Here is a 64,969-nt window from a genome sequence, read left to right as displayed (position 1 = left end):
AATGACTTTGATCATTCTACAAATAAAAGAGTTTAGAAAATGTTTAATTTTCTCAATTTTATTTCGTGATCTAGTCGATTTCCAGGGTCAATCCCAGCTAGTTTGGTTAAGATACAGGGGACACCCTGAAAAGGTTGCAAGTAAGAAAGAGAGAAAAACAACCATTCACACACAAACTCATGCTTTAAGAGTACTCAATGAGTCTCTAAATGATTTTATACTGTGGGAGGAAACCAGAGTGCAAAAGTAAACATTATATGAAGTGAACTGAACCAACCAAAGTTAGAGGTCATGTGACAAGGTTGCAGGTTCCAGGCATGACTTGGCTGTCCTGAAAACTGTAGTCAGGGTTGCCAAGGTAACGATAATTCCTGTGTTTAACATATGATTAAAGATCTATGGGCTCAGTTTTTCTGACTGTTGAAGGGATTTTACTTCACAGTAGACTCATTAAATATTATTAAAAATCATTAAATATTATTAAATATTATTAAATATCATTATGTAAAGAAGAAGCCACTATAAGAAATCCAATCATTTTGACTTAAATCTCAGAATTGTCACTTTTAAGTCAAAACTTCTTTCTCAGAATTTAGCTATTTAAAGTGAGATTCACCTAATCCTCTTCCAAATATATGTTTGTGTCAATATAGTAAACAGTACTGGCTATTAAACACAATACATTTGTATTTATTTTTAATTATTTCCACAGCTACATCAGTCGGCTTCGTATTTTGCTTGTAAGCGGTAAAAAATAATGACCCTCAGAAGAGTTTATTTTTGATTCTCTGCTGCAATAATCCCACACTACTGACAAATGAACAGTTCACACACACATGAAGGTCACACTCGAGGTGCAACAAGCTCCGTGTTTTCTCAACTATTTCTCTTTTACAGGACAGAAAACTTTTGTAGATCTTTCTATTAAAAGATTTGAAAATGTGTTTATTTTAAGTTATTTTCTGATAATTTTGATGCATAGTTGTGTAGTGATGAGCTTGAATGCCTGTTTATCTAAAACTCTGGTTTCCTCCTACGGCCTAAAAAAAAATAGAGAAGATTTAATATTTGTCTTCTGCCTCTCACCCTGAGTAGCTGGGATAGACTCCAGCGACCATAATAATAGAATAAGTGAAAGAAAATGAGTTAACAAAGGAATGGTTGACAGTTGACATCTTCAAGTTTCCAGAAGTTCACACAACCACGTCATATCCATGTATTTGTATGTAAACATCCACTCATTAATATTTATCCACACATTCATTTTTTTTTAAAGGGATTCTGCACAGCCCTATAAATAACATGCTAATGAGTGCTGCAATAACCAAGGCTACATAAAGATACATCATCTTAAATTATTAAGTGTTTTAGGAACAAGTTTACAACCCTCCCATAAATATTGCTGCTCTACTTCCCAGCCGGGATAAATCCTGATTAAAATGAATCAACGCGCGACAACATTTTTCTGGGGAACTTTACAAATCACTTCACATCGTGTTGAAGTGAACATGTTCTGTGGGTCGTGGTCCAACAGGTCAAAGGTCAAAGAAGATGGTGACGCTCATCGCCACATTCGCTGATAAATTCCAATGATGTGCGGCAGAAACCAGCGGCGGCACGAGGACACGCAGCAGCTCCTCTGCACAACATGACACGTGTTTTTATTAAAACTAGCAGCTGCTCAATAACGCCGAGGAGAAATGGGGATTGACTCCGGCGTAATTATTCCAACCTCTGCATGAATTTAGGGCCTAATTGACGGCGAACACTTAACCCAGACTAAATGCAGGAGGGCAGATCGATGCTGAGGGACTTTTTTTTTTTTTCTCTTCCTCTGGCTGGAGCCAAAACAGGACATTTACATATGCAATACATCTCAGTTAAGGTCGTCAGAGTGAGGCGGCGCCTCGGGAGCGTCAGGTGGTCGGATCTTCCCGGGTTTTGAGAAGTGAAGCCGCATGTCAGGGAAAGGCTCTCGTGAGAAGACACACACAAACAACTTACATCAACACCTGCAGATGGTGCTTGAGAGCTTTTAAATCAACCAATCAGGAGCCAGGGTTTTCATGCTTGAAATGAATATCCACCAGTGTTAGTTTTAATCTCACTTTCTTTTGGTTTTGCTCTTTGCTTTGGTTTCTGTGTTAATTTTCACAACATGGACGAGCAAAACTAATCTGGAAAATTTTTAAATAAAAAACGGTTTTGTTTGTTAATAATATAATATATTCTTTTTTTCCCTATTTTTATATGAATATAAAAAACAAAAATAAAGAATATAAATAATATATACTGTTTATATTAAATCATATAAATTTTAAAGTTTCCACATTTTTGCTGACGACATCCAGCTCTACTGCTCATTTGATCCAACTGAGGCTGAACAGCTTAGTCAATTGTTTGCTAGAAATCAAACAATGGCTGAGTGAAAACACTTTGCAGCCAAATTAGGACAAAACTGATGATAATGTTCAAGGGTTGAGTCAGTACTTGGGTGACTTAGGTCAGTCTGTCAAACTGAGCCTGAGAAACCTGGGTGTTGTATTTGATAAAGACATGTCTCTTGTTCAGCACTGCAGAAAACTGACCAGTAACTGTTTTCTTTAACTGAGAAAAATATTTTCTTGTCTAAACAAAGGAACTGTCTCGCCTGCAGTTAATACAAAACTCTGCAGCGAGAATTCTGAGCTGCTCTAGTAGAAGATCCTTAAAACTCATGGCTGCGACTTTCTTACAGGATCGATTTTAAAATTTTGGTTCTTACTTTCAGATCTATTCATGGTCAGACTCCTCCTTACATCAGTGATCTGATCCAGCCTTACACCCCAGCTCGGGCTCTGAGGTCTGTGGATCAGAATCTACTGATGGTTCCTGAACACGCTTCCGGACCAGAGGAGAGAAATCCTTCCAGGCTGTTGCTCCTAAGCTTTGGAACGATCTTCCTCTCTCTCTGTGTTTGATGGATCTACTGACTCCTTCAAGAAACATCTTAAGACATTTTTATTTGTGCAGACTTTTCCTTGATTTTCCGTGTTATTCTCTGTGTTATCTTGACCTTTTAAGTATTCATTTTATTAAGTATTGTTTTGATTGTTTAAGCGCTTTGTGACCCTGGTCTAGAAAAGCACTCTATAAATGCAAATTACTTACTTACTTACTAACATTACAGTAAAAAACAGACTAAAATGTTGCTTATTCGTTTAACAAATGTTATTTTAAATTGAAAAAAAAAAAAGATTTTCTTTATGCCTCAATCCAAGGATGAATTTTTTTTTTAAACCATGTGCAGATGCAGATGAGTCCTTGATCAAGAAAATAGGAATATTCTTTTACTTTACATAACAATTCTGTTTTCGGGCTTTCCTTGGAAATATTTCCCAAATAACAATTTAAGATATTCATAGAAGCTTTTTGCGGCGTCTGTCTTAAGAACACGGGAGCAAACACTCTCTGCCTGTCTTTGTCTGGCCCATTGACATGTAAATGTCCTCCTGCTATAAGGCATCAGCAGAGAGCACCGGGAGGAGAAGAAAAAAAACTCCCTTGAATTGAAATGTCAATAGTAATTTTTGGCATGCCAGGGACATCTGAGAGTGGAGGCCTCGCTCCCAGGAGAAATGAGAGAGGGAAGTAGTGAAAATATGGAGGGAAGATGGAAGGACGGGGGGAAGAGAAGGGAGGAAAGGGAGGAGGAGAGCTGTCAGAGGGTCATGAGGATGAACAGAGTGGCGGTGGCGAGCGTGCTCTGCTCCTCCTCTGGGATTCTGCCCTCATCCTCCTGCACTGATGGACAGACCGAAATACCACTAGAGCCACCTCCTGTAATGACATGATGAATGAGGGTCTCCCAACGCCCCCCCACACCTCCTCACCCGTCACCCCCACACATACTCCGTCCTGTTGCCATCCCCCCATCACGCTGCCAGCAGAAGTAAAAATCAGTGTTTACTCTTGGATATATTTGCATGCATCAGTGTGGAGAGGGTGTCGCCGCTCCTCCGCCATCACTCGCTCATTTTCATTATGACGGATTTAACCTTTTTATAAATGTTATTTGAGTCCTGGTTTCATCCTTTGAACGTGATCAATCAGGGGTCACATGTTTGTGTGTGTTTGGTCTTTCTAGACTCATATGACCTGCACATTTTTTCTCAGGCGTGAATCCATATCTATATTATACATTGTATTGGTTCGATTTATTTTGTCGCGGGTACTCATTTGTACCTGCAGCTAGTACTGTTTTCAACAAGCTAAGCTATCAAGTTAACCATTTAAATTTAAACATACTTCTTTTAACGTTAAAATGTTAAGAATAAATACATTTTATTTAACACGTTTACTATTTGTCTTGTGTTACGGGGTGCAAAGCTTACATTTAAAGTACCTAAAAGAGTAACTATATCTTATCAGATTGTGTGTGCCTGCTTGAGATCCTGGCTCCAGCGACCTAATTCTTTGGGTGAACTTTCAACAGGGATATTTAAACATGTACGATGTAAATCACAACAATATTTGACCCATGTTGACAAATTCAAGAACCTAAAGACACAAAGAATGTTCAATTACAGTCATTATTTTTCTTAGGGGTGGCTTTATTTTTTATTTAAATCTTTATGTTGACCTGCCATACAAAAGCAATGCCTGGTTTTTATTTCTTCATTTTCTTAGAATTCTTGTTTATTATTTATTTTTTCACAAAGTTATTAGAGTGATCATTGTGCTTTGCTCCCCATTAGACCAGGGGTAACAACAATTTTATCCATATATTTCCGTAAATGTCTAATAAGAATTGAGTGTTTTTAAGTTAATGTTAATGATGTTGATACTCTATACACAGTTGTGTTGCTGTTCCTGCCATGACAGTGCAGTGATGACACAGTGTCACGCTCAAGTCATTGATACTGGATTATGTGATCAATTTCTCTTCTTTCACTGGTTTACCGGATCAATGAGTAAAACTCTGATGTTTTAATCTCACATCACAAACTCTCTCAAACACTACCATGTTCAGGAGACATAATCAAAGTGAGGAGGTTATGAAAAAAGCTGCACCGAGGTCAGCTCTGTCTGATGTCCAGTGATGTGATGAAGACTTCAATTCTAGCTGGAGGATCACAGGACCTCACTCGTACCACAAGAGCCTCTAGTTCACTTCAGGGACGTCACAGAGAGATTTTCTATCAAAGTTCTTGCATGGATTATATTTCAGGAAAATGTGTATAAAACAATTGTAAAAATAAAAAAAATGATGTTGCAATTACGTTTTCTGTCTCTAGATGGCAGCATTCATTACGTCTTCTTTAGCAAAAGGAACAATCAAATCCCGCCAGATCCTAGCGATGACTGAGAATAAGGGGATACAGTCTTGCACATACACAACTGCTGCTTCTAAAGCTGATGTTTGGACATAATTTGGTTTCAAAACAAATGAAAGGTGAATGGTCTGTAAATTCTGCATGGTCTATACTGTCAAGTACCCCGACATTACTACAAATATATCCTCGTTCCTACAGTATCGAACAGTAACGTATCGTTGCCCCTGTATTGTGATACGTATCGTTTCATCAAATTCTTACACACCCATAGTAAATAAGTTAGTAAATAAGTAAGTCCAGTGTCAAAACTTATATTTTAATAATAACATGCTAGTGAAACTTCTGTCCACATGTCTATATCAGCGATCATAGGTTTATTACATTTATTTACCTTAACTCAACATTAGATGACTTGGACTGATCCCAAACATTTTCTTTTAGGTAACAAGGAATTCATCTGTGGTTTTTCAAATTAAATGCAGACTGATGTGATCGTTTATCCATCTAAAGGAATTTTTCACAGGAAGTTCAAATTTCATTCTCTCTCACTCATTTTCTACCCACCCTAATGTTTGTATTTATCTTATTTTTGGACGAATTCAAGTGACCTGGTCGAGACCTTCATATGAACCTACATTCCTATAACTCTTAAATGGAACCCAGTACTCTGAAAATAAGTTTGGCTGAACTTTACATCGTTTATATCCATCAACACTCTCATCGTCCACAACAACTTGTCTGAACTTGTGGTGTGAAAATAATCGATGCATTTAACACGACGACACGCTCGAGCGTACGAGAGGCCGGTCGCATAATTCCGGGGATAAACTCTGCGGGACCAGAGCTAATCTCCAGTCTGGGCCACTTCAGGACAAACTCCTCAATCCCAGTCGAGGGGAGGTAACGTGTTCGGCAGCTGCTGTTTAATCATGTCGGGGGGGAAATAACCGTCGGAGTCAGAAGGAGGAAGAAAACGAGAGCAGATATGAATTAGAGAAGTGTATAAGAAGGAGGAAGCGAGGCCGCTCAATCAAAGGTGGAAGCATAAGTAGGAGTGAGAGTGGATGTAGGCACCGTATTATCTCGCCACGGAGCAGATGTTCTTTATCAGCCAGGAAGCAGAAGGCAGCTCTTACAAAAGCTTATTTTCACAGGTGAAGCTTCCGTCTTGACTTACACGATTCTCCCCGACAGGTCGGCCTTTTGAGAGCCGGCCTGAAATGTAGAGTCTGCTGCGGGACATTGAACACACCGCGTCTTCTGCAGACGCTCCGAGGCGGCAGGTCGACATATTTGTCATTTTATAGCGCGGGTCAAACGCTCTCTCCGGCTATTGATCGGCTTGTCCTCCTCTATTACTCAGTGTTATGTATTGCGCCCTTTATCAGAGCCGCGACAGCAGCAAACACATTCAACTTGAGCAGCTTCGATCCACCATAAACTCATGCCAGCCCGGGTGGAAATGAGCTCGGCCATCAAGGACAACGCTGCTGTGTTTGTTATGATCCATCGTGGGCTGAATATACAGCAGCCTCCAGCCCATGCAGGTTTGGTGCAGAGGGAAGCACTTGATGAATCCAATTATAAACGATAAAACAAACCGGCGTTTATAACGATCCAGGTCATTAAAGACGCTTCACGTAACATTTTCTCGTCTCCATTGAAAGATGGGTTGATTCATTTCATTTAAAATGGTTGAGACATGCGCGACATTGGATCTGAAACCTTTGAAAACATTTTTTATTATGTTCATATCACGGTTTTTAAAGGCATCAGCGTGATGTTCCCTTAACAGAGCAGCAATATGTATTGAAACATTATTACAAACATTAAATATGTGCCAACACAAAAACTCACATCACCTTGATGGATTGAAAGAAGGGGTTTCATCGAATACCCTCAGCATTTACCAGATCAAACCTTTAGACCTTATTTACTGGGATACCTTAAAGACAGTCTGTGCTATGAGAGCCGCAACAGTTGCTGGATAGAGAGCAGCCATTGAACATTAATACACACAAATAGCAAGAGATTTGTTTCTTGTCGTATTTAATTGGTTCATATATATAAATATACAGTAAAAGTTTTGTTTTTTGTTACAAGTGATACCATTCTTGTCATGTTCCCCTTTTATTTTGGTTTTATTTTGTTCTTTAAATTCCTGTTGACTCTTTTCTAGTCTAGTCTTTCTAGTTTATTTTCGTTTCAGTTATGACATGATTATTAATACATCATAATCCATCAGAATTTATCTTATTAACCTAATTCTTCTCTTTTTTTCAAGACTAAAAGGATTTTGTGATGCACATTTCGCATACATAATAAACATGACGAATACAACCAAACAGTGTTGGAAAACATATTGTGATTAAGCCTTGCCCACTGAAAACAGTTTTTCTGGAGCTACAATCTTGTTTACCATAACCACACCCACTCTGCTGTAATTGTTCTAAAATCGAGGTTTGTCACCACGAGTTCTCATTCCCGGAAGTCTCCACCTCCAAGAGACTTGTTGCATTAACAAAGCGGGTGGGATTACAGCTGGCAGGAGGAGGAGTGAAGCCATTGTTAGTCCATTCGTTCGCAGAGATTTCAGACGGGGGAGAACTTTATAAAGTAATAAGTTCAAAACATCATCATAATGAGAGACTTACTGCATCTTTTAGAGGAAGACTTCAACATTTGAAACATGTGAGTGGAGGTTGTACGAGGATACAGTTGCGTCCTTTATTCAAGATTTTATGCTACTACGACTTCAACGACTCATGTAACTGAATGAGCACGACCGGTTTGTGACCATGAAAAGAGTCAAGCTATATAAAAACAAAGGAACAATAATTTGTCCTGAGGCCTCTCATGTGTAGATGTGAACAGATGGTAGCGGAATGTGAGTTCACACAAGCAGATTAAACACAACTTTCATGTCTTTGGATGAAAACTGTTGCCAAGCTTTGACTCAGATCCCTCACAGACATTTTCCTTAGAGAAAGTGCTTGAAGTGAACCTCAACGTACCTTCTATAGCCAAATGTGCTATAAAGCAAATCACAGTTATTTGCACTTTGCTAAAAATAAAGCAGAACGACACAAACAAACAAGAAAGGGAATGAAAATGTGACAATAATTTGAAAGTGGTGATGTGGTTTAAAATAAGGTTACTGAGGAGGTTTGTCTCATGTGCCACATGTGCTAATGGGAATGATTTCCCTCTTGAGTGGAAGACAGCTTTTTACATCATGTCTTTATTATTAAGGTTTAAATGTGACACTTTTCTTCTATTTTCTCACCAGAATGACGCACACTGTGTGTACTCTCAATATATTCTTTACCGAAGTAAAACAAAAGCAGTGATGATGATTTGGCAAGACAAGAAAAAAACACAATTTTATCCTTCTATTCAGTAAATAAAACCACCTAGAAATATGTAAGTAAAAGTAGAAATATTTAGAATAAAATACATACATTTTACATGAGAAAAATAACTATTTTTTAACAAAGGTCACAATTTAAAAATACATCAAACAGTAAAGTAGTGACCCAGAGAATATAAGAATGTTAGTAAAAAAAATATATAAGAATGTTTAGTAATTTGTATGTTTGGTGGTGTTTTTTGTAGCCTTGAATATTTTTTCCTGAATAATTATATTTTATTATTTTTACATTGAAAGGTTGAGTTTGTTTACTTGATTCCAATAATTAAAAATACATTTTCTTATTTCAGTATTTTTTAATTGTTAGTCTTTTAAACTCCATATAAAAATGTCGTCATCTGTGTGTCACTTGATTGACTGAAAGTATAAGTAGCTTTGTACTGGTTTAGTATTGTCTCCTGTGAACTATAATATGAAACCTTTAGAAATTTTTATTTAAATTGTTAATTAATATAGATATTTTGACCACAGTACAGTGGCTTGCAAAAGTATTAATACCGCTTGAACTTTTTCACATTTTGTCACATTACACGCCACAAACATAAATATATCTTATTAAAAATGTAATGTTAAAGACCAACATTAAGTGTCACACTATTGTGAAGTACAAAGAAAATTATACATGATTATACATTTTTTTTCACAAATAAAAAATGAAAAGTGCTAAATGATCCGTCCCCCTTTTCTCTGTGTGCAACTAATTACCTTCAGGAGTTGCCTGATGACTGCTGTATGATTAAATGTTGATCTAATGACTAAATAGATCCACCTTTGTGTAATCTTATCTTTGTGCAAATACAGCTGTTCTGTGATGACCTCAGAGGTTTGTTAAGAGAATATTGGGGAGCATACAGGACCATGAAGTCCATGGAACACACCAGACAGGTCAGAGATAAAGTTTAAAGCAGGGTTAGGCTATAAAAAGCTTTAAAAAATCTCACGGAGCACTGTTCAATCCATTATCCAAGAATGGAAAGGGTATGGCACAACTGCAAACCTACCAAGACACGGGTGTCCACCTAAACTTACAGGCCCAACAAGGAGATCACTGACAAGAGATCCAGCCAAGTGGTCCACCGGTGACTCTGGACGAACTGCAGAGATCCAAAGCTCAGGTGAGGGAATCTGTCCACAGGACAACTATTGGGCGTGCACTCCACAAGTGTGGCCTTTATGGAAGAGTGGCAAGAAGAAAGCCATTGTTAAAAGAAAACCATAAGAAGTCTCGTTTGCAGTTTGCCAGAAACCTTGTGGGGCAAACAGCAAACATATGGAAGAAGGTGCTCTGGTCAGATGAGACAAAATTTGAACTTTTTGGCCTAAATACAAAACGTTATGTAAGGCGGAAACCTTACAATGCACATGACCCTGAACACACCATCCACACTGTCAAGCATGGTGGAGGTAACATGATGTTCTGGGGGGGGGGGCTTCTCTTAAGCAGGGACAGGGAAGTTTTTCAGAGTGGATGGGAAGATGGATGGAGCCAAATACAGGGCAATCTTGGAAGAAAACCTGGGACTGGAGGTTCACCTTCCAGCAGGACAACGACCCTAAACATAAAGCCAGTGCTACAATGGAATGGTTTGAAACCAAACATATTCATGTGTCACAATGGCCCTGTCAAAGTGCCAGACCTAAATCCCATCTGGAATCTGTGGCAAGATCTGAAAACTGCCGTTTACAAACTGAGCTTGAGCTCTTTTGCAAAGAAGAATGGACAAAAATCTCAGTCTCTAGATGTGCAAAGCTGGTAGAGACGTACCCCCAAAAGACTTGCAACTGTATTCGCAGCAAAACACTTTTCACACTAATAGACTCAGCGACTCATTCATTCCTCGTGCTAATAGGCTGTTTATTTCCGAGTTTGTTGGCAGTAGTGGAGTGAAAAGATGATGACATTGCATATTAATCTTTGTATCCTACCTATGCTATGATCTATGGTCTTTTTGTTTGCACTTTGTTCTTGTTCTTGTTTAATTGAAACTATCGTCTGCTGTGAACTGGAAATCTAATTTCCCGAAAGAGATTTCCAGATGAATAAAGTCTATCTTATCTTATCTATTCAAGCTTTCAATATATAAATTATTGAAAGTATTAAAAACACGTTTAGTTCCATTATGTTTATAAAGGTTAAAGTGACAACGCACAAGTTAGATAATGTTGTTTCTGGCGACCCCATGTGTCAGAAAAGCATAACAAGCAATTTAATAAAATCCCTCACTTTACTTTCTTACTCTAACATCTGATAACAGTCAAGTCAGCGAGCATCTTCTCAGGACCTGTCATATAAAACACAGCCACCGGTGACAGGACGAGTCAGCCTCTGCTGTGTCAGCGCCGGAGCCGGTGTCCACTGTGGCCTTCAGAGATGGGCAGCTCGTCCAGCCCCTCCTGCTCGCCCTGCCTGGCCCTGACAAGAGCACTTGATCACCCAAGTAACCTTCCGCATGAGTGCGCTCAATCTGCCACTCACCAGAGAGCTGCCGCAGACACGGTGCAGACAGGGGGCATTAGATGGGATTATCGCCCCCACTGCCCTTTGTTGTTCGGGAGTCCATCGCTCGCCAGCTCGCCCTGAAACACTCACCCCCGGTGCCCCCCCACCCCCTTCAGAAAACACTGGCACGTCCACAGAGAGGCCACTCGCTGGCAAATGGAAACTAGCAGCCCACTTTCACTGCCACACGCACACCCATCTCCCCGAAAATGGGGTTGCCGTGTTTGTATAACGGCATCAGAAACCAGGTCGAAAAGAATCAACCCTTCCTCACACCTGAACCAAACTGAAATCCCCACTTCTCTAAGAAGTTGATCTGTGACTCATGAGCTAATAATGCTATTGTGTTCCATCCCATAATGGGATCTATGGTGTAATATTCTCTCTCTGTGGCTGATCATTTCACTCCCTGATTCTGTCCGTGAACCCGGCCGGCATGGCTCCCGTCTACCCTGACCTGTGACCTCTCGCTCCAAATGTCTTTCACCCAGGTCATCCTTTTATCTGGCGTTATCTGACCTCTCTCATCAACTCTGGCCTCATAAATCTTGCATGTCACTCAGGAATACCTGCCTGATGTACCTCGGCGCACGTCTGAGTGTCTCCTAAAAAAGACTCATATCGTCAGGTTAGCCGGAGACCACGGCTGTGTCGGCATTACCATGCAGGGCGGCGCCGGAGAAGGTCGTGCAGGGTTCAAGTTGCTGACCTTCCATTCCCCGTCGACGGCAGCATTTGGGCTTGAACTTTGACCCCGAATGCCACCGTCTTCCAGTTCAAACTCTGACTGTGACCCTGTCATTGAACTCGTATTGGTTGGAGGTGCCTGAGTGGCAGGACGGGGGTCTGAGGAGAGACTGATGGAGATATTGAGTTCGAGGCGATGCATTTAAAAGCCACTGTTGCAGATTGAAAAGTGGAAATAAACAAGAATTATAACCAGCACAGTTATATAGTGTTTGTTTAAGGTCACACTATGTTCAGTTCAATTCAACTACAATTTAGTTCAATCTTATTTTATATATATATCATAACGTAGTTATCTCAAGACACGTTACAGTTTAAGTAGACTTTTATCACTGAAATAACTCAAACAGGAGGTTGTGATGACAAAAAGCTGGATAATACCAACACTTCAGATAGATTTATTTGGATCCTCTTCATTTGTTTTCTTGCATTTACACACGGAAGGATTTCTATGGTGCGTTCAAGAGTGTAGAATATATTTTAAAGTAATGCAAAACACAAAAATGAATGCTATACACTTCTACGAACAAACTCCCTATAGAAATTGTGTTTCTACTTTTATTTTGGATTTATTTTGTTCTCACTCTCTGTTCTCTCCTTTCCCATTTCCCAGAGTCTACTTATGCACACGGTTAAACCTCAACCTTCACTCAAGACACCTTCACCCACCTGAGTCCAGACCTGTGAGCCAGATGAAAGATGTTCCTGCTCTGGTTTGTAGTTGTTTCTCATCCTTCCTTGGATTATTCCTGTTGGACTTCTTCTGTTTTTGCCTCTTTGCCACTGACCCTGAGTGCATTCGTTTGTTCTTGTTTCTTAGAGAGTGTTTTTCACCTCCGTGTTGTATTTTCTGTTTTACAGCTTCCCTGTTGTTTCCTTTTAGTTTCCTGTATTATTCCCCAGTTGGTGGACGCTTAGGTTTTTGGACATTTAGAGATATTGGACTGTGGTTTTCTCTGTTAAGTATTTGTAGGATTGTATTGTTTGGATTGGTTAATAATTTTGGATAATTCAATTATATTTTGAAGAAACTGAAATGCCTTGATTTTAGTGAGGTGCACATTAATACATGGAGTTTTTCAGTTTTACGTTTCGGCCAAGAATTCTCACTGTGTATGGTTTTATGTCTGTATGTGTCCTGCAGTGAGCTGTCCAGGGTGTCCTGCACTTTTTGCTTTAAGTACCTGGGAAGTACTAAACGAGAAGACACAAAATGGATTATAAACTCCAGATCGTTTTGGGACATCATTTTTCAAAGTTTTCTGCAGTGTAACTGAAATGTACTTTTAAGGGTGAGGACCCCTGTTGTCCACCTGTGAGTATCACAAGATGAAATGGTTTCTCAGCTTTCACATGTTACAGAAATTTCTCTGCACCCTAAAAGAATGGTTGAATTTCCCCTCGCGGGACTAATAAGGGATTCTAAAAAAAAAAAAAAAAAGTTTTGTTTTCTTCCTCCAGCAATCTGACATAAGCAGAAGTTAATAAACTAATGAATATATTTGTCAGCCAATTTCTTAAATTCGTTCTTTTTTGTGTCATTTGTCATTATTTATTACAATTATATTTAATGTTAAATGTTTGATGGGTATAAACTGCATTAACTGACTGGTTAAGTTTAGAATTTGAAGTGTGACATTGTTTTTTTGTTTTATTTTAAGAAAAGTAAGTAAGTCAAGGTTAATTATAAGCCCTTTCTAGACCAGGGTCAGAAAGCGCTTTAACAATCAAAAACAATACACAGTTAAAATATATACTTTAAAAGATCCAGACATACAAAACAAACACAGGAGTCTCAGAAAATCAGCGAAAAGCACAAATAAAAATGTCTTAAGATGTTTCTTAAAGGAGTCAGTAGATCCATCAAACACAGAGGGAAAGGAATAATGTTCCAAAGCATAGAAGCAACAGACTGGAAGGATTTCTCTCCTCTTGTCCGGAGGCATGTTCATTAACCATCAGTAGATTCTGATCCACAGACCTCAGAGCCCGAGCTGGGGTGTAAGGCTGGATCAGATCATTGATGTAAGGTCTGACCATGAATAGCTCTGAAAGTAATAACCAGAATTTTAAAGTTGATCGTGAAAGAAACTGGCAGCCAATGAAGAGATTAAGTGATCGGTGAAATGTGAGTTCTTCTACTAGAGCGGGTCAGAATTCTCGCTGCAGAGTTTTGTATCAACTGCAGGCGAGACAGTTCCTTCTTGTTTAGACATGAAAACAAACTGTTGCAATACACTAAACGAGAAGAATATAAGCTCCAGATCGTGTTGTGACAACATTTTCCAAAGTTTTCTGCAGTGTTACTGAAATGTACACCACAAATTGTCCACCTGTGAGTATCACAAGATGAAATGGTTACTCAGCTTTCACATGTTACAGAAATTTCTCTGCACTCTAAAACAACACAAAAAAAATTGTTTTCATCCCTTTTTTGCATCTGCTTTCATATTTTCTTGACCTTCTGATTGCTCTATTATTATTTGTCATTTTCATATTTTATAATCCTCCAGTGAGGTCTAGAAGAAATAAGTCCTAGTTTTATTTGGATGGTTTCCCTTTTTCTCATAATGATTTTAATTCATAACTGAAGTCTATTTGTTTTCTATGTTTTTGTTTTACTAGTCTGAAGTTTGCTCATATTTTTTAATAGACAGCACTTGAACTGAACTGATCCCAGGACACTCAACAAAGGAAAACAAGTGCAACTATGTATTGTAAGCTGAAACAGTGAAGCTAAAACAAAGCTGCCAGAAAATTAATTGATACACAAGTGTACGAATGAACAGATGAAAGTGAGAGAGAATACTTGATCTCTGTTAAACACCAGTGTTGAATTCTCTCCTAGACAAAACATTGTTTTAATTTAAGTATTAATATTCTTTCAGCCAGTTCAAAGCAAACAGAAGTCGAATAAAATAATGTTATAAAACACACAATGTTCTGAAGAAGAAGATGTACAGAGGAATATAATTGAAAACCCAATTTTGAGAGGATAATGATTTATATATTGATAGTATTTCAGTCAACACTGAACAATTCAACCTGCATATATTGGAATAAAAGAGCAGCAGATCTAATCCACCAGCCGCTGCTGTGTTCCCTCCCACAGGCGGCTCACACTTTATTACCATAATTAACTTCCGTCAGCCGGGGTCCTCTCACTTTCAAATCTGTCTGTGGAACAATCTCTGGAGAGTCTGAGAGTCCTGCTGCTCATCCCTCGCATTTTCTCACATCAACGTTCCATTTCTTTGTCATAAAGTGTGAGGTTAGATTAGAGTTCCGTGGCTGCTTCTCTTTATTTGGTCACAGTGGAATGGAATTAGAAACAGTTGAAGTGGTCGTTGATAAGATTGAATCGAGCTTTTAGCTCCGTTTTATTGTTTTTATCTTTCAAAACAATACATTTAGTTAATCTCTGTTTTCATTTCATTTGAAGCAACAGCAGGCAGCACCTTTTTTGAAGAAATTACATGAGTTTTAATTTTTCACCCCCAGTTACAAGTTATTGATTTCTTTGTGTGTATGAACCATCTGTCATGACAATATAACATCACTTTTATACCTCTTTAAATCTTTATTGAAGATAAATATAGATAGATAGATAGATAGATAGATAGATAGATAGATAGATAGATTTTATCTTAATTCTAATGTATATACAGTATATATATAGATATATATATATGTGTGTGTGTATATATATACTACTACACACATGCCATACATTTAAAATGTAAATTCAAACACTTACCAGACTTTTTAAGCCGTATTGTGTTCTTACGTGTACAGTTCTAGGTTTATTTTAATACATTGTAATTACGAAAATTTATATAAATTTATTTAGAGAAAATTGGTTAAACAATAACATTTTAACGTACTTTTTACACCTTAATGTACTGTATACACAAGTTGATCAACCAAAGACATTAACAACGGTAAATAAATGCAATATGAAATAAAGAACAAGAACATGGATAAGGTGGTGGCGCTATCTATCGGTTGTAATTGGGAATGCAGCCTTCTGAAGCTCGTTTAAAATTGATTACTTCAACAGATTATGTAATAAAAAGACGTCGAGACTTTTTGTTTATCATGAAATTACACAAAGATTTTAAACATTTTTATCAAAAAAAAACACTGAATCAATCCAACGTTTCAATTATATTTATTTCAGTGAATCTGAAATGCATTGTATGAGGCACTGCACAAATGCCTTTATTAATTTTATTTCTATGTCAACCCTTTCGGGAAGAATAAACACAATTTAGATGTTTAAATAAAAATATTTCTTCTTTAACGTGTCTACTTTATTTTGAAAGACCTCTGCTAAGACGAAGGTAGCTTCCGGTCGGCCGGGGATCAGGAACTTTTTCTTTCGTTTCCTGACAACACGATGGACTGGAGCGGAGGACACGATGTAAGTGTTGCTACATTTATTGAATTCTTCTGTCAATTCACAGATAAAAGTGCAACATGTACTGGCAGCAAATGTATGCTGTTCAACTTTAATGCCAGTCATTTAGCTTGTTGTTAGCATTAGCTAGCGTGCTATGTGCCTGAATAACCGGTTCTGCATGACTGTCCATGACTGTCCATGACTGTCCACACTTGAGCATCAAAGCAACACAGACAACACCCTGATTCCTTTTTGTTCATCTATTTTACTGCACGTCTCTCCTAGTATTTCTTCCATGGATATATTGGTCTATTATTAAGCTTCAATCAAGCTAATATTTTACTTTAGTCGAGTAAACAACAATGTAAAAAAAGCATATAATGAATAATAAAGTTAAAGTTGAAATGCCTCTCTTCATCAAAAATGGTCTCAAAACAGCAACTGTTTGTGATCCATGTTTATATTGCTCTAAATATTATAGATATATTCATTTTCCTATAGTTATGGCTTGTTTGCAGAGACTAAACACGCCTAGTTAAAGAGTCTTATGTTGTTGTCAACACTGTCTGAACACGAGTTTGTTTAGTGTCAGATCATATCAGCTATGATGACTCAAATATCGAGTGTTTGTTCTCTTAATCTTTAGACCCGCTGACACCTTCAGGTGTGGCTCTGAATGGTTCATTTCTGGTTGCAGGGGCATGATGGGTGTCAGCATGGCCACGGAGGTCACGGGCACGGACACGGAGGTCACGGCCACAGTCACGGCGGGAGAGCGGCGCACCCCATGATGCCGTCCTTTCACGGGCAGTTCGGTCAAATCCCGGAGCAGGTGATGCAGCTGACTCAGCAGCCCAAGAAGCGCTCGCTCGGGGAGGATGGAAGCAGCTTGGACATTGTCAAGGCAACACAGTAAGTTTCACTATTTACTCCGTGCGTGGCCTGTCTTTCACATTGTGTCAAATTTGTTCAAGGTACTGAAATGTTGGTTCTCATTCTCGACAAAAGGAGCAGCTACTGATAAGGCTTGTAACCTATAAAGGATTAAAAGCTGCAAATATCAAGACGGCTTGATAAGTTAAACCTTGTGATAGTGGCTTTACATTGTCTAGATAAACAATAATCTGCTTATATTATACTACATATACTACTACGTACTACATTATACTTCATACTACACACTTCAAATAACAGTCTTATTGTTAAAGCCTACACTTTATAAACATACTTTGAAAAACCCTACACAGTCATTTCCTGTCTGTTTTTTAACCTGTTAAACCACATTTTTAAATGTTAGGTTTCATAGCTGCCATTCTAAAAAGGCGAGAGGACACAAGCTGGTTTTCTGTTGCTTGTAAATGGATTTAGGAAAGTATAGTAGACAATAGCTGTACTGTTTTATCCTCCATCAAATTGTATTTTGTAATTTGTAATTGAGTAACTTTTACAGATTATCTGAGGTTTTGGTCATTTAAGTTGACTGGTTAAATCTCTTAGTGGAATCTCTTAGTCACACACCAGGTGCAGTAGAGTAAAGGTTGTAGTGTAGCTAATAAAAAAAAGCCACTCCTGCGGCCTTCCTCTGACTGTTTGTCCTGCTACTGATTCATTTGAATTATTCAAAACTTTACTTACAATAGCCACTATTTGCATTGTCTGCTCGCAGGTTTGGCATCCTGGAGCGATGTAAGGAGCTGGTGGGGGCCGGATACGATGTCCGTCAGTTGGATAAGGAGAACGTCTCGCTCCTGCACTGGGCGGCCATCAACAATCGCTCGGAGCTGGTCATGTAAGAATCGAATGAACGTGACCATTAAAGGAATTTTGTTGTTGGTAACCAGACGCACAGGCCTGGCTGCAGGTGTGACACACACCGTGAGAGACTCAATGATTCAAAGGCTATTATGCTGTTAAACTATTGGACTTCCTCGTCTATCATCAATTACTGTCAAGCTACATTAACTTCTGCGTTACTTCCCTGCTCACGTCTGTCCTCTTCACGTTCTCTTTCAACACATCCATAAACCTCCATTTCTCTTTCCTTTACTTTTACCATTTCTAACACTGATGGTCCAACATGTCTCTTGTCTCTCCTCAATATGTGACCAAACCATCTGGCCTCCCTAACTTCTCCAACACTGATGTTTTATCACAGATATTACATGTCTGAGGGCGCCATAGTGGACCAGCTGGGAGGAGACCTGAAGTCTACTCCTCTTCATTGGGCCATCAGGTGACTGACGCTTTTGTTGTTATGTGTAACAGTGATAGTAAGTAAGTAATATTTATTTATATAGCGCTTTTCGAGACCAGGGTCACAAAGCGCTTAAACAATCAAAACAATACTCAAAAAAGTACATACTTTAAAGATCAAGATAATACTGAGAACAACACAGGCGTTCGAGAAATTCAAGGAAAAGCCTGAACAAATAGAAACGTCTTAAGATGTTTCTTAAAGGAGTCAGTAGATCCATCAAGCGCAGAGAGAGAGGAAGATCGTTCCAAAGCTTAGGATCAACAGCCTGAAAAGATTTTTCTCCTCTGGTCCTGAGCCGTGTGCGTGGAACCATAAGTAGATTCTGATCCACAGACCTCAGAGCCCGAGCTGGGGTGTAAGGCTGGATCAGATGATGATAAGTGATGTGATGTGACTTAAATGTCTGTCATCGTCTGATGAATACAGGCAGGGTCACCTCTCTATGGTGATTCAACTCATCCGATACGGAGCAGATTCCGCCATCGCGGATGGAGAAGGTTATCGAGCGCTTCATCTGGCTGTACTTTTCCAGCACATGCCCATAGCTGCGTATCTCATGGCCAAGGGACAGGTAAAGCCCCTCTTCACCACCACTAACCCTTCTTATACAGTATGTTTAATTTTCCTCCTCATGTTCCGGGTCGCTTGTAGGAAGTCGACGGACCGGACTGCAACGGACAAACACCACTGATGTTGGCAGCTCAGAAGATTATTGGGTAGGAATTCTATATATTTACTAAATGATTTAAATAAATGTGTTTTAGTGACAATTGATCTGTATGTGTGGTACTTCTTGGCTGAGCTAAAATATGTTTTCTTTTTTTCTTTTGTGTTCCAGGCCTGAGCCGACAAACTTCTTGATCAAGAACAACGCCTCGGTTAGCGCCGTTGACAAGGTGAACAGGAACACGCCACTGCACTGTGCAGTGCTGGCAGGAAACGTCGACGCTGCCCACATCCTCCTGGAGGCCGGGGCCAGCGTGGAGGCCGAGAACATTGACGTGAGAGACATATCCAACTCAAATTTATGTCTTTTCTCTTCACCATATTGTCCAACCACTGTCTTGGTGAAGGTTTAACTGTCAAACGATTGCTGCATATTTTAAATGAATTTTAATTATTGTTATTGTGAATGTTCTGTGTGGCTAACATTCTCAATTTACACTGAACTTCCTTTAAACTTTTCTGCTTTGCTACAGAATATTAAATCCTTCGTATAATCCCATAATTTCATAACAAAAGAAAATTTATTTTGACAGAGACTTCCTGTAACCATAAAACTACACAGAGAACCTAATGTTCTGTCTGTCATTTTTTCAAATTTATAAATGCCTCTATATATCTATTTTTCTTGCAATTATAATCCATTTTTCGGATCATGAATTGAATAAATCAATGATTGAACTCAAGTGATGAGATTGTGTCAGAATTACAGGGAAGAGTAACAACAATGTTTTGTGAATTAATTATCATTTTGGTTAGAGTAAATGTTGTTACCGTTGTGTTCTAAAGCTTTATTTAATACATTTCTGGTCCTCAGGGCCACACTCCGATCCACCTGGCCCACCAGGTGAACAGCCCACTGCTCATGCAGATGCTAAATCACGTCAAGCAGGAAAGAATTCGCTCGAACTCCCGCTGTCAGCGACTCATGACCAGATACAGCGTACGATCACTAACAATTTAAATGACCTGAGATAAAAAATTTGAGTAAAAACATTTCTCTTTTTTCCCCCCAGGTTTTTCTTATGTTTTTGTATGTGGTTACCGTCTTTGGATCCATCGCTGCCATTATGGATATGGACTCGGACTCGTGGTTGCTCAAAGGAACCCTAGTAGGCTGTGTGGGGTTTTTTAGCAGTCTGTTCCCGAGGTTTGAGCTTTCTTTCTTTTCTTAATTTTAAGGTCGATGATCAAATGTATAATTTTCATTCTGTCTGCAGGTATTTTCCACCTAAAAAGTTCCAGACTCTCTTTCCCTCCACTGGTCTCATGGCCTCCATATTCTGGATGATTGTCACCTGGTGCCTGTGGTTTCCTGCAGATATCCTTCATGAGTTCAAACCTTCTTTTGTCTGTTACTTCAAACTTCTTTACATGTATTTTAATGCCACAGGATGCAGTACTGGTTACTAATAAATATTTTAATACTAGGCTTATTTGGCGAGTCCCGTTTTGGGGACTAGGGCGGATATGTTTTTAAAAATTGGGCAAAGATGATTTACAGTAACTGCCATCTATCTACTAGAGCAGGGGTCTCCAACCTTTATTAATGTCAGCATAATCCTCACTTGCAGGCTATAAAGTGTGGTTAATAAAAACGGCTAAAGTAAAATGGTATAATCAGCAAAAAAAGGTAAGTGCACTAAAAAAAACGCTGAATCCGCAGGAGCTCTGGGCTTTTGGTCCCATATAGTTTGTTTTTTTTACTTATTTTTGTTATTACTTCGAAATGGATAGTTTCTTTTTTCAAAATAAAAAGCCTTTCAGACATTAATAGGATTTCTTTTTTTTTTTAATTGTATATTTGTCCCAGTAACAAGCGCTTCCTGGAGTACACCAGGCCCTGGATGTTGGTTGGGAACCACTGATTTACATTTTTGATCAAGAGATGTAAAGCTTCTATTTCATGGATTAAATCGTTCTTTATTGAGTTTCTGACAGCATCAGTCCAATCATGATGTTTCTGTTTGTATTTCTGGCTTCTTGTCCAGGATCAGGAGTACTTAAGCTGAGCATGTTTTTGTTTCAATATTAGTGAAACACGTCAGTAGTGAGAGCTAATGCATTACTTTATTTTACAGTACAATACTACTAAAGCACTGAAAGAGTGAACATACTTTCCTTAATGTTGCTCTCCACATGGACACAGTTCTGTCGTTCAGGTTCTGTTCACTCTGAACGCCGCTGCACTCGTCTACTACTACCTCCGCTCCTGTAAAACCGACCCGGGTTTCGTCAAGGCCTCCGAGGAGAAGAAGAAAATGGTACTGGTTTGATTCTGATGAATGCTATTGATTCACACCTAATCTTTTTGTTCGTTTGTTTCCAGAATGTGTTGGTGTTGGCTGAGGCCGGCTACCTGGACCCCCGAGTGTTCTGCACCTCTTGCATGGTGAGTCCTGATTTATAAAAGCCGCCTCTAAGTGAGAGGAGTTTTATTGATGTGCGGTTTTTCTGGCAGATTAAGAAACCAATGAGGACGAGCCATTGTTTCATCTGTGACGCCTGCGTGGCCAAGCAGGACCACCACTCCATCTGGACCAACAACTGTATCGGTACGACGACTAATAAAAGCCAGTTATTTCCAGCTTAAACAGTTAAGAAATATAAGTGTGTATTTTGGCTTGTAGGCGTTTGTAGGTTACCTCTTTTTTCTTAAGTTTGTTGCACAAATATATTCAGGCTGTTTAACTTGAACTCCTCACGGCAAAACATTCATTGAAAGTACATTTTTATTCTGCCCAAAAAACATGACTCTTGTGTTCCAGGTGCCAGAAACCACAGGTACTACATCATCTTCCTGTTCTCCCTGGTGTTGTTGAGCTCCTGGATGTTCTACGGCTGTATGATTCGTGAGTGTTAGCATGTCTTTCCAAGTCGCTCGTCCCCTGCATCAGCTGAACTCAATCCTTTGTTCACTTCCAGACTGGTTCATCCACTGCGTGGAGAAAGGAGACCTGGGTATCTGGGCCTTGGTCAGCTCTGTTGGATGCTCCCCTTGGCTGCTGTGTGTCTTCCTGCTGTCCTTCTACCACACCTGCTGGTCCGCGCTGTCACTGCTGCTGCAGCTCTACCAGGTAATTTTACAATTTATCATTTGATGCTATAGCTATTGTTAGACTCAACCGTAAATATTTTATAAAAGGAACACTGCTTTTCAGTAGATTTAATATTTATACTTCTCCACATGTTGCACAACAATCTAACTTGTTATTTTTGGTGAATCTCAGATTGCTTATTTGGGATTGACCACTTCCGAGAGAATGAATTTGATCTTCCACCAGAAGAGGCAACGACAATCCGTGTCTCTGCGTCAAAATCCTTACAAGTGAGTTGAATTTATCGTTGACTGTCCCAACATATTTACATGTTTAAATAGGACTTGCTTTAGTAATGCATTGGTAGTAAATTAGGACCATTGTTTGTCTTTCGATGCCAAGTTTCGGTACCAAAACGTGATGAAAACTTGACTAAGATGGTGAACTTGTTAGCAAGTCTTACTTTGCACTGGAAATTATTTAAGGTTTTTCTATAAACCCGCTTGGAGTTGAAATTTACCAAAAACTTAAAGATTTAATTCAAGATGTAATGTCTTTTTCCTTTGGTAGGAATTTATCTTGTGAAATTGGTAATGAAAAAAGTGTGGTTGAGAAACTGGTATCAAAGTCAAGGTATCAGTACCGGTACTGAACATTTCCGATCAATACCCAGCCCAGTGTTTGAATGACGGTGTTTAAGTACTAGTTCTTAGTTTGACCCACTTCTCTAAACATGAATTGTCTTTAGTTTGGGTGTGATGCGGAACCTGATGACGTTCTTCCAGCTGCGATGCTGCGGCCTCTTCAAGCCCGCCGTCATCGACTGGACCGAACAGTTTCCTCCTTCTCCAGACCTGCATGTTTTCGGACACTCGGACATGGTCTGAGCTGCTGGTCGCCACACAGTTCTGGGTGATACTTTTGTACCAAATATGGGCCAAAATATATTTGGATTATAGAGTATATTTATTTATTTTTATATTGATCGCTTCATTTTAAGAAAGAAATCCAAATGTTGGAGATTTGAACCTCATTGGTTTACAGTTTTTATACAAACAGTCGCTGCCTTATTTTAATAGAAACTGGAATCACTTGAGGATTTCAAACTGACCTGTGAAAGACTTCGATTGTCATCAACGTTATTTGTCTTTGTTACAAGCCTGTGTCTCACTGATGGCTTTGCCAGGACGTGGCCTAAAAAATTGGCATTTGCCTCACGACAACCAATCACGTACCGCCTCATGAACGGTCCCTGCTTTGTTCAAACATGGTTCTGCGAAGAAAAGGTACATTTGTACTTGTTTATTGATATGATGTTCGTAAACGTTGCATGTGTTCAATAAAAAAGACCACTATTCATGCATCAGTCTGTCATCGAGCATTATCCAATATTTTGATGTGTATCAATGTTGACTTTTTGCATATACCTGGTTTATTACTCACATTTGAGTCATCATGGTAATGATAAACATGTTCACTAGTTTTTTTAATTATACTTACAGTTGATGTTTATTACACGTTGTAAAAGTATGAAAGTATATCAGGGCCATCAGAATATTAAATAGTCGAATTTAATGTTATAAATATTGACATTTCCTTTTGATTTTGAATTCAGTCAATTCTATTCTTGTTTTATTTAATGGGGTAAAAAGTTGAATGTTGTATTAACTGTGCCAACATTTTAATATTGAATATTTGTTCATTTCTTTAGTAATAAGAACATTTATTTAGTTTTTTTGAAATATTGTAATCAAACTCAAAAACAACAATTAATTTTGAAAATATTCAATTACTTAAATAAAGAATTATGCCCACAAGTTCAACCTTTTTTTCTACTAAAGGTATTGAATCTACTTAATAAGAAAAAGTAATTTAATGCAAAAAAAAAAAAAGTTTCAACATTTGCCAGCTTAAATTCAACCATTTAATATTTTGATGGCACTTGTATATACCAGTATATAGATGGCACAGACAACAGTATTTTTTAATATTGACAACTCTGCATTATTAACAAACATGATTGAAAGGCTTGGTTTCCATGCAAACGTTGCAGGGTGCTCACAGTTCAGTCACGCTGCTCCAGCATGGCAGCGTTTCCCAGACCAAACCCTTTTGGACCGAAGTGTTTTGCATAGCACACTGTGAAGAAAACAACCAGTGTCACTTTGATACTTGAACTTTGAATCTTTCTGTCTAGTGTGTCGTTCAATAGCCCTGCTGCAAGAGAAGCTCTGACTCGGATAACGTGGTGAATGTATTCCTCATTCTTTCTAAAGAAATGATCTTTCCTGGAGGCTCATTGATTTGGGGGTACACTACAGAAAAGGTCACCTGTCAATCTCAGGAATATTCACATTCAACCGGTTTAGACTGAGGATCTTTTAGAAGGTGTTTCTAACAAAAGAAGGTCAGCACTCCTGAATTTGAATGACTTCTCTTCAGGATTATTTAGGACACGTGCACTGGCAACATCAACACACTTCTTATATCTCTTCATATCAACGAGATAGTCCAGACCTTTACAGTAGATCTCTCCGTCCTTGTCAGTCACTGTTGTCGACTCCAGGCTTTTCCCACACATGGCGCAGCGGAAGCAGGTTTTATGCCACGACTACATGCAGCAACAGAGAAGCAGTTACTGGTCACTTGAACTGTTCAAACACAATCATTGACATTATTTGTTTTATTTTCTCTTATGTTTGCTTTTATTTTTAACATTAATGTCTCATGGAGTAGAATTATAGCTATTATTTTAACAATGTTAATCACTTTGTAAGTCTAAGTGTCATGTGACCAACTCAACCAGGAAGAAAAAATATATACTTTGTTAACTTTGAAAACGATGTCCATGGATGAAACTGGCAACACTGAATTGGCATTATTAACACATTACGCTGAGCCAGAAACTATATTTTTATTGAGGCTTAAAGACCCGAATTAGTTACATTTTTAATGTTGCTTTTTCTTTTGAACTCTTGAGGTTTTTAGATTTTTGTTGGTGTATAAAAGCCCTTAGATTCGAGTGTGTGGACCTTCCTCACTAGTAATATTGATTGCTGTGTTGGTCGGAGTATTTTGAACATTTTCAATGATGCCAGATTTTAAAGATTACAATTTTAAAGGGCTACTAAAGTGAAAACCCAACCCTCCTGACTTACTCACATGATGATGTTTTGAACTTATTACTTTATAAAGTTCTACCCCATCTGAAATCTCGGCGAATGAGAGGTTATGAGAGTGGAGTCAATTATGATGTTATAATGGATTCACTCCTCCAGCCAGCTGTAATCACGGCCTGCTTTGTTTATACAACGAGTGCCTTGGATTGATGATGCGCATTGACAAGCCTTGATGTTTGACCAATCAGAGCAGAGTGGGTGTGGTTATGATAAACAAGATGTAATGTAAAGTGGTTTCAGTGGGCGGGGCTTAAGAACATTTTCTAATGTAAATATTTAAATGAAAAGTGAGTTTCGTACAAGCAGACACATACTGATGATACAATAAAGGTCTAATATCTATTTAAGACACACTTAAATCAACTTAGTTGCCCCTAAAATAAAAAGCATAATGCATTAATGGAACTTCAAATCAATTCATGTTTGTAGTTTTTATGCTTAGCATGATGTAGACGTACAACCAAAATAATGATGTTAATTCTGATTCTATACTTAAGAATATAAAGTGTGGTTTCATCTCCTCACCTTCCCTCCTCCCATCACCTTCTCTGCCGCATAGACTGCCTTGGAGCAGCGAGGGCATCGGTCAGAACTCCCAAACTTGGAGAACTTGGAGTTCGCTGCTTTAGCACCGGGCTCATTGTTCTCTCCAGACTTCCTGGTGTAACAGGACGGGCAGTGGATCCCAGATGGATGCGTTTTCGCCGTCTTGCCGTCCAGACTCTTCTGGCAGTCCACTGTGAAGAGCACATTATAGATGACGGTGTGGAGGAGATTTGAAGTTAAATAAAGATACCAGCCCGCTCGCTTTATCAGTCGGCACGGAGGTCACATGTGGCAGGAGTTTCTATTTATAAGAGCTGTGAGCAGAAGGCTCAGAGAACAGAGGAGCTTATCACAGAGCTGTTCCCTCCGGAACAATCCAGCAGTCACCGTCGCACCAGCTGAAGGGACTCTGAGGCCCCTGGAGTGGCTCTCAATGAACAGCAATTTACTCAGACCTTGAATACAGTCAAAGAATGTGTGGAGGGTTATTCAGAGTTTAACAGTTAGCATCACCATGTTTACAAGAGTATCACTGTCAGACTGAAGTTTTACTTGTTAAAAACTATTGATAAAATAAATGTAAAAAAAAAAGTGTTCCTACCGCACATGAAGCATCTTTTATGGAAACTTTTCCCATTTAACAGGATTTCTTCTGCAGAGTCCACAACCTGCTCACATCCTGGACATTTAGATCCTCTAGGGTTCGCCATCTCATCCAAAACAAAAAAACAAAAATGAAACTTTTTTAATAATAATGTTCGTAGACTGCGTCTGTGAAGAGTCGATGTTCATACCTGTAGAATTATTCATTTTAAATCCAATTCTGACATTGAATAGTAAATATGAATCCATGATTTCAAAAATAATGGACCTAAAATTGACTCTTGAGGAACACCATGTGTCTTCTTATGTGTAGAAAATAATAATTTATCTGTCCCATTAGATAATGGTTTACATCCTGCTATCGAGACTCTTAATTAAAATGAAGTCAGGTTGTTTGACTAGTCAGGATAACCAACAGTCATTGGTAACCAAAACTATAATCCATCACTTCTATAATATTAAAGTTCAAAAGATGGGAGCGATCTGAACTCACCTCTGAGTGAACTCTTCGGTCCTGGTGAATCTAAGATCCGTCCCGCCAGCTTTAATACCTTCACTTCAGTGACGTTTTGTCCTAGAATAACCAGTGACGGAGGCGTCCAGCCCTTTATCTGAGGCGGAACATCAGCCACACGTTGGTGCTGGACTGAAGAGGAGACAGCTGATGAAGAGGATCATCACGATGGACACCACGATGATATTAAACGTGTCGACATGTCTCTCATACTCAGGATTATCACAGGTTGCTCACAATATCAATTTATTAAACGACAGAGAAAATTAATTTAATAGTGAATTTAAAATGTTTCAAATTAAAAAAGAATATTGGATTGGAAAAATAACAAATGAAACAATATTGAATTAAAAATATATATTTTATAAATATTGGAATTAGAATATAAGACTTATTCCATAAACTATACATTCATTTAAAATGTTCGATTTTCTAAGTAAAATGATTAAGAAGCCAAAACCAATTAAATGTTTAATAAATTAAATCTTTAAAAAAACAAATTATTGAATTCAATTATTTAAACAATAATTAAACGCTAAAAGTAAATACAACATTTCAGTTCAAAAGAATAAAAGTTGCAACATTTTAAATGTTAAAATCAACTATTCAATATTCTCAATATTCATAATATTAACAATATTCTCATGGCACTGACACGTCCATAGAGCTATTGTAAAATAGCTTTGGAATTAGCTTTCTTTGCATCATTCCCCCCACCATAGACACAAATATATATTAGTTATTATATATATTAGTATATAGATTAACAAATACAAACATGAAACTTAAAATAAGCCAAAATATATGATGGAAAAACTATGGAGTATTTTCCTGTCTTTTCATTGAAGACACAATGCTAGTAAAATACACAACCTCACCGACAGGCTGCTTTAAAAGAACACGATGAAGCATGTGTTTGGTACAGTTAAGTTCTTCTGGTTTCTTTCTCTTTCATCTCTAATGGACTGATAATGTCACTTATTTTAGGCTTCACATCACGTCATGGCTTCTTATAGAACTCTTGTTCCACCAGAGGGGGAAGAAAGTCCTTCTTTTAAATCCCAGTGATGTTTTAACATATGCAACTCTAGAAGTTTCCACTGTTACGAGTTTATTTAATTTAATTTTTATCTTTAATTTAATTATGACGATAATGACGAGTTGGTGAAGGGAACCATTTTCCGCTCCGGTGATCACATAGTCAACGTGTAAATTAAATGTGATTTATTTAGGAATCCTTAATTATTACTCAATAATTAACACATTGGAGAAGAAGAAATACAATCATTCATGGTTGGTTGAGTTCATTATAACCTCAGTTACTTTCATTAATTAATTTCCTTGCATTGAAGATCAAATCTTAAGAATGAAAAGTAATAAGCTATAGTATGCGGAAACACCTCTAATCCACAGATGAATGCTTAAACAGTTTAAAAAATATATATATATTTATTGGTAAATATTTGTACATGTGTTTTCTGATACTATTAAGAATATTTTATATTCATGCAGAATTGAAGAGTAAATGTTTTGACTCAAAATTTAAGCCGTGATAGAAAAGGTTGCTCTTTAGAAATAGCATTGTTTTAATTTTAGAATGTTTGATGAGAATATAATGTGTTCAATTAAAATGTCTTCAGGTTAAAATAACTATATTAATCACCATCCCTGTATTGTTTGTACTGACATGCTACATGACTTACACCGGTGTCGTTTTGAAATGGAAACATTTCGAGTCCTTTCGAGTCCATCCTCAAGGTCATCCGAGTGAAAAATCTAGAAATTGTACAACTTTCTCCACACTTGTACTTTACTTTACCGTGAGTCTGTGATCCAACAGTTCAATTATTTGTATGAATTTACAACAAATAATTTTGAAGTATCAAGAAGAATTAATTCAAGGTTGCCTTCATGCCAGGTTAAAAAATCAAAGCACAAAACTTTGCATTTGTTACATTTATTTTCACATTAAACAGAGAAAACATTGTTTGAATATAAATTAAACTTTTTTTTCCCCCAAACATTTGATTAGTCATCACATATATTCTATCCACATTTTAATCAGGTTACATGTAACACATCGTGCAAACCAGGATTCAGTTAGAGACCAACAACATTCTTGTTTGTTTGTCTTTGTGTTGAAACAGTAATGTAATGCCCTCGCAACATTTCTGTGTTCAATTGCCGTGCACTGAAAATGTTCCTCTGAAGCATAAACAAGTGAATTCAACCCTGACGACTTGTGTGAAATGTTCAGAATAATCAGAAATACAAATTAAATTAAAACACAAACCACCCACCAGGACACGCATCATTAAAAAACACAAAACAACGTTACAGTTATTCAAGACTTTCAGGACTCCTCGGTGCTCACGTCCAGCTTCCTCTGAGGGATGTAAACGGGTTTGGCGGTGGACTGTCTGGGTTGAGTGACCAGAGGGGACAGAGACACTGGGGTGTGGAAGTAGCTGTGCTGGGTGAGACCCATCCCCTGGGGGGAGCTCATGAGCGACTGTGGTGGAGCAAAAGATGATTCAGTTAGTTCCTCATGTTGGTCCAGATAATTCAGTCTGAGCTGTGAGGAGCAAAATCAAGAACCTATTAGAGCATCTTAGCAAAGTGTTTTTAAATGAGGATTCCTACAGCGTTAGGAGAGTTAAATACCATTTCCAAAATGTACTCGTCCTCAATTATTTTTTAAACAAATAAATAAACATTACTTTACATTTTTAGATTTGACTATGGAAGTAAATCAATGTCATCAGAATATTAAGTGGTTGGATTTAACATTTCAAATATTGGAACTATATTTTTTATTATAATGCTAAACTGATTATCATTAATTCAATAATTTATATATTGAGAGGTCGATTTTTTTTTTTTAATAATTGAACTCAATTTGTATATATTGAATATATATTATTGTATATTAAAAGAGAGATTTTTTATTTATTTATTTTTAGGAATAATTGAATTAAAATATTTTGATATATTTTCCAAATCAAAAACATTTTTAACACAGATTAATATTTCAAATCGAATTATTTTTTAAAGCAATTCTAAAAATGTATTTTTCAATTTGTTGCCTTTTAAATATAATATAATTCCGCCATAATAGTAATACACAAATATTTTTTATATTGAATTTAGGCTACGGAATAAAATACATTTAATTTAGAAATTGCATTTTTTTAAATTATTGGAATAAGAATATCAAACTCTAGTTGTTATTATAAAAAAAATAGGATCCAATAATTTGATGCTAAATGTTTCAATATTCCGATACCACTTAAACACTTCCATGTTATGCCAATTAAGGCCTTATTTTTAGATTAATCAATGTAATGTTTTTTAAGAATCCATTGGAACCCTGTATATAACACACCAGTTGTATCAAAGAATCATGTTGTTATACTCTTCAGTGTCACAGCACATGTTACCTGAGGAACACTGATCAGATGCACTTGCTGGGGGGAGCCGGACTGCTGCAGCTGGAGGGGAGACAGTGGTTTTATGAAGACCATCCCTCGCTGCTGCTGCAGACTCAGGGGGCTGCCCAGGCTGTTCCCACGCTCTGGTGTCTGCTGGACGACCGGGCTGGAACCCGATATCAAGTCCAGGTTCTGCATGGTGAAGTTGAGGATGGCTGGACTGGGACTGTTGACCTGGAAGGCTGGCTGGCCGTTCAGAGGCGAGGCAGTTGAAGGTGTGTGGAAGGGTCGATTTGTGGGTGTGACTTCCTGGTTAACCGGTCGGGAGCCTGGTAACAATGCATAGTGTTAAATATGAATAATAGGCTTCACCTCTTATGCAAAGTGTTTTGTTTAACATCTAACCAAGTCAGTTTACCTGCTGTTGGTGTCTGGTAGATGTTGTTTTTATCTTCTCCGTTGCAGACCTGAAGATCCTTGTAACTGATGAGGGTCTGCTGGGATATTGGGATGAGGTATCCTGCCGGAACCAGAGTCTGGAGCAGAAATTAGTTTTTTTTAAAGATAAACATCTCAAAGCTTTGATGAGGTGTGTGAATTGGCAAGAATCTGGTGATATGATATATCGCAGTACTGTAGTAAAAAATTACATTTATTTGTAGTATTGTCAAGTACTTGACTCTGGTATTGCCGAATTAACAGACCATATGAATCTTGACAAAGTTGTGACTGCTTTTTTCAATGATTATTATTATTTACTTATTTTGAAACCAAAAATATGTCCAAACATCAGCTTTAAAAGTCTCTGCAATCAAGGGTATCCTCTCGTCCTCAGCCATATAGGGGTTTAATTTTACCTTTAGCTGCGAGGACGTAATAACTACTGCCACCTAGTGGCCAGAAGAAGAATGGTAACACAAAAATGAACACTGTGAATATTTCATGTGAATTGTAAATAATTATTATTATTGTATACAAACTATTGAACTGTAAACCAAAAAATGACTTAAAATAATTTAAAAGAAAAAAAAATCATTAAATAACGTTTATATATTATTGTAAAAATAAATATTTTGAAAAAATAAAATGGGTTCATATTGACACCCCTGGCTGTGATGTTGCGAACTCATCTCTCACCTCGGTGTGAAGTGGTCTTGGCGCGATGGGAACATTCAGGGGTGTTAATGCCGCCTTCTTGCCGGAGCTCCCCTTCTTGTCATCCTTGTCGATGAAGGTCTCCACGCTCTGCTCCAGCGAGGCAGTCGTCTCGGCTCGGCTGCTGGGAGTGTTGACGAACTCTGGATCCAGGTGGAGGACCCGGGGGGAGGGTCGGCCCGGTTGTAGGGCAGCACGACCCTTCTTTAGACGGGCCTGCAGGATCTCACACAGCTTCGGAGAGACGTCCTGTTGGAGGGAAGGAAATTATAGTAGTGTAAGAAAATATCGATGCACTTAGATGTCGCCATGTTGTCTCTCCCCCGAAAATACTGTATTAATATATAACTGTATCGTTTTTTTTATTTTATAGGTATACTTATATCAACACCTTAGGGGTTATATTTCAATAAAGTGTGTATAAAATAACATTAATTTATTTACTAAATCTGCAAATATTTACGCTGGTTGTTGATTTTTGTGTCGCAATCAAACTTCCGCTAAATGTCACCAACATTACGTCCTCGCGGCTAAAAACTGAACAAGGAAATCGCAGCGATGACTGAGGACGAGAGGATACAGTTGACTACAGCAGCTTTTAAAGCTGATGCTTGAACACATCTAAATTCTGCAACACTGAGGTCAAGTACTTGACAATACTACAATTATATCTTTGTACCTCAGTATTGCAATGTATTGTATTGTTATACGTAGCCCTAGAAAATAACAGTCACTGACCAACCATACTTTAAACATGATAGTTCCAGGTCTTTACCTTGAAGTTGGGGTCTGCCCTCTTGAATTTGGAGGGGCTCGTCTCTGAAGACGACTCCGGCCTCAGACGCTTCAGTGATCCAGGACTGAAGTCCAACACGGCAGACGTCATCTTGGGGCTCTGCCCGGTCTTGTCCTCGAAGGTCATAGAACGCACGGCCATGCTGGTGGGCAGCGGTCGAGCGAGCGGGTTTGGTTTGAGGGAGCTAGAGGACACATAGACGGTGTACGACCCCCTGCCCTGCTGCTGAGGGACCAGGACCGGGATGAGTGAGGAACAGTGAGCAGGAATGAAGGCGACTGGTCCGGGGGTCTGGCCAGACAGCAGGTTGTTGGGGGTTTTATGTTGTTGTCTGTTTACTTGATGAACTTCAGTTGGGCTCAAAATGGACGAAGTTGAATCAGAATTCAACTCTGAAAGATTCTCTCTGCTCCTGAACAAGATAAAGGTCTTTTTTTTAGCTCTTCAGATCAGAGAATGAGTCTTGGATCAGTCATACTTACATGGAGTGGTCCAGTTCGAGCTTACATATAGCAGCCAGTTGGGCCATTTTGTTTGGGAAGTCTGCATTTCTAGAATCATCTGAGGAAGACAAATGAATAAGAAAAGGTAACACTAACTAAAATGACTAGTTTAACTAGACTTACTCTTCACAGGACTGCTGGGGGCAGAGTTGATCTTGCGCCGGTCGTCATGGATGCGCTTCGCTAGCTTGATGAGTGACGGGTGACGAGTAAAACCCCGTTTAGTCCCGGGCGATGGAAAGAGATTTTTGATGCAGTTGTCCAGTGACGACTGTGACTTCAGGTTGTTGGACTTGTGTTGACTCTCAGCAGAGGAACTTTGTGAGTCTGTCAGAGACAAGAGTTGAGGTTATACATGTGTAATACTTATATTATTAACCTGAATCTGTAGAGGTTCAACAACATGTCCAGGTTTTTACGGAAATAAAAAATAAACCACTGCATGACTTGCTACCTTTGACAGAGAATTCTTCTGGTCCAATCCATCTAAAGCCAGGCTTCTTCGCACCCTCCTCCATCACAGGCACTTTCTCGATCAGCTTGAGGCTCCGCAGAACGTTAGCGATGTCGTACAGTCGCCGAACTTTGGCTGCAAGTACACAACACTTTTAGGAAAAATCCCTCGCAATTTTTTTAAGACAACATTTGTCAATGTTAAGTTGATGTTTCTGGAACAGGTTTTAACAAAAAATATATAAATACATTCTGTTTACTATGATCTGATATATTCACAATTCTTTTCTTTCTGTGCCTTCACTTACTTTTGACTTTGCTTCCGTCCTGATCTTGATCTTGGTTCTCCCCGATCAAGATTTTGGCAGCTAAATCCAGACTGATCATGCGTGTGTTCGACACCAGGAAGAGCATGACAAACTTCTGGCTCATCACCCGAAGGGATTTGTCCTTCCGACTGTTGACAGACGCTGCAGAGGACGGGAATAATTGAATCACGCGGCTGGAAAGCTTCCAGGTCTAAAATGTATGCGAGTAAGAACATTCAAAGGAAACATAGGAAGCTACCTTCTTATACGTCACTCACCTGCTTTGAACTCCACCCCAGGAAGTTCCACAAAAAACAGCTCTTTTTGCTCCGGCTCAGACCCCTCTTGGTTCTCCTTGTTCTCCTTCTCTTCTTCACAGTCGTCGGTGCTCGGCAGACCCTTCAGGATCTGCTGCATCTGTTGCTCGTACCTATGTTCCTCGCCCACTTTCCTTAGAAGGGCCAGCGTGTGAGGCAGGTTGGCGTGACCGTGCCACACGTAGCTGTTCTTTGCGGAGCGGCTCACCATGTGCAGGCTCTCAAACACGTTCATGATGTCATAGATCCGCCGCCGCCCCACATCTGCGAAGGCAGAAGTAAACGTCAACATAAATATATAGTTCATTTAGTGTCGTCGTGATGTTTTGCGTTCAAAGATTTTAAGATGCACGTACTAAGCTCGACGGAAACATCATCCAGGCTGATGTTCTTGTTGAAGTCTGGGCGATCTGTGAAGCGTGCGAGGAACCTGTGACACAGCAAGCCCAGACTCTTTTCTTTCCTGCTGACGGTTTTCTTCGACTCGTCTCCATTTTTAGTGTCCTGCAGGAAAAGAACGGAAATATTTATACCCGACCCATCTTTGGCGAACTATAGAAGTTATATGAAAGGTGTTCATACTTGTGTGGGGTCTGGATCATCGAGTTCATCGGGGTCAGGGCAGAGCTCCTTTTCTCGGTTCCTAATGTCGGGGCTAGCAGCACTGATCAGCATTTTCAGATTACATGTCGGCGTCCAGGGGTCGGCAGATCCGACCTCCCTTCCTTTCTGTGGTGTAGTGACGGGACCCATGATGAGATGCTCCTCCTATCAGACTGCATCTACTACAGTATTTAAATGATCATCAGATGTAACTTGACCTTTTTATTCCCTGAAACAAAAGAAATAAAGAGGTTTTAAAAATATATCAATAAGAAAATGCCACAAACATGATTTATACAGACACAACCCTTTATAAAAACACATGTTTTAACGATTAATATGATATAGATCGAAAAGCCAAATAAATAAATTGCTGAAACATTCATATCAAATAGCGAGATTCAAAAATATAAATGGTCGTTTATGGATTATTTTCTACAAAGAAATCTGACGTTTCTTACCATGATCGAATAACACATCAAAGCCAGACGTTAAAATGCATTTATATTTTGCACTTTTTCTTATGTGTCTGTAAATATCAAAGTATTTTTTTTCAAGTACGGTAATATATTAGAATTATGAATATCATCAAGGATAAATTAGCAATAACATTAGCTAAATACTGGCGGCATCTGCTATAGTTTGCCTCCAATATTAGGCCATATAGGAAGCTACAGGTCCCGCCCTTTCGGGATGAACCAGCCAATGGGGACGCGAGGCTTGAATCGCGTCGCGGCAGTGAAAACTGTATCCCGCGCAGGTAAACATTTTTGAATTCCTTGGCGCGTCCATGGCAACTTAAAAGAAAACATCTATCTATATACAACAAACACTATATAAATAGTCTAAGCTGACCGGTTACATATTTTGATAAATAAAGGCACATAGCGATCAGTTATCGAAACTAAATTGACCGGGAGACTTGAGAGTTGTTCTGTTTGAAAACAGCAGACAGTCTGATCGTTTTAAATGAACTATTTACCGCTTATTTCACACGATTGTACCGAAAACGATTAGTATTTAAAGTTAACATGATTTGTCTGTGGCACAGAAATGGCGGGTTTGTTCAGGCTTTAGAATAATCGAACTAAGAGATGACGAAAGCGGGGTTTCAGTCGAAACTTTAAACGCCCAATAATGTCTATTCAAAATACAAGTTAGATCGATCTTAGTAAAGAACACAATATAGAAAGTTTAAAAAAACTCACCAAAAAGCAGAAACAAGCGATTCCCAGTAGAATCAGGGCATTTCTCGCCAGAACGTTGAAGAAACCAACAATATCCTTTTTTGTAATCCTGCACAGCTGGTGGATTGTGAGAAAATAACTCCAAAAATGTAGTATCGTCTGTAAAAAATATTAAATTCAAGATCGTCTGCCTGTGAAAAGTTGAACTAGCAGCATTTGTGACGCGGGTATCTACGTACTAGGGCCCGCGCATGCGCACTGTGGCGAGGATCCCTCCCCCAGCAGACGGAGGCGGGCTCTCGTGCTGAAGTTTCACAATAAAGGTTTGTATATTTACAAAGTTTAACCTTTTGTCAAGTTACAACAATACTATTGTTTTTTTTACACATTTCAACACTGTCGACAGGCGTGCATCTCTGTAGAAAACTTGAAAATAATGATCGATGAACACAATTTAACAGTGGTGTTTCAAAATAATTCAGGGAGGTGAAATATAACAGAAAAATAACATTTAAACTAACATACAGCTTCTCTACTATTGTATACTCATCCAGACGTATAAACACCCTTTTACCACTTACCACTTCGGGTAGAAGCTTAAGTGTGATCTTTAATCAATATGTGACGCCATAAAACTATGCATTATCATTTGACATGGAATTAAATATGTATAAGTCAGTTGTACACCAGTAAGGCGTGTTCTCCCTGGAGGGCTCATAGTTATACATTATCCCTGAGAGGCCCAGGTCTGTGTGGAAAAAGGTTAAGAGTTCAGAGGACAGATGGACAAAGGGACAAATCTGTTTGTGGTCTCTTAAGGCTGGACTCTGTCAACATAAGGAAGGGGGACCAGATGTAACTGGGGGGGAGTGAGGACAGAGGTCAGGGATTACAGCATTTACATTCATAGCAGAGCTCTTTTTTTGAATATAAAGGTTATTTGGGTGAAATAAATCAACATGTTTTGTATGCTATAATGTTTTTCTATTGTATTATGTAGTAAATTATTATTTAAACACATAATGTTAAACACTAAATTATGTAATAAGGAAGCTTCAGTGATTATAACCATCCATGTAAATGTATATTTAAAAAAATCGAAAACAATGACTACATTAAAAAATGATATCTTTTGTTACGCAAAAACAAAGACAGACTTTCAGCCACAGCTAAAATAAAGACCTTGCAACTGTTAGGGTTCGCTGTCAACCCAAGCCAGGTTACTGGAACAGGGCCGGGTCTAGACAGGCATGTATGAGGGGGCAGCCACAAATCTTGAGGGGGCATTGTAAGTAAGTAAGTAAGTAATATTTATTTATATAGCGCTTTTCCAGACCAGGTGCCAGGCCCCCTCTTGCCCCTGCCTAGACCCGGCCCTGGTTTGAGGGGGCACAACATTTATTTGAGGGGGCCAGGCCCCCTCTTGCCCCTGCCTAGACCCGGCCCTGTACTGGAACCAACCAGCGTGTCCAGAATGTCTTCGGTAGCACCAGAGGACCAGAGAGCCAGGATGCAGCAATTCAAGGGAAACTTGAAAGGACGTTAAACAGTTGAAATTAGATTTGATCAGTTTATTGTGTCTTTAGAACACTTGAAAGAAACCACTTCAGCGCTGGACTCACAGACTCAGGCCTCACCGAGTGAAAGCCTGAACTTGTGAGCCCAGATTCATGATGAAGCTGTTTTTTGTAGCTTTCAGGGCTAACCTTGGTTCACACAGGCAAAGAATGTGTTCATGTATGTGTTGCGATAATGTTGTAGACAGGACGTGTGCCTGGTGCTTGCCAATGCAGAGGCGTATCAGTTAGATTTGACCATGAAAGAATCTAACCAAAGGTTGGAGTCTCCACTGCTGCACAAGATGGTATTTGTGGCTCTGCCTTGGCTTGGTCATTTTTACAACCCTTTCACAACCTAAAAAATATATATACTCTAATTTGCACTTGTATTTTCTGTTTAAACATGACTAATTATAGAGTTCTCTTTTGTAAAACTTCTGGTTAAATGTGTCTTCGTAACACTGTTAAGATCAAGCTCAATACACTTTCACTTTTTTGTGAAACATGTGTGTGCTTGTGTACATTTTGTTGTTCCCGTCATTGCTGTGCTGCCAATAAATGAAATAAAGCCACAATCCAGTTCCTTGTGTAAAAAATATTTAGATTGAAACACTTTTTATTCAACTGTTTTACAATTCTTGCATAGATTGTCAAATTGACAATGTTTATACATTTTTTTGTATTGTTTCAGAGATATTTAGATAAACAGATAGATGGATGGATAGACAGATAGATAGATATACAGATATATAGATAGACAGATAGATAGATAGATAGATAGATAGATAGATAGATAGATAGATAGATAGATAGATAGATAGATAGATAGATGGATAGACAGATAGATTGATAGACAGATAGATAGATAGATGGATAGATTGATAGACAGATAGACAGATAGATGGATAGATAGATAGATTGATAGACAGATAGATAGATAGATGGATAGATAGATAGATAGATAGATAGATAGATAGATAGATAGATAGATGGATAGATAGATGGATAGATAGATAGATAGATAGATAGATAGATAGATAGATAGATAGATAGATAGATAGATAGATAGATAGATAGATAGATAGATAGATAGATAGATAGATAGATAGATAGATAGATAGATAGATAGATAGATAGATAGATAGATGGATAGATAGATTGATAGATACTTTATTGATCCCCGAAGCAATAAATACATCCATTCAAACAAACATGTAGCACAATAAAATACAATAAATATACATATATAACAAGTTACGTTGTTCAGATCGCATGAGAATAAAGCACACTGTTTATAAAAATAGTATTTAGAATGATTTATTCTTATTTATTTAATTTCCAACCGCTCACTGTACAACGGTTTATTCGAAAGTCAATGGTAAGTTCGAGCAAGAGTGTCGTCTTTGTACCTCATGGTGGCGCTCTGATGCCTCTGTTAGTGCTAGTGACCATGGTAACCGACACACTACTTCAAAGATGCAGGGATAACTCGGCGCGTCGAACACTAAGTGACGTCATATTACGGAACGTGGGAGAGTCGGACCTTGATGCTGCTTTCAGGGAATCACCGTACTTTTCAGAGTTCTTCAGTTATACAAGAATTTAAACACGATTTAAATCTTTTTTTTAAAAAAATATACATTCTTGATAAAGATACGTATTTACAACATAAAAAAAATCCACAATAACAAACATAAATAAAACAGAAAAATAAATGTGTAAAGTAAAACAAAACAGAAAGAATAGCGTAAGAAAAAGGAAATATTACGAGAAACATCACGTGCAGTATTGACAAGAGAACTACATAATCTGTGTTGTGGATACAGTTTTGAGAAAGCAGAATAAAGAAAACACATTTAAATTAAGTGCATGACATGCATTTGAAACAATGCATTGACAATAAACACACCAGGTTAATGCATGTTATAAAAGAAACGACACACATACATTAACTGTAGTCCAGAACCTGTAAATTGAAATTTTCTACCGGTACGTGAACGCAGCAGAGTCTCGGCTCTGCACCGGGGGTTCGGGCAGCAGCTCACAGGAGAGGCAGCACCAGCTCCGCCGGTCATGACGGAGAGAGGCGGGTAAGAATAATTTATTTTCATTTCTACTTGTTTTCTCTTGCTTTCTGTCTTTTTTTTTTAGTTTTGTCCTGTCGTTGCTGCAATGTCATTCCAGAAAGCTCCTCGCTTTTTTCAGATGTCAAAGTCTGGCGGGTCCTCCTGCAGGGATGCTGCGGCTGCAACCAGCAACTCCTTTATTTATCATTATTATTCCTTTTTTAGAGAAATATTACAGATGGACGAAGACTTTATAACGTTTTATTTGTCTTATTAGTACTGACATTGTTTTTTATCGACCGCGATGTCACACCTGCAGCCAATTAGTCAATGTCAGCACAACTGAAAAGTCATTAAAATGAAGATTTTAATTTTTTTAATGACTTCTAAATATTAATTCATTGTCAAGGTAGGACTCTGAGGAGGAATCTCCACAAAAGCTAACAACATATATATATATATATATATATATATATATATACAATTATATATCATTAAACAAATGCACGTTTGTTTTGTGCATCGTTAAAAGTATTTTTTGTTCTTTGACACTCAATGTTGTCTTTAATTTGAACATGTCTAATCTTGAACTATTGTTCATTGCAGGGCACTTGACCACTGACCTGTGACTGAAGCTGGCGTTCAATACTGCCTTTTTTCTTTCTACTTCAAACACTTTTTGCATCTGTTTCACCACCAGAAGAAAAGAGCAGCTGCAACAGAATAAGAGGATTAATTTTTTTCCTCAAACCACACACGCATGCATTGATCCTCTGAGAGATATTTTGTCAGATGTTTTTGAGTCAATAGAAACACAAATCTTTAGAGCACATCTCAGTAACTCATCATGCATATAACAAGACTTGACCTGGGAAATGCTGCAAAATGCATTCGCTGCACCTGGTCATCAAGTGGGACCAAAAGTGAGCTATTGAGGTTCTTCCACTAGTGTCGTTCTGGATTGTGAACTAATGGGAACATGGAATCGGGATCGGAGACTAGTCCGCATCAGCACCAGAAGAGAAAAGCAGTGTTACATGGCTTGGAAGACCAGAAAAGGGTAAGTTAGTGCTTCTAATCTAAAATAATTGCTTTAATGTTGGGCTTAACAGTGTATTTTAGTGTTGTATATGTTGCAGATAGTATTGCATTGAACCCTTTAAATGTGTTTTCTGACTTGTTGCTATCGCTGTGGCATTTGCTAAGAGTTTTGGGTTTCCTTAGCTGTCTTCAGCAGGATTGATGAAGTGCTACATCTTCAGGTTTCAACTTTTGTCTCCATTTTTCACCATCTGTCAAAGTTCTGTGGCTGTATCATTTTACAACCTGTGTTGTTTGAGATATGTGGACCACTGTTGTTCTTGGTTTGGGATGAAACATCTAATGATCCTCAATGAAGTACGAGATAAAAGATATCAAGTCTTTTAATTTAGCGTATGTACACTATGAAGAATTCAACAATTGGAGAACATGTGTGTTGGTGATATGTAGTGAAATATGTAACTTTCTAGTTTGTTTTACATATATATTTTTTTATGTTGAAATCAAGTATAGTGTGTAATACGTGAGCAAGACATTTATGGTGAAACTAATTGTATTTTTCTCAGAAGGCTGAAGCTGATCCAAATCATTTCTTAAATGAGTGTCTATGTTTTAACAAGACTAGCTATGGTCAAGATAACTAGGAGCCAATACTCTAACCAGAGGAAAGGTTGGAGAAACTGGTTAACAATCTCACTAAGGTTTTGTCTTATACCAACACAATCTATCAACTGCATTTATGGAGAACAATTCATAGATTATGGTGTAACACAATGTGCTAGTTTGTGTGGAACATAGGAAGCCACAGTCAATGCATGGGGAGCACCAGACAAGATGGTCAACCACGAAGACCACGATCACCAGTCCGACCAAATCCCTGAACCAGTGCAGCCCCATTAGTTGCTGAGAGAAACATTTTCAATGATATTTAAAAGGAATAATTATTTAGAAGCTCTCAGATTTCTCCAGTAAAAACATGGGACTTGAACTAGTTTCTTGCACGAGAGGTGAGGGTCATCAGATTTGGTCCAATCGAGGCCTCCTCCAGTGAATTATTGATTTGTTCAGGTGTATTAAATGAGTCTTGTGGGATTATGTAGAACATGAATATTAATTGATGCGACCAAAGTCCCAGCTGCTGTTTTCCAATTTCCTCCTCTGCCAGCTTCTCTGGATGACGGGCACTGCACGGCAAGGACTTTTGACTCCATGCCTGGCGCTTCATGAGGCGTGGTGTTTACGTAATCCTCCAAACAAGCTCTGACTTTGTAGTCGCTATGGAAACAAACGTACTACGCTTCCTAAATTGAGTTTCTGCACTTTATCATGCACGATGAGTGATTAGCTTCTCCAGGTTGATATTTCACTTTAAGCCTCCGTAGATGTGTCCAGTCAAGGATGGTTTGCACCGGACCCAGTTGTCTTCTCACCTTCCTCGAGCACCGCCCAGGTTGGTGGGACAGGTTTCTGTTGCCAGTGATTACCTCGAGCCGTCGTGCAGAAAAATTTGGTGTCCCCTGACAATACTCTCTGCCGGGTGGGTTCAAGATCCTGCGTGTGACACCCCTCCCCTAAGGAGGTAATTGGATTTTGTTCCCTTTGTCAATTTACTCCTTGATGTGTCCCCTGCTCCGGACATTAATGCTCATTGTGGCACAATAATGGAGTGACATGTGCAGACTGAAGGTGTTGCAGCTGAGATTGTTGTGGTGACAGAGTGCTGACAGCAGAACAGCAGGATCACAGAAAATGCCTTTTTGACTCAATTGTTGTAGAAATAAACGAGATATTGATCAGATCTGTTTCTTTTATACGTACGGCAACACAAATAATTTGGATTAAAAGAAAACAAATATGATAACTCATTGATTTAAAGACCTCATAAATATGAATGTATACTCTTAACCCTTGTTATCTCACAGTGACCCGAAGGAAAAACAAATTTGTTTTTTGGGCCTTCTGGGCACCTTGACCCTGAGATAACACAAGGGTTAAAACTGTTAATTAACAAATGTGATAATCTTTTCGTACCCTCAAGGTTATGAATTCCGTGGGTACTTTTTATCATAACTTTGGATCATTCAAAAGGACATTTTGAGGAAACCTTTTTGCAAGTAAAATTGGGTTTCTTTCTAAACACATTTCTTTAAATTTGACAGGTAAAGCTTTGGTACGGGTTTCTTATACCTCAAAAATATTTTTCCAAAAAATATTATGCTTCAGATTTACTATTTATTCAAGAATAACCACATACAAAAAAACAAAGTGACATTCTATTGAAGATGAAGATAAATGTGGAGGATTGATGGCCTGTAAAAGTATTTTTGAATCTGAGAACAAATGAATGTTGTCGCCATCAACAGTCATTTTTTTGGAGGTGCAGATGAAATACTCAATTCTACGATATTGCACTATTTATTTAGAAGGACCTTGCTGTGTTGTTTTGCATCCAAGCACATTTGCATCCTTTGTATGATGGTCGTTTTAAAGAAATATGTCGACATATTCCAACATCAGGTTAAAGAAATTGATCAAAAGCGAACTTGACTCGAGGAACAATAGACTCCGGGACCTTAATGAAGGAGGACGATGCTCTCGATATTGTATGGTAATCTCTATTATTGATTAATGTGTGGTGAATGAAAGGGTGTTGGACACTAATTGCTCTAACACAACCAGTGGAAATGATGTGTTTATATTCTCTGGTATGTTCTGACTGCTCATTAAGAGGAGTTTGACATGGTCCAGTGAGGTTCTGTTGGATAATGAAGTGTTTATGGATGACGTGTTGGCCATTATAAAGCTCTACTAGGTCATGTTCTGAATAAAAAAGGCTTATTATCAGCTCACAGACAAGTGTAAAACCCTGCTTTTCCATGTTTATATGTTCTTTCTCACCTGGTGAATGGTGAACATTTTATTTAACTATGTCTCAGCTGAGAGTCCAGTGAGACTTGGTGTCAGATTAATGGAGCAACTCTGTTCTGGTTATAGTTGAGAACATTAAACAAATGGGATCTAATTTTGGCTTTTTGTTTAAGTTCTCTAACCAGGAAATTATGACATTAGCCCACTTGAAATAAGGGAAAAAATAAAAACACTTTCTGTCATTAATATGTGCATTTTCTAAATGGAAAGGTAAAAGTTGGCCAAGTTGTATTAGAGATCGATTGATATCACCTGCAGTCATAAATGTAATATAATCCTAATTCAACTGGGACTTGTCACAGACCAGGTATATCAGTTTTGCACAAAAATTGTTAACTTTTTCCCCCATAGAAGCTCCAATTGGGCTAAACTTTGTTGTTTTGTGTTGAAAAAAAGTCTAATTTGACAACTTTCATTCGATTATTTTCCCCAACTGTATTAGAGACCTATCATGTGGATTCTGTCTTTGCCTACAAACAGTCCTTTGAAAATGATTACATTTCAATTATAGATGGTAATTACTTTTTATTGATGCCCAAACAGTCACATTTTGAAACGTCACAGTTTGTGTTCCAAGCACTGTTTCAATCCGACCCTACAGGCTTCTGTGCTGTCCACTCCCTGTTCCATTGGCCCCGTGCCTGCCCTGCACCCACCAATGCAAGGGTGACGATTTGTCATTGACATGATTTGATTGATTATAGATGTCTGTAACTGGAGCTAAATGAATGCAACGTCCAGGAGATGGGATGGTGTGATGACAAACCATCCATCTTGTGAGAGTATTTAAAATCTATTATCCTCCTTTACATCACTTGGTCCTTTTAATGGACAGCGTGAATGAATGAAATTACAGATAACAATGACTCCTGATTTGATAAGAAACACATTGTGTAATGTCAGGCAGCTGCAGGAGAGAGGACTGTGTTTGCTCATTCATGCAGCAGGGCGAGAGCTCAGAGGTTTGCGCTCGGGTAAGAGGGTCAGAGGGTGGAGGTGGGACCAGGAGCGGAGCTCTGAATGTTGGGGGTTGGGTGGAGGCTGCACTCCGTGTGAGGCTTGGACCTCGAGAGCCATCTGGTCCTCACCCACTACCAGCAGCCAGAGTGAGCATGAAGGACAGGTGGTAAGAGCCGGTGGGAGTGAAGATACCTCGATACCAGAAAATTGGATAATTGTCCGTCGTCAATTACATCTGACATCTATTTATCCATACTGTTGCATAGGGGTTTTAATTGGTTCTATACATCCTTGGCATTTTAGTCTCTTTACTACCACATGGTGAGCAGAGAAAATCACTCGTTATACCCGAATATTGCAAACGAGAAATCTTGTTAATTTGTCTCCTTCAAGAGCCGTTAGTTTGACGAGATCTGTTTGTGGGCTTTATTGTTTTTATGAGGTGTACACTGTGCATCATTTAAATCCCATAAAAGATTTAAACATCTTTTTGTACCACCTGTGAGATTAGCTGCAGGCGTTGCTTCTGCGTGACTAGAAGTAGAGCAGCGAGAAGGAAATACAAAAAAACACACATCTAATGTGCAATGCTAGATTACAATGTGACACTTTGTCACATTGTAATTTTTTGTTTGTTTAATTTTTTGTCACTTGTTTTTTTCTTTGTCATCCCGCTTCCGGTGAGCCTTTGATCGGCTGCTTGAAACGTGAGCTCCTGCAATAATTGCCAAAAACAGTCGTTTTAACGACTACTTGTCCGGATATTATGCTCATATCACTTAAGATATGTCTCAAGCATCTCGGATCTATGATCGTGATGCTCTTCTCAACATCAGAGAGTCGATGGAGGACTTCACTCGCGACCGTTACCAACGTCCGGTGAACGTGTTTCCGGCTCCGCTTCTCATCGACTCGGACTCTGTGGAATATCGTTTGATCTCTCGAGTACCGGGCGATTTCCACAAGGGATCGAGTCGGGCTGGAGTACAGGTCAGGATGAGACGTGCAGTTGCGATCGCTCGGAACAACTCTGACGTCATCGAACGTCATCGGTGTTTGATCGACATCCCTCTCACTGTGTGTGACGACACATCAGCGCTGCCGTCTGTCCAGACCTCAACGAAAGGTGGTAAGATTTTTTCATTTCCTCTCTTTAATTCGACTTTTACAACCGAGTTGAACTTCAGTGACAGCTGGTACCCACGTGACCGCTGTTCGCTTCAAAAGATCCCGCTCTGCGCGCCTGTCAGTGACGCGGCGTCGTCAGTGACGTCATCGGTGCTGAATGTGGGACTTCTTAATGTTCGCTCCATTACTAATAAATCCTTTATTCTTAATGATCTTTTCACAAGAGTTAATTTGGATTTATTATGTCTTTCTGAGACTTGGCAGAGAGAGGAAGAGTTTATTCATCTGAACGAACTCTGTCCAGTAGGGAGCGCTGTCCTGGGGAAGCCTCGCCTCTCTGGTCGTGGAGGAGGTCTTGCTACTGTTTTTAGGGAGAGTTGTTCTTGCAAAGTGATTCAGACACAGGAATTCACTTCTTTTGAGTCTCAGATGATCTTGGTTGGTTCTACAAGACCTTTCTATTGTGTGTCAATCTACCGTCCGCCTGGTCCTGCGGCGATGTTCTTGAAAGACTTTAGTGACTTCTTATCTTCCATTATTCAGATGGAATCTGTTCTTATTCTTGGAGACTTTAATCTTCATGTTGATGACGTCACATCTTGTTCTGCTAAAGAACTTTTAACTTTAACTGAAGCCTTTAATTTTGAGCAACATGTTTCTGAACCCACTCATCAAAAAGGCCACATTTTAGACTTAGTTTTTACTCTTGGCCTGAACATTTCTAATGTATCTGTACATGATGTCCATCTGAGTGATCATTCTCTTGTCTTGTTCAACCTGGACTTCATCCCTGAACCTAAGCCTTTGAAAGTTAGGTCTCAGAGGCGTGTCATCTCAGCCGATACTGCAGACAGTTTTTCTGCTATGTTTGACCGTCTTTCCTTTGATGACTGTCCAGATGTGGACAGTTTGATTCACTGTTTTACTGATCATTGTGTTGAAATACTAGATCAAGTGGCACCTGTTAAATCGAACTTGAAAATTCAGAAAAAACGGTGCCCTTGGACAAATGAAGATCTCCTGAGTCTGAGGAGACTTTGTCGAAAGACTGAGCGTCTCTGGAAGTCTACTAAACTTGAGGTGCACAGACTTCACCTCAGGGATCTGTTGACTTCTTACAATGAGATGGTAGAAACTGCTAGATCTGATTACATCAGAAAACTGGTAGCAGCAAATAGGAAAAACCCCAAAGTTTTGTTTGACACGATTAATTCTCTCGTGTCTCCTGCTCCTCAAATCACGCCGGTCTTCTGTGAAGCTGACAGCAATGCTTTGTTGAGATTTTTCATTGACAAAATTAAATTGATCAAAGAGAAAATCTCTCCCCCTTTGTTGGGAACCCCTACTGTCTCTGAGCCCATCTCCTCCTCTTGGTCATCCTTCTCTGCTGTATCTTTGGGTGATATTTCAGCACTAGTGAACAAGATGAAACCCTCCTCTTGCTCAGATGACGTCCTTCCTTGTAGGCTTTTTATCAAAGTATTTGATGTAATTGGCCCCTGGGTTACCAATATGGTGAACCTCTCCCTTTCCACAGGGGTTTTTCCCAATGCATTTAAACATGCCATTGTGGAGCCTCTGCTCAAAAAACCAGGCTTAGACCCAACTGACCTCAGTAATTTCAGGCCTATTTCTAAGCTCCCTTTCTTGTCCAAGATCTTGGAGAAGGTGGTGTCCGAGCAGCTGTCTTTGTTCTTGGATCAGAGCGACATCCATGAGAAGTTTCAGTCTGGCTTCCGTAAACATCACTCTACGGAGACAGCTTTACTGAAAGTGTCCAGTGACATCATGATGTCGGCTGACTCTGGTAAATTCACTGTTCTGGTTCTCTTGGATCTGTCGTCAGCCTTTGACACAGTTGATCACCAGATCCTGCTGAGAAGACTAAGGGATGAAGTGGGACTGTCTGGGTCTGTGTTAGAATGGTTCTCATCTTACCTTTCTGGGCGCAGTTTTAGTGTATCTGCCAATCAAATGAGGACTGAATCGGCAGATCTGTTGTGTGGAGTCCCTCAAGGTTCTGTTCTGGGTCCTTTATTGTTTTTGCTGTACTTGATTCCCCTTGGTAAAATCATTCAGAGATTTCCAGATGTTTCTTATCACATTTTTGCTGATGACATCCAGCTCTACTGCTCTTTTGACCCAACTGAGCCCCAAAGGCTGAACAGCTTAGTCAATTGTTTGCTAGAAATCAAACAATGGCTGAGTGAAAACACTTTACAGCTTAATGTGGACAAAACTGAAACTCTGGTGATTGCTCCTGATGATACGATTCCAGGGTTGAGTCAGTACTTGGGTGACTTAGGTCAGTCTGTCAAACTGAGCCTGAGAAACCTGGGTGTTGTATTTGATAAAGACATGTCTCTTGTTCAACACTGTAGAAAACTGTCCAGAAACTGTTTCCTTCAACTGAGAAAAATCTCTAAACTTAGGAAAATGCTGTCACAACATGATCTGGAGCTTGTAATCCATGCGTTTGTTTCTTCTCGTCTGGACTATTGTAACAGTTTGTTTTCATGTCTTAACAAGAAGGAGCTGTCTCGCCTGCAGTTGATTCAGAACTCTGCAGCGAGAATTCTGACCCGCTCTAGTAGAAGAACTCACATTTCTCCGGTCCTTAAAACTCTTCACTGGCTTCCAGTTTCTTTCAGGATCAACTTTAAAATTCTGGTTCTTACTTTCAGAGCTATTCATGGTCAGGCTCCTCCTTACATCACTGATCTGATCCAGCCTTACACCCCAGCTCGGGCTCTGAGGTCTGTGGATCAGAATCTACTTATGGTTCCACGCACACGGCTCAGGACCAGAGGAGAGAAATCTTTTCAGGCTGTTGCTCCTAAGCTTTGGAACAATCTTCCTCTCTCTTTGCGCTTGATGGAGTCTACTGACTCCTTTAAGAAACATCTTAAGACGTTTCTATTTGTGCAGGCTTTTCCTTGAATTTCTCGAACTCCTGTGTTGTTCTCGGTGTTGTCTTGATCTTTGAAGTATGTACTGTTTTGAGTATTGTTTTGATTGTTAAAGCGCTTTGTGACCCTGGTCTCGAAAAGCGCTATATAAATATATATTACTTACTTACTTACTTACACTTCAGTCCATGTTTGTTTTTGAGTACTAGTGTCTTCACATCAAAACACATCCCAGATACTGCGATACCTGCAGTGGAATTTCAGTTTTTCAAATCAGGATATTTCCAATGTGTAGAAGAGCACAGGGGGTAGTTTTCATTTATATTTATGGAGTGAGCAATATCGCGACGCTCCGGGACACCCCTCACTGGCACACGACGTATCCTCTTAACCTCAGCTCCACAGATCATCGTGAGAACACACCAACTCCTCCTGATAGGAATTCTAATAGACCTGGCTGGAGTAGGAATATCCACATAAACCCCTTCCTCTCCCTCAGCCTCTTTTGTCGTATTGGTGACATTTTCGGACACTTAGTCGTAATATATTGCACCTTGAACAGTGGAACACAGCCGCTTAAGTATGTCTTAAAGATTTCCTCAAGCTACTTTTGTGCTATTATATCATTTAGCCATTAGCTTAATGAGTCAACAAACCAACGTGATTAGCTTGTTGCAGGTTACTACAGGCTAATTACTTGCATCTGTGTAACGTGTGTGACTCTCAGATAATGGCGCTCTTTATCTGATGAAGGGATTTGGCTTCATTGTTGCCTTTATCGCTCGGCATAAATAATCCTCCTTAATTCTTCTCTATCGGCGTTTCTCCCGCCATGTAATCCGTGGAACATAAAGTGATGAATCAGACGATGATTTCCCATCCACACCCCTCCTGCCTGCCCCTCCTTTATCACACCTCTGCTGCATCTTAATGCCTTCTCTGGAGTCTGCGCTGCCTGTGTTCGGAAATGTCTTCAATGTGGTGTATAAATAATTTTCATAGCCCTCATACAAGGCAGGCGGGTGATTGTCTCTGGAGTTGAGGAAATCTTCAAGCTGATATTTTGTATCTGTTCTCAATCGAATTCAAGTTCACCTGTTGTCAGTTTATAAGAGTGTTTCACAGTTAAATTGACATTGAGGAAAAATGCTTTTAGACTCCTGACACATGTGATGAAAGACCTCTTGTAAGTAGACCATTATTTTCCTGGGAGAGCAGTACCAATAAACCATGTGATTTCCTTGTGACTCCATCTGCTACAAGGATACAATCGATGTAAATAAACAGCAGCTGGTCGATGGTTGGCTCAGATTTCTCTTTCAGGAGGAATGGAATTTCATTGATAAATATGTCTATTAACCACACATGTTCCTAAGTGTCTCGCACAATCACTTAGGAAAGTCTCCGATTGTTGTTCTAGTGAGGGAAGAATTTGACCTTTTTGTTTTTCTTCTTGAAAATTGGAAACTTGAAATGAAATGGTTGACAAGTTGAAGAACAAACCAGTAACATGGAGATTATCTGACGCAGGTATACAATATGAGTTAAATCAGTTTTCCCGTGCAGCGGTTCAGCTTCGCACGTTTATTCCACTCATGTTTAATAATTGGCCCCCAGAGGCAGGAATGATTTTTCATCTTCTCCTGCTTCTACTGCTGAAGTATGTCCAAATGATTTCATATAATATCATAGGTTTGCTGAAATAAATGCATTAATGAAAGTGACCATTATCCATTTTTCAAGTTATATCCTCCCTTATTTCATATTTAAAGTTAAATATCTCTCCATGTCGATTAAATATAAATGTGCGTGTACAGCGCTTCTAGCTGTTAAATATATATGCTGCCATTTTTATTATTAATACTGAACCATTGCCGTTGCAGGATGTAGGAATAATAAAAAGAAACACAGCTTAGAAATTTTAAACAAAAATGGATTCAAATTGATCTATAAAAAATATATTGTCTAAACATTATTGGGTAGATTGTTAAAGTTAAACCAGCAGTTTTTCCCATCCTTGCAATGTTTTGAAAATATTTTACTATTTGCAACAACTATTGTTGCGATTTATTTTATTGTCTTACAATGCATTTGAAAATGTTTCAGTTGAACACACAATTGAGAAATTCTTCATGGAACGCTGATGGAAATTAGCAGCAAAACTTTTCTGTTTTTCAATTAACTCTTGTCATAAAAGCTTGTGTGACATACGAGACGTTTTGTTCATTGATTTAAAATATGTGATTGACATGCTCTGGTTGAATAAGGGTAGTAAACTGAATGGAATCTGCTCACGGTCCCAAATGGCTAACTTTGCACCTGACTGTTATATATGATACAAGCATTGTTACAGAAATTTTAACGCAACGAGCAAGTAAAAAGACAATTTGACTCTCAGAATATTGCGTTTGGCAAAAATCATATTTAAAAATGTGTATTGGCTCAGTGGACTTTAGGACTCAAACCTTCCCTTGATGTTCGCATCCCATAATCAATGTAGAAATCCAGCAGACAGTCAAGTTAATCCAGCATGTCAAAGCTCCTCCTGCGAAGATGTAGCTGGTATAACTAATTTGTAGAAGAAGCTCTGCTAGGTTACGGGCGGCTGTGCGGGTCAGACCAGGACACACATGAGAACTTAAAGCATGGAGGGATGTGTTTTTAAAGCGCATGACATTTCTGAACTGGCTTGTCTCACCTACTGCCCTCCAATGGCATACAAACACACACACACACACATGGCTGCAACCCTGTAACATCCACCCACCCCAGCTCTTCCCCTGCTCTCCACAACAACCCCCACTCAAGTATCACTTACACACATAATCAATACACCTCTCTGGTATTGATCGCGTACTGTGTACACAGCTGCTGGGCTCACACTGGGATCTCCTGTGCGGAATCAAGGAGCCAGAAAAGGACATTTGATCACGCCCACCTGGTCCTCCTCAGACATCTGTGTGACATTCAGAGAATGTGGAGTAGAGCACGATAAAGATGCTGTTTGACGAAAGGTTCATTCATTTTAAAGTTGACCGTGACAAGCAAACACTGACCTTTATTTAAAACGATCAATAAAATTTGGACGATGCATTAAATAAAGATCAGTTTATTTAATTTAGCTATAAATGTATATTCATCCATGGAATGCACCACATGTCGAATTTCTCTGTGAGATTATCTATGGAGATCAATAAAGTATATTGACTGATTGATTTAAATATTATTTAATGTTGCTCATATTAGAATATGGTTAATTAAAAAAATTCAGTCACTTTCCAAGAGCTCTTCTTAACACCATTATTATGTATTCGTCAAGCAATGCGAGCTCCTGGCTCCAGTTGACTCTGGATCATCCCTGCATAAGATTGTGTCTTATGTGTGCATGTGTGAGTCTCCTCGAGTCACACCTGCCTACATTGCACATTCTTGCAGAGGTGCTAATAGTTGAGTTAAACCCAGAGGTGTCGGGTTCAATTACTGTAACAAAAATACCGAGATGTATATATATATATTTTTTCATTTGTTTTAATACATTTTAGTTTGAGCATCGCAGAAGGGCAAACACATTTGGTAAGAGACACAACAGAGGTGCGTTTTGGACTTAATTACCTTTAATTTTTCTCTCCCCGTTCGGCTATATTACCGTCAGATGTCATCAATCAAAGCAAATGTAATTACCATGTACATCGTATGACTTTAATTCAATCAGAGGTTTCCAAACTGACTAGGTTTATTGACATGGATATGGCTCTCTTGGGAGTTGATGGCACGTGATATGAGTTGCTTTATGCATAACGGATATAAAAAGTAACTCCTGAAGTTACAAGCGTCCTGGTATAACTTCAAGGAGTTTTATTTAGGAATGGAGCAAAATGTGTTAAAACGGCAATAAAATACTGCTTTTATTAGTAATATCAATAATAATGGTTAGGTTAGGTAGAACTTTATTGATCCCTCAGGAGGTCTCCTTCGGGAAATTCCTTTTTTCCAAATTAGCCACAGCAAATACAGCAATTTTTCATAAAAAAATAAACTAAATAAAATAAGAACAAGAACAAAGAGAAATAAAGAGAAAGGACAAGATGATACAAATCAATGCTGAATATTCTTGAGAATAATTAAGCTTGATTACAGGAACTAACCCTATAATTAAAAGTTCTAGTAAAAAAATAATGCGACCACTGTTCCTGGTGGTTCTACTCAGGGTGGTCCGCAGCCTCCTCCCAAAAGGAAGAGGGTAAAATAGTGCATGTGCAGGTTGAGTGAAGTCTTTCTTAAGATCAATTATTTTATCTTTTATAGAAAAATGGAAATGTCAGCAAAAATATACTTATATTATTTTGAAAAAAAATTGTGAATAAATACTTAAAAGAAGTGACCCTTCGTTTATATTCGGAGATAACATGCAACTATGATCTGTATTAGTAATTCTAGCTGTTAAAATGTATTTTGAAAATGTTTACAAGATTTTCAAAACTATTGACTTAATTTGATGTAAAAATTGAGCTGGTTCCCACCGAACAGTATACAAAGTAACGTGGCATGTAAAATGTTAATGTTTGTTTTTGTAAATCCTGTAAGTGCAAAAGTGCTGTGGAAAGATCTGCAGCAGGGGTCACTCATCTCGCTGCTCAAGGACCTGCTGGTAATGTAATATCTGCTGTTAATAGGACTCTGAAGAGGAGTAGGATATCCTGGTCGGAAACACACACACACACACACACACACACGCATTTCATGGTTTATCTTTAGCGTAAGTGGCGCTCTCTTTACATCTTGCAATGGATGAGATAATACATTAAACTCACAGCAATTCATTGTCGACTGACACTCGTGCCATCGTGTTTATCTAAGCAGTGATCACAGTCTGAACAGATCAATAAAAAGCGGATAAGGGCTCCAATCGATACCTTTCAGAGTTCTGTTGATCAAATATTTATCCTGGAAGAAAACCTCCCTCACTTCCTTTAAAGTGTTCGATACGTTTGCAGAACTGCCAGAACAATTTTTTTTCTTTTTAATCTCAAGGTTTCCAGAACATTTAACTTCTGTAGTTTTCTGATCTGAATCTCTTCTGGATGTCCAACCTCCTCTCAGTCTTGCTCCAAGGTAGAGACCAGACGCTGTAATTCATTTTGGAAAAAATGTATAACCTCAAAGAATATTTCAAATGAGCTGGAATGTAGAGTAAATATGACACGAACATGAGCTCTTTATTGTCCTTGATCACATTCCTGGCTCCTCCTTCAGCTCCGTAATCTGTGATTCACACTGAGACAAGTATGTTTCTCCATCCAAAAACACGCAGTGACATCATGTAAAATCATGTTAATTTATTATGTGTGGAGTCTTCTCGTCTCTTTCTCATCCAATACTAGATTTCATTCAGTAATCTATATATTTTTCACTAGATAATGGACTGGTTGTTGAGGGTCTCAGTTGTCCTCTTTAAAACTATAATCTGATGTTTATCAGGGACTTTTCTCATCTCTTCACTCATCAAGTTCAATGGGTTCACTGGGTTCATCGCTTGTGTTTTCATCTTCATTGGGCTTCCTCGTCCTTTGGTGACTGTCAGTCGGCTAATAATGCTCTTACATCAACTCTCAGTGACTTGCTGAACTGCAGGGCAGGTGGCAGAGGATGGTGATGGGAGGAGGTGGTGCAGGAGAGCAGGAGGTGGGGCTGGGTGGCTGGAGAAAAGAGAATGTTTTTGTTTTTTTTACCGAAGCGACCCCTGTTGCTGCAGAGATAACACGCTGATAGTAGAAGAGCCTGTTACCTTGATGCTGTGTGTTGCAAGAGATAAGGCTCTCAAAAAAACCATGCACATCAATGTATGCATGTTGAGGTGCTTAACAGAAATACTTCATGGATTTGAAGGGGAACGCCTTTGAAGCAAATCATTTTTTCTTTCTCAGATTTTTGTATTATTGTGTTTTTGGTTGTTTTTTATTTAATGAAGAACTTAAAGGACAAAATACAAGGGTTAAGAAAAATGATTGGCGATTCTTAAGGGTGTGTTTTGGCAAGAATATGGCGATATATGTATCACCATACATGGGCAATGGTACGATATGTTGCTAGGAACGATGACATATTTGTAGTACTTCCAAACTACTTGACTATTTTGAAACAAATATGTTGAAACATCAGCTTTAAAAGTTGCTGGAGTATCCTCTTGTCCTCAGTCATGGCCAGGATCTCATGGGATTAGTTGCGTCAGCTGTAAGTTGTGTAGGAAATGATGACTGCTGCCATCTAGAGGCTGAAAGTTTAATTGCAAAACAAAAAAGAATAAACACCACAAATATTTGCATGTTAATTGTAAATAAAAAATGATACAATGCCATTGAATATCAATACAGTGTAGTGAAAAAACATTTTTCTTAGCCCCCGTATTCATTACAAAGTTTTAAACTGAACAAAACGGTTTGTTTCACTTAAAAACACCTACATGGCAACGTCTGTTTAGTTTTCTGTCAGTCACAGCTGCACTGTGTGTGTGTGTGTGTGTGTGGGTTCGGCTTATCTACTGCCACAGCAGATGTTTTCTATTGTTAGTTTGCCACTAATCCTTTATTATAATAATTTCCCCAATGCAGCTTTTTATTTTCTTTATAACAAGTCATGGCTAAACACATCATTTTTTACCCCAACCAGCTACTAAACTCATTCAAATTCTGCCCTGTCAAAACAATACATCAAGGTCAGCCTGGGTGCCAGAACGTCTGCCAAATTCCCCCGTTCTCATCCAAAATGCAAATACAATTGTTACTTTGCTATTCCTGAAATGTGTTGCAGGCCTGGAGAATTGAACTCCTTTGGGGTGAAACGGTTTTACTCAGGGGAGAATGAGTGTCCCATTTATACATGAGTGTGAACACGTCTCAGTGTTCATGTGTAAATGCAAGTTATGTGACTGAGGGGGGAAAAAAAATCTAATTTATCACTACAAGGCCCTGAACGTTCTCGGGGTCAGCTCGCTGTCCAAGTCTGCGCTAATGAAGAACACGGCTCGGCCAATCACGTCCGAGCTCCAATGAGGCAGCTGTGGGTGCGGGCCAATGGAAACCTGAGGTTCAGCGGAGCGACAGACAGAATTGATGAGCGTAGTAAGTCCCAGTGAAGGATCACCGTAAGCTGCCTGAGATAACACGGAGCTGGAGCCCAGGAACACTCGGCTCCATGGAAATGCAATAAAGCCTGAACCATATCTCACCAGTGGGCGATGGATGATAACACTCCAATAGTAGAAGATGGAAAATAGCCCATTGAGATGCATGTGGAATACACAGCCTGCAGCGGTATACATGTATAGCAACAGGAATAGGATGATGGGAGACTAAGGGACTGCAATATCAATGCTGGTTCTCAAACAGGGTCATAATGGCCGTAGCTTATTGGCTATAGCATTGTTTTGCAGGTGGCCTGCAATAAGCTGCTTTAATGTGTCCAGTTGTATCAGAACAACGTCAATCTTACGTCTTTGTTGTGTGAATGTCCACAAACTTTGGCGGGTGACATTTAATTACCGCTTCCCAATGTAACAAGAGATTTAATAAAAAGTCAGATACAGATTTGATCTAGTTTAGTTTTAAGAACACATATTAAAAAACAAAAGCAATAAAGAATGTTCCTGACATGAATTAAAGATGAGAACTAACGCGAATTAAGTGAAGACAAACACTGGGTCTCATTCATGAAGCACGATAAACAATTCTGGTTTCTGCCTGCATGTCATAAAAGAGACCTAATGTTATTTAAAGAAGTGACATAAATTTTATAACTGAGAACTAAAATGGAACCTCAGTTACACCAAAAGTCGTTAACAAAAATTGCATTGTTGTTGAAGTTTCTTATTTAAACCAGGTTAAGGAACTTGATAAGGAAAGATTTCTTCTACTGCAGACGGTTTGCTTGATGGTCGGATGTTTTTGTAAATTGATTTATTGATAATTTATTGAATTAAAAAAAAAATATAGCATTTTGTTTTACAAAAGTGTGTCAGGAGAAAAAACTCTCTCTCAGGAGCCTGACCTCGTTCTTCAAGGACTTTTGCTATAAACATTTACAAGCGTCACAAATGAGTCCTGCTGGAGTAACCCTTCTATGGACCATTTGTTTTTATTTTCAGACAGACCTGGACATGCTTTTATAATGTATCATGTATTATTGAGTTGTTTTTTTTATCTTGACAATTCATAATGTGTTTTCAACTCATGTCTTGATCAGTTCATTATTTAACCCCAAGACAAGTTCAGTAGCTTCTCAGTTGTCTAGGCTTCTCTGATGATTCATGCTTCTTTGAACCACTTCCACAGGCAGTTGGAAGGGTCATCTTAGCATATAGCCTGCAGTCTGTTTACTTTATTTTCTGCTAAAATACCACAAGTAATTGCAACTATCACAGAAAAAGTATTTCTCTTGCTAAGATTTAATGTTTTATTGTAAATACACACAAATAGATGTTTCTTTGTGACACAGAATCATTGAAAACAGTCGAGGGCGTACCCATCATTTTTCTTTGAGAAGCAAATACTCATTGCGCTCACAGTTCCAGCCTGTTAGTCAGTCTTTATCAAAGTCCTTGACGTGTATGACAGTCGAACAAAGTGTGAGAACCATGGATATCTGACAATATCGAGGCAGTCTAAGTGACATTTGTTCCTGATGTTGAATCTTGAAGTAGGTTTTGATCAGTTGGAAGAAGACTCTTCTATCTTCAGGCTAAATCATCACTTTTGTTCTCAGAATTCTCTCAAACTGAGGATTCATCACCTATCCTATCTTTCCTTCGCTCCCAGGGTAGTTTTTATTATTTATCTCCAAATGTTTTCTGAGGTAAACTTATTGCTGCAAATGTTTCAGCCTGTTAAAAAAAATATTCTGTCTTTATTGCAGGCTATGCTAATGAAACACCTTTAATCTAATTGATTTACTTTGCTTGAATTATAGATTTGACATTTCATGATGCATATCTGCAAATACTTTTTTGTTTATTTCATTATTTTTGCAATCACAGACCTAGAGTAGTTTTTTTAATCTGGTTGCATAAATACATTTTATTTCACTCTAAAACTGTTGAGTCATCTTAACTGGAGGTTATTTATGAAGGATTCAAACAAAGATGAAGCAGCTAAATCAAAATACGTTTTTTATGATTTGAAAAAAAAAATATTTTATGAGTTTGACTAATTACTTTTTATTATAATGTTTGTAAAAAACTATTATCACTCCAGCTGTTTACCCGGCCTATTGTTTGGCCCTAATTCACAGTCATTTGTTTTAATCTCACAGTCTGAGTGTCTGAATATTAATAAAGCTTCTTATCATTCACTAAAGCAGGCGGCCACACCGCAGCAAAGATGAATGAGTGGATGGATATGTAAATAAGTAGCAGCGAGCAGAATGTGGTATAGGATCTAAATTGATTTCCGCTTCCTTGCACTTTAACTCATTTACACAGCTCGCGGAGTGTGGGGAGAACGTCTTTGGACTGACGTTATAAGTCATTCTGTTGTGGTCTCTGAACGCAAATGGTGATGATGATGCTTCAATTCAGCCTGCACCAGTCCTTCTATATATATATATATATATATATATATATAAATTTATTTTTCGTGTAAACAAAGTCTAATCTTCAATAATGGAGTTGTAATATCATTCATTCATTAATTTTTCACAATCTGGATCAATCTACAACCCAGCTGCCTGAACCAGGTCGAGGGGGACACCCTCAAATGTTGAAGTCTTCCTCTACAAGATGCAGCAAGTCTCTCATCTTATAAACTTCTCCTCCGACTCGTCAAACAAGAGGTTACGAGAGTGGAGCCAAATATTACATGACAATGGTCTTTACTCCTCCTTCAGCCAGCTGTAATCAGGCTCTGCCTTATTTATACAACAAGTCCTTTGGAGGTGGAGACTTTTGGGATTGATATTTCGGGGTGAAAACCTTGATGTTTGACCAATCACAGCAGGGTCGAAGTGGTTATGGTAAACAACAATTAATCTCCAGAAAAATGACGTTTTCAGTGGGCGGGGCTTAAGTACATTTTCTAATGTAAATATTTCAATGAAAAGAGTTTTGTACAAACAAACACATACTGATAATACAATAGTGGACTAACATCTATTTAAGACACACTAAAATCAACACATTAGTTGCCCTTGAAGAAAAGTCAAAGACATAGTTTAGGCTTACAATACACACAGTTGTGATTTGAAAACAGAAAAACAAAAAACATAACTTAAGCTATGTAATGTCCTGCTTTAAAAGAAATCATGGCAGCATGTATCATCTCTGAACTTATAGACACAGCCATGTCGTGTTATAGTGCAAATGTAATTTTGTTTCAGCTGGATTAATAAACTCCTTCATCATTTCTGACAACATTGACGTGAGGGTGTATCTTCAAGTTGATGTTGATTGATAAGTAACAGCAGAATGACCTTCACAGGGCACTCCATCCAAGATGACATGCTGAACCTCCGGCTCAGGATTTTTATAGATCATCGTATCTGTTGTCGTTTACTTACCAATAGGTATCACCAGGAAGAATGCTTCTTATGAAAATATGCATCTTTCAATGTCAACGAGCAATTTAGCTACATGTTCCGGCACCTGTTGGCTCCACCTCTCATGGTTAAACTGCCCCAGTTTTTAATCTCGTACATCTATTTCAGGATGTTATTGAATGGTGTGTTTGCCTCTGTGCAGCAGGAGAGGCCACTCTTGACCAAACTTTCCCATTATTGGCCCACAAAAGACCAGCCCTTTGCTCGTCTCCATTCATCCTTCAGCACTATAGACTAGATGAAAAAGACGAGCCATGTCTCTAGTGAATGAAGCATCTCTATGGTTCACCCTGAGTGGAAAAACACACTCTACTGCTCACAAAATGAAACAGTCTCTCTGTTGAATACACAATGGGCTTCTTTTGTAAACTGTAGGCACGGTTTTCCTTCTTGTACCCACTGCTTTTCCTCTCCTCCTTTCTCCTCATTTCTTTGTCCCCTCACCTCCCCCCCTGAGTAAACTTGGCGACCCAGACAGTGCACCCTCTGCAGAATACCAACGCTGTGTTAATATCAATTCACTGTCATTTTCAAATCAGCCTGTGGAAGAGAAATGTAGATCCATCTGTTGATAGATACAGCTGAAGAGACCAGGAGGACGTTGTTGAATTTACTCCATTTAGCCTCGCTTGAATTAGATTTTAAAATCCATTTAGGTTTCCTTCAGTTGTTTAACACATGAAATGGTTTTCTCCTCAACAAACGCAAGTCTTATCTGGAGCTCAGTCTTTGCTTCTGCTAAACCCCTGTGCACAACGCACCATCAGTAGCACAAAAATATGGCCTGCTCCATCTTTGTCTTCCTCTCCCCACTACTTACTTCAACTGCTGGCTTGCTTGAATTGGACGACGATCGATTGTGTTACAGCAGATGTGCAGTTTATCAAAGTGTCTTCGCTGAGCCAGACGTGCAGCCTTTACCCCAAATATTACTGATTTCCACATCCATGCACGCTCTGGTAATGAGACGAGGTGAGCAGGGCCGGCTGAGATCAATATTCTGCACACAAGCACCTACTGTGTTTGTATCATCTATGGCCTCTCATCTAGACACAAAGTAGACTCAAACTGAAAGAACGCATACTTCCAATGAAAAGATTAATCCTTTCAAAAGGTTTTAAAAAACAAATCGAAATGTGTTTTTCCACCCATGCTTTCTTCAGGCACGGTAAGATGAACTTGTTTTTTACTGGGGTTTACACAGGTTTCTCCATTCATACTCAATCGTGTTTACACCCATATGTATAAACTAGTCATAGTTTAAACGGAATTCTCTCTCATTGGTGTTCTCTAGAATATCTTGTTGAAGTCAGAAGAGATCGAACAGACATAAACACTCAAAACTCGGATGCTGAGGTAGACTACAGCAGCAAAAGTAAAATCCAGTAAAGAATTATGTTGTTTATTGTTGTTAGTTTGAACAAACATCTGCTGATTCGTAAAATTTTGGAGGAGATGGTAAACCATCGGACATTAAGAGCAACTAATGTGTCTCTTAAATAGATCTTGAACCTCTTTTGTATCTTCAGTATGTGTCTGTTTGTACAAAACTCTATTTCCATTGAAATATTTACATTAGAAAATGTGCTTAAGCCCCACCCACTGAAATGTGCATTTTTTCCTCAAGTTAAAATCATGTTTACCATAACCACACCCACTCTGCTGTGATTGTTCAAGTATTAAGGTTTTTCACTGCACGTCATCAATCCCGGCAGTGTCCACCTCCAAGGAATGTGAATAAATAAACAATAATTGATTTCTTTGCTCCAGTAATTCAGTAATTGATCCCATTATTACGTCATAATGTACTTCACTCTCGTAATCACTCTTTCGCCGAGATTTCAGACGGGGGAGAACTTTATAAAGTAATAAGTTCAAAACATGGTCACGATGAGATACTTACTGCATCTTAGAGAGGAAGACTTCAACATTTGGATCATGTCAGTATGTCAGGAGAGTTGGATTTTCACATTAGTTTCCTTTAAAATTCTAAAGGGTCAATTTGGCATCTTTCAAAAGGTTCAAATTACCCTGATCAACACTGATACCAACAAGACAGTGACAGTCTGTGGCTACATTACCCAATTGTTTTCAAGGGGAGGACTAAGATCACAACTTACTCCCACTTACTGCAGTAAATAAACTCTTAAATTAGATTGAATAGATGTATAATTATGTATTGCAGTTGGATGAGTGCTTGCTTAAGCTACTATTGTGCTAGCTTTTTTTCGAATTTAAGGAGTGTTTATTGGCAAAAATGTCACTGTCAGTTCAATGCATATCACGATACAGGGGCAACGATATAATAAATTGTTATCAGGTCAGCACCCCAGTCCATGAAGGGCACTGGGGTGCTGACCTGACTTTTTTAATTGAATCTTCTTTCTTTTTTATTGTTTTTTTTTTTTTTTAGAATCCCTTATTAGTCCCGCGAGGGGAAATTCAACCATTCACACATACTGATGGGAGTAGGCATGCACACTTGCGCCAAGTTCACCATCAGGAGCAATCAGGGTGAAGTGTCTTGCTCAGGGACACAACGACACAAGCTTGTCAGGAGCTGGGATTGAACCTGCAACCTTTTGGACTGCAGGCAACCACTATACCATCTGAGCTATGTCGCCCCTATTGTAAGTAAGTAAGTATTGTATTGTAAGTAGAACTTGCACTGATTAACTATATTTGCATTGACATTCTGTTGGTTATATCTTGGTTTATGTCGACTCAACACTATATCTGGAGGCGCTTGTTTATGTTACTCAGCCAATTAGACACAGTTGTAATTTTAATTGGTATAGACTGATAAATGTACTGGCCCAAATAGCCCTGCCTAGACTATTTTTTATTGGCCGCTACTGAATCAAATACTGTAGGAACAAGGATATGTATTTGTAATATTGTCCGAAAACTTGGTGTTGCTTAATTTACAGACATGACTCTTGACGAAGACATAACGGCATTTGTTTGTTTATTTGTTGTCGCCATAATTGGGGTCAATGACATTAACCTGACAGGATTATTAGAGCTAGAGCTAGCTTTTTTCCTTGCTAACACATGGCTTATTTGGATCAGGTGTGTTATGAGAATTAAACTAGACAGAACTGTACTTCCATGGAGATTATAGGTACAATGACAGACATTCAATCATCTATCTATGTCAATCATTCTAGCAATGGAAAGGGAAAAAAGGATCATCCCTGAATTATCTTATTATATTCCGACAACAACTAAAGCAACAAGGGATCTTCCAGACATGATGTGAATTCAAGAGCTCATGGGACACTGTGCAAATGAACCTGTGACAGCTGCCCACTGTTTTCACCTCCAGGATGATATCAGTATAATACTGAAACAAGTCAATCTTGGGCCGTCCCTGATGCTGGCAGGCTGTTGCGCTGTTCTTTGTTCTGACCTCAATGTGAGTAGTAGGTCATGGGGTCACCCATCATCGGGGACTGGCTCAACCCATGTATACTTTAAAGAACACCTCAGTTAGACTTTGGGGTAGTCTGACTATAATGTGCATGTAGACATGGTCAATGTGACATTAAAATATTAGTGTTAGTTGTAAGTATAACAACATCTGTGTTTTATGCAGCTGTGAACATGTTTGCTAGCACTACTAGTACTTTCTCTGCGTTTTCAACAGCTTTTTGATGAGCTAAGATATACTATGTGTAGCATTTTAACAACATTCAGGAAGGCGTTTGATTGAATTATCATCCTGTTATGCACATCTCATGTTGTTAATTAATTAAATTCATGTTTATGAATTACAGCCAATAAATTATGATTCAAACTATTGGTGTGGAATAATAAATTATAATAAATGAATTGGGATTTATTTGTAACGGATAATTCATTTTCCAGTGTTGGTCTTCTTGTACTTGAGTTGTAGAGGTGAAAACACACTTGTGTTAGTTGGTTTCTTTTTTTCATTAAATAAAGATTGCAGCAAAACTTAAATACAAATACAGTAGAATGTAAATGACTAGAACTGCATCTGATAAAGTCTGTTAGAAACAATAATTGTGAAGACATTTTTTTTATCAATCATTCATCTGTTACAATAATACATTTAAATGAAAATGACTCATGTTACAATTATTTGGTGAGATATAAATGGAATCATTTACAGATTATTAGGAATTCATCTTTTTGTTTTAATCTTTTGACGGCTCTGTTTCTAACATCAATGCACTGTAGTTCTGGTCGGTGCGGAAGACCTCTTTTCCGGACTTGTGTTTCCTGGCAGGGACTGTTAAAATGATTTGCCAGCTCTGTCACCATCTCTGCTCTCCCTCTGTCAGGATATTGACTGGAGGGAGATAGTGGATGAGTGTAATAAAATATTAAATGGCAGAAGGTCTGCTTTTGAACCCGTTTTGTGGCGACATGAGCTTTGGGACCAGGGCTTTTATCAGAGTCATCGTATTGATTTTAAAGTTTATTTTTACAGCCCATTTTTTTTATGACGCAACGCCTGGCACTTTGCAAAGACCTTCTACTAGTGCTGTGGTATTTTTCCTCCAGAGTGAAGCTATTCCTCCAGTAGTACTCGCATGACACTGGATCTGTGTATGAATGCGGGTTTGGGAGTGAATGAATGGAGTCCGGCCAAGAATGAGCGCAGCATCCTGGAAACACCATCCTCTTTATGAATAATAAAACAGGCGTTGTAAAAAAAAAAAATGGTGCTGTGCCAGCTCTCTCGCCCCATTACACACTTAATATGTGTCTTTGGCTTAATCAGGAGCAGGTGATGCCACTGTTTCTGTGTTTAATTGCCATCTCACCCCATGAAACATGATTTGTCGTTTCAGTTTTACCAGCTTTACTCAAACTAAAAAGTGATGGTCATGCTCTCTCGTCAAGATTATAACTTCATTTATTACAATCGGCACCATTTATTTCAGTTGTACCTTTCCACTCTTTGTAAATATATTCATAAATAGCTTATTCTTACACTTTCTTTACTCTACTGTGTCATCTTAATGTTGTTTTCTTATTTGACAGCCTTTTCATTAATCGTTGGCCTTCATTGTCGACAACTCTGGTCTCCAGCTGTGCTCGGGAAGCCTCGGAGAAGTGAACGTGTGTCTGTACGAGAACTTCACTGTTGGTCTCGTTTGCTTTGATTTGCTGTTACCATCTCCTGAGGCCTATATTGTGTGTGACCCATCTTCTTGTCAGAATGTGCTCCCTCTATTTGGCTCCTACTGTGTGCGCTCTGGGTGTGCGAGTGTGTGTGTGTGGTAGGTGTTTTGTCGGTGGGGGGTCTCAGAGCAGGTGTTGCACCTCAGGGTATGACCGTACGTCTGGGATAATTTAACAAGGAGACCCATGATGTTCTCTTTTTTTTTTATAGCACAGACAATTGGTTTCTGTTAATGGTGAGTGCTGATGTAGCGAAGGTGCAAATGAGAGAAGAAATCTAAATTTAACTGGAAGCTGTTCAGAAGCTCATTCTAGACACATCAACAAGAAAGACATTTCAATTTTGTTTTAAAGCAACGATACATTACATTGATCGATTAGTTTAATTCAAACAATCAGGACTCGTGTAGTAGAACTTTCTAGCCATTATTTTTTAAACAATGCTCTTCTTTATGTGACTCTCTGGGTGAGATGATGGATGATGAGCCACCACCACACCAAACTGCTTTAAAGCAGTGGCTCAGAGACGGTTTTTTTATTTGAAGTACAAAGATACTATTTAACTTACAGGGAAAATATAACTAGAAACTGATCAACTTGTTTTGCAAACCAATCTTCATGCAGGAAACT

General features: G+C 38.7%; 3 protein-coding genes across 4 annotated transcripts; 1 reads left to right on the top strand and 2 right to left on the bottom strand.

Annotated features, from left to right (window-relative positions):
• The first annotated feature begins 16,356 nt into the window (after nt 1-16,356).
• On the top strand, nt 16,357-23,773 carry zdhhc13 (zDHHC palmitoyltransferase 13). The gene is made up of 17 exons (XM_087794326.1): nt 16,357-16,415; nt 17,092-17,306; nt 18,061-18,183; nt 18,550-18,627; nt 19,078-19,222; nt 19,303-19,367; nt 19,490-19,652; nt 20,192-20,317; nt 20,391-20,524; nt 20,595-20,697; nt 21,516-21,638; nt 21,704-21,766; nt 21,836-21,929; nt 22,143-22,226; nt 22,300-22,451; nt 22,605-22,702; nt 23,161-23,773. Exons 1-17 carry the CDS (start codon nt 16,392-16,394, stop codon nt 23,297-23,299), a joined length of 1,929 nt encoding a protein of 642 aa, XP_087650452.1. The 5' UTR covers nt 16,357-16,391; the 3' UTR covers nt 23,300-23,773.
• Nucleotides 23,774-24,425: 652 nt separating this feature from the next.
• Nucleotides 24,426-26,847, bottom strand: csrp3 (cysteine and glycine-rich protein 3 (cardiac LIM protein)). The gene is made up of 4 exons (XM_087793234.1): nt 26,739-26,847; nt 26,117-26,328; nt 24,930-25,023; nt 24,426-24,551 (listed from the first exon to the last, which is right to left on the bottom strand). Exons 1-4 carry the CDS (start codon nt 26,845-26,847, stop codon nt 24,478-24,480), a joined length of 489 nt encoding a protein of 162 aa, XP_087649360.1. The 3' UTR covers nt 24,426-24,477.
• Nucleotides 26,848-29,215: 2,368 nt separating this feature from the next.
• Nucleotides 29,216-36,222, bottom strand: e2f8 (E2F transcription factor 8). 2 transcript variants are annotated; one of them, XM_087794324.1, is made up of 13 exons: nt 36,029-36,222; nt 34,800-35,049; nt 34,574-34,721; nt 34,179-34,481; nt 33,901-34,062; nt 33,594-33,728; nt 33,263-33,466; nt 33,119-33,197; nt 32,616-33,048; nt 31,823-32,089; nt 31,104-31,221; nt 30,695-31,014; nt 29,216-29,766 (listed from the first exon to the last, which is right to left on the bottom strand). In XM_087794324.1, exons 2-13 carry the CDS (start codon nt 34,968-34,970, stop codon nt 29,608-29,610), a joined length of 2,499 nt encoding a protein of 832 aa, XP_087650450.1. In that variant the 5' UTR covers nt 34,971-35,049; nt 36,029-36,222; the 3' UTR covers nt 29,216-29,607. The 2 variants fall into 2 exon arrangements, with proteins under 2 accessions (XP_087650450.1, XP_087650451.1); XM_087794325.1 differs by lacking the exon at nt 36,029-36,222 and adding an exon at nt 35,282-35,370.
• Between the last annotated feature and the right edge of the window lie 28,747 nt (nt 36,223-64,969).

Source organism: Callionymus lyra, chromosome 6 (genome assembly GCF_982586985.1).
Source record: "Callionymus lyra chromosome 6, fCalLyr1.hap1.1, whole genome shotgun sequence".
Classification (NCBI taxonomy): Eukaryota; Metazoa; Chordata; class Actinopteri; order Syngnathiformes; family Callionymidae; genus Callionymus; species Callionymus lyra.
This window is presented reverse-complemented; position numbering and strand designations above follow the sequence as displayed.

Bases quoted from the DNA above. Each gene is read 5' to 3' on its own strand.
- zdhhc13 (XM_087794326.1), top strand. From the start codon at position 16,392: ATGGACTGGAGCGGAGGACACGAT. The intron at 20,318-20,390 runs GTACGATCACTA...TTTTCCCCCCAG, and splicing joins GACTCATGACCAGATACAGC to GTTTTTCTTATGTTTTTGTA. The intron at 22,452-22,604 runs GTAATTTTACAA...GGTGAATCTCAG, and splicing joins TGCTGCTGCAGCTCTACCAG to ATTGCTTATTTGGGATTGAC.
- csrp3 (XM_087793234.1), bottom strand. From the start codon at position 26,847: ATGGCGAACCCTAGAGGATCTAAATGTCCAGGATGTGAGCAGGTTGTG. The intron at 26,329-26,738 runs GTAGGAACACTT...TGCTCTTCACAG, and splicing joins TAAAAGATGCTTCATGTGCG to TGGACTGCCAGAAGAGTCTG. The intron at 25,024-26,116 runs GTGAGGAGATGA...TGCTGCATGTAG, and splicing joins AGGTGATGGGAGGAGGGAAG to TCGTGGCATAAAACCTGCTT.
- e2f8 (XM_087794324.1), bottom strand. From the start codon at position 34,970: ATGGGTCCCGTCACTACACCACAGAAAGGAAGGGAGGTCGGATCTGCC. The intron at 34,063-34,178 runs GTGAGTGACGTA...CGTCCTCTGCAG, and splicing joins TGGGGTGGAGTTCAAAGCAG to CGTCTGTCAACAGTCGGAAG. The intron at 31,015-31,103 runs GTAAACTGACTT...CATTGTTACCAG, and splicing joins CTACCAGACACCAACAGCAG to GCTCCCGACCGGTTAACCAG.